This window comes from Microtus pennsylvanicus, chromosome 5, assembly GCF_037038515.1.
Source record: "Microtus pennsylvanicus isolate mMicPen1 chromosome 5, mMicPen1.hap1, whole genome shotgun sequence".
Classification (NCBI taxonomy): Eukaryota; Metazoa; Chordata; class Mammalia; order Rodentia; family Cricetidae; genus Microtus; species Microtus pennsylvanicus.
The window spans coordinates 84,889,076-84,960,227 of NC_134583.1; the positions used below are offsets into that span (position 1 = coordinate 84,889,076).

Below are 71,152 nucleotides of genomic sequence, written 5' to 3' on the forward strand. Positions count from 1 at the left end.
GCCTGCAGGTCATGACCCCGCAGGGCCCACACATCAGATTGCCTACATAGCAGATATTTAGGTTACGATTCGTAACATTAGCAAAATTACAGTGATGAAGTAGCAATGAAAATAATTTTATGGTTAGGGGTCACCACATGAAGAACTGTATTAAAGGGTCACAGCATTTGGAATGTGGAGAAACACAGTCAGTGTTGTGTAATCTTGACCACAAGTGTGGGCTTTTTGTTTTTCCTCTCCCCCTGTCCCGGGAACTTCAGTTCACCATGGAGAGGCTTTGAAGTCCACTCTACCTCTCCAGGGAGGGCAGATGCAGCTGGTGGCAGTTGTGTGGGAGCAGATACTGTAGTCTTTCTTTTAGAAGACTCCCAATGCCTGGAAGATGATGCTGACTGTGCTTGTAAGAGGAGAAGGCGGCCTGGGGCGGTTGCCCTGTGAATGCTCTCCTGAGTCTTGTCAGCCTACTGTTGAGACCAGTGGCTTCACAGGTGTACATGGGAATTTTAAAAAAGATTCTAGCCAGGTATATAGGCTCACACCTGCACTCAGGAGGAGGCGGAGTCAGGATTGCTCTTAGTTTGAGTCTAGCCTGGGCTACAGAGTGAGCCCATGTTCTGCTTTTGGTAAGATGCAATCACACGGCACCACACACTAGGGAGAGATTGTTGATGGAAGGAAGAGCTGGGTAATGTGGGGTCTGTCTTTATTTTTCAGAAATTGCCACCATCACTCCAACCTCCAGCAGCAGCTACCTGCTCAGTTTTCACTGTCAGCCCAGAGGCAGGATCCCCACCAGCAAAAAGAAAGGTTCACTAAAGCCCCATAAAATCGTAAAGTGTCAATTACTGTCTTTTCTCTGATTTACTGTTATATCTTTGAGAGGAACTTAGTGTCTTTGAGCTGTCCTTGTATCTACACGGTGGAGCACAGATACTATCGGAAGGTGAAAAATGAAATACAGCTACCCCCAGCAGCGTGGCAGGGCCTCCAGAAGGGGGTAAGCAAATGACTGGACAGTCTCAGATGTGGGCTCACAGGAAGCACTGAACTGGACCGAAGGGTAAGGAATTCATTGGAAGAGTCGTTAAGGATGTGAGCAGACAGAGCAGCGTGCTCTAAAGAGAGCGATAAATCAAGACCTACAGGTAGCACTCCTATTACAGCTCTCTGAGGAAGAGGGAGTTTCCACGGTGGGAGCCTGCAGGTTCTCTGATTTCCAAATAAAGGCAGGAGAAGGGTAGCTGTGATACCCCTCCAGACCCCTGTTGTTGTAACTTTTACCCCCCTATATGAGAATCTGAGCTAGAGACCCACAGTGTCTCAGTGGGTGGCCCGGTGTCTGAGAGGAGAAGAGCTGTGCAGCTATTGTGGGGACGGAGACACTGACCCAGTGTGCAGCTGCCTCAAGCACAGTTGGCTTGATTCTGTGCGAGGCCCAGCAGTGCTGACCAAGATGCTCCTGTGGGCCCTCTGGCTCCTGGAGTTCAGGGTGAGGTGGGAATTACACACATGGGAATGCAGCTTCATTCCTTGTAGCCTTCAGGATAGGGGAGAAGTTTTTTTTTTTTTTTTATGTAACCAGGTTTAGCTTCCTTTTCAGGACAATTTCTTTTTTTTTTCTTTTCTTTTTTTTTATTAATTAATTTATTTATTAAAGATTTCTGTCTCTTCCCCGCCACCGCCTCCCATTTCCCTCCCCCTCCCCCAATTAAGTCTCCCCCCAGCCCGATTGCTTTTCGGGGAGAAGTTATTTTAAAGGTTATTTTTATTTATGTGTATGTGCACCTGTATGAATTTATGTGTACCACATGCATGTAGATACCTGTGGAGACCAGAAGAGGGCACCAGAGCCCATGGAGTTACAGGTGGTTGTGAGCTGTCAGTGCAGGTGCTTGGGGCCTCTTAATTGCTGAGAAATCTCTTCAGGAGGAAATATTTTAGAATCAGTTGTGCTGTGAGACTCCTGAAACAATGGACCCCAAGGCATTGGAATTTTCCCAGGAGTCTCAAGCTGGGAAAGGGAAAGGCTGAAGCCTGGCGCCAGCCAGAGGGGGAAGCCTGTCTCCCAGAGAGATCTCAGAGTTCTGAGAACTTGTCAGACCGCCTTGCAGGAGAGCCTGGAGCTGACAGTGATGGGTCAGTGACGGGCAGGACCACACCCTGTCCAGGACTGCTTAGGAATGCACCCCTTCTGCCCTCTGTTTAACCCTGAACCTCATATCTGGGCCTCAGAAGAGGGATTTGGGGGCAATTGGGTCACTTTGTTTCTCTTCTCAATATGGCCGCATTGGATAAATCTTTCTCTGCTTTTCACAATGATGTTCTGGAGACAAGCGGCTGAGCCCAGCTTCTTGATGCTTCCAGGGCCTGGACTTTTGCGATAAAATCTCTGTTAACATTCCCCCATATACAGCTTCAGAGCCCTGAGCCTTCCTGGCTTTGTAGCCCAGCAACTCCTGTGGTATCCTTTCATGCTGGAAGGAAGCCAGTTGCCCCATCCCCACCCATATGCACGGTGCTCTGCTTAGGGAGGCCTGGCCTTGTCCAGACCACAGGCTCTGTCCCAGTTTGTCCACAGTAGAGGTTTTAGAGATGACTCTTTAGTGTCGAAACTAGAACAAACTGGCAGGACCCATCCAGAGGTTCACATTCAGACAGGCCCAGGTTTTCTTGTGACTGATTTGTGCCCTAAGCACTCCAAGCACAGTTTTCTGTGAATGCTTCATTTGTTTGGAGGGAGCATCCGAGCTGGCTCCAGGCTGCTGGCCTGCAGGTGACTGTGCACAGCTGGTTACAGCTCTCTGTGCCCAAATTACCACAGCACCTGCAGAGAGGTTCCTGCTCAGGCGGACCTTGTTCTAGGCACATGAAGCCCATGTCTCACTGTTGGCACAGTACCTGTGGGGACAAGGGATAATGTGGTCTCTCCCTGCAGGCGTGTCCAGGTCACCACAGCATGATGGACCACACACCCCTCGTCTGTGACTATGGTTCTGGCGTCAGCAAGGTGGGCTTTGCAGGAGCTGAGGGCCCTATGGCTGTCTTTCCCACCATCCTCGGGAAACTGAAACATAACGTGAGTGACACCCTGGCTTCATCCTCCAGCCTCCTGTGCTGCTCTGGTTACGGTGACGGTCATAGATCCCAATGCCCTGGTTTCCATACTGACTGCTTTGTGTTAGATGTCTCAAGAAGGTGGCCTTAGGGACAGATCAGAGGACTTGAGCAAGCAGCTTCCTTTCCTGTTGTAGACTCTTCCACACCCTTCCTAATGGGCAGCTGCCTCAGGGTAAAGCTTTTCTTTGTCTCTAGTATCTAGTTCCAACTGGGGCTGCTGGCAGCCTTTTCCTCCCACTTCAGGAACCCCTCCTCTGAGCTTGATTGGCAACACCCCTCCCCACAGTGGATCCCTCCTTCTCTGTCATTCTGATAGCCACCAGCTGTCCTCTGAAGTGCAGTGTCCCTTTGCAAGTGGCAGGTCTTGATGTGGGTTGTGCCTGAAGTCATCCCACAGCCCCTGGGGGAGGGGAGGCACATTCACAGTGCAGTTGAGCCTCTCATTTGTGTGTGTGTGTTCTGAAAACCCAGTGGATGCCTGGGACTTTGGAGAGTCCCGAGCCTTCATGTTCGTTGTTACTCAGACCTATGTAGCGTGTGAGTTATATACCTGCATGGTATGGCCGCACAGTTCATAGCTGCACGATGCACTTGTGTAGCCCTATAGCATCTCTGCTGCTCCACTGCAGCAAGGTACCCTTGTATCATGCGTCATGCACCACTATGGCACTGCAGGGTCGTATCACCACATAGCTGCATGATAGCAGATGACACCATGCACCCACGTGGCATTGCAGCATGTCAGCCTTGCGACACTGCCCAGGTCTATGACTGTGCTGTCACACTTGTACCATATCCCCCAACCCACTCGTCCCTCTTCCCTGTTGCACTACTGCCTCGTGCACATTGCTCCAATCTAGCTTAAGCTTATCCTGGAGACCCTGGACTCCTCTGATGAGTAAGTGTGGCTCGGGGATTCCTCCGTGACCTCGCTGAGCCAGCCTTCCTGGTACACCGAAATACCCACCTTCCCTGTTTTCTTCTTTCCTGTGCCCCGACTCAGAAGTGAGCCTAGCTTGATGGCTCGTCAGTCTTTGCCCTTGCTCACCCTGCCCCTTCTCATCCAACCAGGCAAGTTCCCTGATAAACCTTCACGGCTCTAATCCTAATGTCTGTTTTCTTGGTGGACTGAGGTAGATGTTCCAGCTCCTCTGACAGCACTGGAAGTTCAATCCACCTTGAAAGTAGGCCGCCTTCCTGAACCCCAGGGGGCAGCTCATGCTGCAGGTCCTTTTCTTGCAGGCCTTCCAGACCAAGTGTACAGAATATGCCATTATGCCTTCTCTCCAACAGTTTTTCTCTGCTGGGCACAGTTCCCACATCTGCAGTGTGAGTGTCCTCACAGTGGCCCTCAGTAGCCCTGGACCTTGCAGGAAATGGCCCCCTTTGGAAAGTGTGCTGGGTTGAAGAGCCTCCTTGACGTCTGGACTAGTGATTGGTGCCAGTTTCTAGCAGCCTCATGGTGCTGGCTCATGTCCGCAAATGAAAGCCTGGTACTCACAAGGGCTGTCCTGTCCTACCTGTGTTTTTCAGAACCTACTGGTGGGGGTGGAAGAAAAAGACTGGTTCATTGGAGCTGAGGCCCAGAATAATCTAAAAAATCTGAACATGCACTACCCCATCACCCGGGGAGTCATCACGGACTGGGACGACATGGAGAAGGTGAGCGACAACCTCTAGAGGAGGGGCCATCATACCCTAGCCACTGCTTAGCCTTCCACAGTCACACCTCAGGAGTCCTAGTCTTCTATGCTAATCCTACTTCCTTTGCTTACTGCCCTTGCTGATATGTTCCCTTAGGGGTGCTGAGCAGGGCTGGGCAGAAAAAGTAAAAGCTTTTCACTGTAGCCAGAGGAAATTGCTACACTTCTGCAGGGGCTTGCCTTTAGCAGAGTGTAGCAGAAGAAGTAACATCTTGGGCGGCAGAAGGAGAAGCAGACAGCTCTGCTAGGACATTCCCTTAGGGGAACAGAGCAGAATATAGCAGTAGAGGCTCTCTAGGAGAGAAGCAGGATTCCTGCTGGGAGACCATCCCCCACTGCACAGCAACTTCAGGTAGCCTGGCTTCCCGGCAAGTCAGAACACCTTTCCCTCCAGGGCTAAGCTGTCCTATTGCAGCTCTAGGCAGCCTGGCTTCCCAATAAGTTAGGTTATCTTTGCCACGCCAGAGCTGTAACTAACACTCACACTTGCTTACAAGTTACACATTATGTAGCAAACTTCCATCATTGCTGGGCTCGCTCTGTGACAGCCAAGTCACCTGTGTTTCCACCTCATCCCTGAGTTTTGTCACTCATCAGACCCAAGAGATCCTTAGACAGTGCTGGGCCTGCCAGCCCCTGCCAACCCCATCCCCTAACTTTAGGCCTGGTGTGTCATTGGAGGCTGGACCACACTGCTTCTTGTTTTGATGGTGCTGTCTGTAATTCAACCATCCTTTGAAATTATGGGGTCTGGTCCAGGGGCATTTTAGACACCCAGATCCCTGGATTTCTGTGTGCAGTGGCAGTACTTGCAGGGTACTAGCCCTTCCTTTCATATGCTCCATGTCATCTCTAGATGGGCTACAAAACCTCGGTGTCACCACATAAATTACTGGGCACTGAATTGCTTAAAGAACAAGTGACAAAGGGTTGGAGAGATGGCTCAGCTGTTAATGGCTAGGCTCACAACCAAAACTATAAGAACAGTGACAAGGAAGTCTGTAGAAACAGCTTTTTTTTTTTTTTGGAGATAGGGTCTCATATAGCCCAGGATGGCTTCTAACTTGTTACATAATTGAAGAGGCCTTGAACTTTTGACTCTCCTGCCTCCACCTATTAAGTGCTGGGATTTCAGGTGTGTACCACCACACCTGGTTTAAGTAGTGCTGGGGATGGAACCCAGGGCCTTATGAATGCTAGGGAAACATTCTCCCAACTGAGGTACAGTCCATGCCCCCAGTTTTTCCCCAAATAGTTTTGATTCTTAGTTGACTAAATCTTTAGATTTGAAATCTGAGATCTGGATCTCAGCTGTACTGGTTTGTCAGAAGGATGGAGGAATAAAATAGATGGATAATAGAGATGATAGATGGTAGCTAGGTAGTAAATGATAGGCGTAGATAGATGGATGTTAGGCCAGTGTTTCTCAACCTGTGGGTCATGACACATTCAGATATCCTGCCTATCATATATTTACATTAGGATTCATAATAGTAACAGAATTACAGTTATAATGTATCAACAAAGTAATTTTATGGTTGGGTGGTCACTGCAATATGAGATATTATATTAAAGGGTTGCAGCATTAGGAAAGTTGAGAACCACTGTGTTAGATAGAATGACTGGTAGGTAGATAGATGATAGATGACAGATAATGTAGATTGATAGACTGATATGGACACATGTAGTCAGAGACTGCTCATTCATTTCCTGACCCCCAGATCCATATCTACTAATCTGTGTATAGCCATGTGGTTGTGGCCTACTGGTAAGGTTCCACTGTCTGGCGTCTGTTTCTGACTACATGACTTCTCTGACTCTACCTTCTCTCTCTCTCTCTCTCTCTCTCTCTCTCTCTCTCTCTCTCTCTCTCTCTCTCTCTCTCCCAGCCTGGCTATATTCTGTTAATATTGACCAAAAGCAGCTTCTTTATTAACCAATGGCAATAAAACATATTCATAGCACATCAGAAACAGACACATGCAGATGCAGAATAGACAGAGAAGGCACACACAGATAGTAGACAATAAACAGGTAGTGAGATGAACAGATAGGTGTATATGATATCTATAGAGGGAATAGTTGGTAAACAGAAGACAGAAAGATGATTTAGATAGCTAATAGATTTATCTGATACATAGATCAATATATGAAAGATAACAGCCAGCGTGTTTCTGGACAGCAAACAACTCGCCTACTGTCCTCTCTCTGCAGATTTGGCACCACTCCTTCTACCAGGTGCTCCGCGTCGCCCCCGAGGAACACCCTTTAATGATAACAGAGCCACCGCTAAACAGCACAGATGTTAAATGTAGAATGACTCAGGTAATGGGGTCTGGGGCCAGGTGAGGCAGGAAGGGAGGCTGCTGTTCTGTCCTGACTTAAAAGTTCCCTGCCTCTGGCCTCGTCCTGGTCCTTCCTGCCATGATGGAGTTGGTGGTGGACTGATGGAGTTTAAGGGTGAATCCCTTTCTGTGAGTGCTCCAGCCAAGCACTGACGGCAGACTCCTCCTCAGGCTGCAGTGGGGCTAGGTGCAGTCGTGGCAGGAAGTTGTCCCCCTCCCCAGCTGCCAGAGTTCTCCTCTTAAGTCTCAGCTTCTGGAGAAGACATAGGAAACCTAATTAAACAGGTGGCCAAGCATCTGGCTAGCATCCCTGAAGCTCAGTGGGATCTCCTGCAGTGAGTAGACCCCCATAGGCAGGCCCAAGGCCAAGGCATGATGTGCTTATCTCAGAGGCCACCTAGACCTGGAAATAGCAGTTCACCCGTGTGTGAGTGCACATCAAACAAGCCCCAAACTGGTCACTGACCCCCACCCAAGTGTGGACAGTCAGATCATGGAAATGGCCACAGCTGACTCCCCTGAGGACTGAGTGTAGTTGGCTTCCCCCCAGAAGCATCCAAAGGCCATGAGGGTTTCAGCAAGCTAGAGTGGGACAAGAGAGGGATAAGACTGGCCCAACCCAACTGCCTATCCACTCCTCAACTATAGCAGACCTTGGAGCGAGAGTGTGTGTGCACCAAGAGGCCGATGAGAACTGCCAAGGCAGGGCTGAGGAACCGAGCTCAGTCTCTACTGCCTGGAGCTTTGGGTGTGCTCCCTGCAGAGCCCAGCAGGACAAAGACACACAGAGATGAAGGTTCAAGTCTAGTCTGGCCAGAAAAGCAGATGATTGGCTGTCATGGCTGGGGCTTTTCCCTCCTGTGTTTTCCTCCACCTTGGACAAACCACCTGCCCTCCTCAGCCCCTGACTCAATAGCACTCATCTAGACAGATACTTGCAGGTGTATTCACAGTGAAGCGGCTCCTTTAACCAGTTTCAAGCAGCCCTTTCTGGGACCACACCTTCTGGCATGAAGGTGATCAGCGGTGATCTTCTGTACAATTATTGCAAGGTGTCTGGAGTGTACAGATGCTGGTAGAAGGCAAGGGCTTGGTCGGACTAGACATTTGACTGGCCGTCGGGCACAAGCAGAAAGAGCATGTCCAAGAGCAGCTCATTAGGAAGGCAGACTGCAGTGCCCAGTGACAGGAAGATATACCACAAAGCAGGCTTACACTCTGAACTCATAGACCTCATCTTAACACTAACCATTTCACAATGCTGGCACCTGTCCAGTGGCCAGGTGGGACCCCCGGTGGGTCTCACCATTATGCCCTGATCCAACCAGTCTTCTCACTATACATTATAAAAAGTGTCTAAAACTGCCAACTTGACACAGCCCAGAGCCACCTGAAATACAGTCTCAATTAATTGTCATTATCAGATTAGCCTTTGTGCATATATGTGGGAGATTGTCTTGATTGTTAACTGGTGCAGGAGAGCCCAGCCCACTACGGGCATCATCGTTCCTGCAGGTGGTCCTGGGCTGTATAGGAAAGCTAGCTTGAGCGTAAGCCTTTGAGTGAGTCAGCAAGCATTGTTCCTCCGTGGTTCCTGCCCTGATGTGTCATTGACTTCCCTTAGTAATGATCCATGACCAACAAGTAGTCACCAAATAAACCCCTTCCTCCCCTACGTTGCTTTAGGCCAGAGTGTTTTATCAGAGCCGCAGAATGAAACTAGAACAGCCACTTCACAGCAGAGTTAGCTGGAGATAGGTGTTGGCCACCCCGGGGTTAGCCTTCCTGGATTCATTGCTGCGAGAGGCACTCACGAGCCCCCGGGCAGGGTGTGCCACCTGGCCAGCCAGCATGCCAATCTTCCTCCCCAGATCCTATTTGAAACCTTCAACGTCCCCGCCCTGTACATGGCTAATCAAGGGGTCCTCTCCATGTACGCTGCTGGCAGAACCTCTGGTGAGTGGCCCCGTGGGATCCCCATCCTTCCCAGACACACTGTCTAGTTCTTGAAGCTGGGGATATGCACCACAACATGCAGCCCCAGGAGGGGGCTGGCAAGATGGGTCAGTAGGTGAAGATGCCAAACCTAATGACCCAAGTTCAATCCCCAGGACCCTCATGGTGAAGGAGAGAACTGACTCCTGAGGATTGTCCTCTGACCCCCACATATGTACATGCATGTGGAAACACACACACACACACACACACGCAAATGTTCATTTAAAAAAGCAAAGGACATTCTTCAAGGCTCACAGTGACCCTCACTTCTTAATAAGAGCACTGGAGACTCAGAGTCGTGAGCAGCGAGGCAGTTCATTTTCTGACCTTGTACAGTTGGGTATCAGCCTGGAGCAAATGCAAAATGGCAGGTATGATTTGGTGCAAAACTGGCCTTTGTTTTTATTTCTTCAGAATTACTTTTTAAGTGTGTGTGTGTGTGTGTGTGTGTGTGTGTGTGTACCATGCCACCAGAAATTGGAAGCATAGCTCCTGGAGCTGGAGTTACGGGCAGTAGTGGATTACCTGATGGATCCTAGCTCTAGTCCCCAAACAGTGGTTTTGTGGTCCCTGATTGCAAAAACACCCCTGCCCTCTGTTTCCCCAAAGCTGGTTCTCCAGGGAAGTAAATCTTCTTCTCTAAAGTCTAGTCCTCTCCTCCAAATCCCTGTCCTCCTGGGACTCCAGATCCCCTCCCCCTCCCAGATACGCAGCTCAGTCACCAGGCAGACTGTTACTTTTCAACTTAAGATAAACTAAAAAAGAGCAGTTGCCAGCTGCTAGCTGGGGAAAACAGGGACCTAATGCATCCTTACCCGTGGTCCTCTGGTGAGCTCTGAACACACCGTATTCTGAAAATGGACTGTCATGAATTATTTCTTACACACACCCAGCCCTTGTTCTCACCATTCCCTTCTTTCTCCTGGTGTCCCAGAACGCCTCCAGAATACTGACTCTTTTTCTTTTCCTAACCCATTTGCTAAGGTGTTACTAAATAAAAAATTAACAGCATTAAGGAACTCTGACACACGCGTGTTCTCGCAAACCACCGCAACCACACCCAAGGATCCCATTGTGCCATTATGCCCCTCCCACCTGTTGAGACAACGCCTGCATTTTCTGGGTTTTGTGAATGGCGTTGTGCAGCCAGCATGCAGCCGTCGGTCACGGTAGCGGTTTCTCTCCATTCGCTATGTGGAGGTTCTTTCTGCTCTCGCTGGCCTCAGCAGTTCACTTCCTCTTCTTGCTGAGCCACGATGGTGTGGTGCCACATCGGGACTGTGCCATGTGCCACCATCCCCAACCTTTATGTGGATGCTGGGGATTTGAACTCAGGTCCTCATGTATGTGCTGCAGGCACTGACCAACTAGGTCATCTCTTCATTTGTGATTGCTCATTGATATTGCACAGATAGCAGTTGATTTTTATATACTGATATTGTACCTTGGTACTTTAAGTAAGCTCATTTTTTTTTATAGATTTTGTAGAGGCAAGTACCTCAACCTGTCTAAGCCGTCTGGCCAGCCCCTAGTAAATACGTTTTTGGCAAATAACATTTATTTTATTATTTCCAAGCCAGATGGGTTTTTTTGTTTGCTTTTCAATTTGTTTCATTCTTTTCTACTGCCTGCCTAGGCCTCATGTTCTGAGGGGAGGTGGCGAGGACACAAATCGTCTTTCCCCCAGTTAGAGCGAGATCATTAGCCTCAGTGTTAAACTGAATCAACTGTGGGGTTTATATTTTCTTCACTACTTTAAGTAAGTTCTCTTGTATCTTATTTACTGAGAATTTTTTTCTTTTAATCAGGACTCGATACTGGATTTTGTCAAAATGCAATTTGTGCGTAGTGATGTTAGAGTTGATAACTTGCTGTGACCTAGAATTGCCAGGGAAGAGAGTCCGGAAGAGGGACTGTCTGCATTGACTTTGCCTGTGGCCACATCTGTGGGGGTTATCTTAACTAAGCTCATTGATGTGGGAAGACCCAGTCCTCTGCGGGTGGAACCATTCCCTAAGCAGGACGTCCTGAGCAGTAGGAGAGGGGAAATGGACTGAGCACAAGCAAGCAAGGAAGTCATTGGCTTCCCTGTTTTTGACTGTGGATATGCTGCCTTAACTTCCTAATATGGTGAATTATTACCTAGAATTATGAGTTGAGATGAACCCCTTTTCTACTAAGCTGTTTCTGTCAGGGTGTTTTATCAAAGCAACAGAAATGAAGCTGGAACAGGTACCTATTGGTGCAATTATATGAATTAAGATTGATTCTGAGCTGTGGAACAAAGGGCATTTAATTCTTTTAAAACCCATGTGGTTTGCAATAAATTTGCCAAAATTTCACTTTGGAGTCTCGTGTCTGTGGTCATGAGCGACAATGACCTACTATGTTCTCCTCCCATCTCCCAGGGATGGTGTGTGGGTGTGTGATGGCCGATGTCTTGGGAAGAGAGTCTGTCATTTTCAGCTGTTGCAGGCGAGAGAGGACCAACTCTGTTCCCTGTCACAGCTGGAAGGGAAAGTCCCCTGGACACAACTCTGCTTAATTGAAATGTTCCGTTGTTGGTCCCCAGGCTCAATAAGGAAAAGGAGAGAACCAAGAATTCCTAGAGCCCAGTCTGCCCCCAAAGCCACTGTGTCACATGCAGTAAGCCTTACTATGTCACACCCTCTCTGAACTAGCACACTTGGAGACCTTGCTAACTAAAGCACACGCCTCTGGCATGGTATTCAGGCTTTCCCAACACAGGGCACCTCCCAGAGAGTCCTAGTGCCCGCCCAGGCCCAGACAACACTTCCTCTCTTGTCTCTTTGGCAGCTATTGGTAAAATTGCATGCTTCATTTAGCAAGTCACCCTACAGGCTTCCATTCAAACCTGCTGATCAGCCTTATTCTAGTTCATGTCCTTTAGGAAGATGCCGGCTCCTTGGCCCCTTCCCCTTCCCTTCTGTTATTTCTCCCTCCAACCATCCCTTCCTACAGAACTAACAAGGGGTGCTGTGTACCCCACCCGATGATCTAATGTTCTCTTGAGTAGGAATAACTATTGAATGTGGAGAGGGGATGACATACTTCGTGCCCGTCATCAATGGCTTTCCTTTGCAACTGTCAACTACCAAGCTGGACATAGCTGGTCAAGACCTGACCATGTACCTCCTGAAGCTGCTCTCAGACAGTGGGAACTTGTTAGTGAGCACAGGTAGGAAACAACTACTCTCAGATGCGTAAGCTACCATTTGCTGGAGGGGAGAAACAGGCTCTGGAAGGAGGGTGGAGGAGACATGGGCAAGGAGGCTGGGTTAGGCCGGGAGCGGCAGCACACACGTGGAATCATAGTGCTGTGAGGTGGAGACAGGAGGATTAGGAGTTGAAGGACATTTTCAGCTACAAGTATGTTAGAGGACAGCCTGGGCTACGTGAGACTCTGTTTCAGAAGAAGAGGACAGCCTGGGCTACATGAGACTCTGTTTCAGAAGAAGAGGAAGAAGGAGGAGGTGGAGAGGAGAAGTGGACGATTGGAATAAAAGGAAGAGGGAGGAAGGGGGAGGGGAAGAAGAGCAAGAGGAAGAGGAGGGAGGAGAAGGAATAAGGAGGAATGAAATCAAGAGGGGAGGCAGAGTTGGAGCAGGAGTTAGAGGAGGAGAACATGGAGGAGCTGGAGGGAGAGGTGGAGGAGCTGGAAGACTTGGAGAAGATGGAGGAGGGTTGGAAGAGGAAGGGGAGCTAGAGGAAGGAAGATGGGGGAGATGGGGGAGTTGAAGGAGGAGATGGAGGAAGAGTTGGAGGAGAAGGTGGAGGGTGGTTCCGGTGGAAGCAGCGGCTGGCAGTCTGAAGGCAGAAGACCAGGTGAGGTCTCTGCGTAAGCAGTGCAGGGAAATCCCTTTTAGTCAAAGCTCAAGGACAATGGCAGATAACATGTAAAAGCCTAATCAAAAGGCATATCTGGGCTTCAAACCTGTTCCCAGAAACCTAGGAAGGAAAGGGGTATCCAGGCAAGGGGCCTCACCAGTCATCGCCAGCCCTCCAGATGCCCAGCAGGTGTGTGTGTGTGTGGGGTGTCCAGAATGCCCAGGTAATAACTGTGAATAGGATTTTCTAGGCCCCACAAACATCATACATGGTAGGGCTGCATCTTTGGCAATGCTGAAGAGACCCAGCTCTGTGTCTCCTGTGAAGGGAAGTTTACTTCGTCATGTTCTACCCTTTTAAAGCCTGGCCCACAGCCTGGCCACGACCCCGCTCACAGGGTTGCATGGACAAAGTGGCTATCTAGGAGTGGGTCCACCTTCCTATGCCTACTCTCATGAGTAGTGCTTTCTATGTCCCTGGGTTTTGGTCCTCCTTACCCTGCAGCCGACCGCGAGTACATCCGAGACCTGAAAGAGAAACACTGCTATGTGACACTGGATTGTGACATGGAAATGTCAAAAAACGCAGTACCCCCCCAACAGAAGAAAGTCCAGTTGCCCGACGGCAGGGAAGTCAGCCTGGAGCAGGAGGCACTCACGTGCTCAGAGGCGCTCTTCAACACCAGCCTCATCGGTGAGTCCAGGATCGGGGGCAGCGGGCCAGTGGACACTCTCACAGAATGCCAAGGGAAGAAAGGCGTGGGGAGGGTGGTGGCGGACACTCGGCTTCAGGAGCAATGCTTCCTGCTCGAAAGTTTCCCTGGTCCTGGCTGCCACTCACTCAGCTGCCTCCTACGCTTCTGTCACTGTGCTGACCCTTCGACTACACCCAGAAGTGTAGCCTAACCGCAGATGAGACAGAGAGCAGCAGAGAACCACTTTCTTCAGCAGCCTGCTACTTACAACTGTGAAACAAAACAGTGAAGGCGGTGGAGGCAGAGGCAGAAGCAACTGAAGTTTGTGAGAGCTTTAAGCATCTAAATGCCAGAGGGTTTTTGTTTATTATTATTATTAGACACAGGGTTTCACTGTGTAGCCCTTGCTGTTCTGAGACTCACACTGTAAACCAGGCTGGCCTGGAACTCACAGAGATCCACCTGCCTCTGCCTCCCGAGTGCTGGGATTAAAAGTGTGCCCCACCACCACCTGGCTCCAGAGGGTTTTTAGTAAGTGTTGGGTTGACTACTGTGTTAGTTGGTTTTCTTGCTGCTATGAAAAATATTCCTGGCAAAAGCAGCTTAAGAAAGGAATTTTGACTCATCCACTTCAAGGTTACCGTCTATCAGGAGCATGAGGCAGCTGGTCGCACTACATCTACAGGCAGGATGTAGAAAGAGGAACATTGATGTGGGATTCCCCTCTGTATGCCATTACCATTGGTTAATCAAGGAGCCACTTTGGCCTTTGGCAGGGCAGAATAAAGCCAGATGGGAAATCTGAACAGAGATATAGAGAGAAAGTAGGTGAAATCAAAGAGATGCTATGTAGCTGCCAAAGGAGAAAGACGCTGGAAACTTACCTGTAGGCCACAGCATCATGGTGACACATGGTTTAATAGAAATGGGTTAATTTAAGATGTAAGAGCTAGCTAGGAATATGCCTAAGCCATTGACCAAAGTGTTGTAATTATAGTTTTTGTGTGATTATTCAGGTCAGGGCGTCTGGGAAACCAACGTGCAGTCTCCGCTCTCTTCCTTCTTTATATCACACAGGCCTATGGGATGGTGCTGCCCACATTCAGAGTGGGTCTTCCACCTCAGTTAACCCAATCTAGAAACTCCCTCAGACACACCCAGATGCCTGTCTCCATGGGGGTTCTAGGTCCTTCAGTATTAACTCTCAGAATCACCTTCTCTCTCGTGGTGCACACCTGTCACCTAGCACTGGGATGCAGAAGCAGGAGAATGACCATGAGTTCATAGTCAGCCTGGGCTATACAGTGAGTCACTATTTCAACAAATGGGAAAATGATGGACTATGAAATCTCCATGGAAAGGGAAAATGAGAGTTCAGGGACGACATGGAAAGTCAACATTTCCTAAGATAAAACTTAAGGTCATCTGCCCCTTCCCCACGGGGCATACACTGTGGCCGGCAGGGCTTAGCTCTGTCTTCCCCGCCATACAGTGCACACAAGCAGCCTTTCTCTGCTTTTGCTTTTTGAGACAGATTTTTGCTCTATAGTCCAGGCTAGTCTGGAACTTGTGGCAACCCTCCTGCCTCAGTTTCTCAAGATGTGGGATTGTAGGCATGGTGGAGCACACAGTCTGAAAGGCATAGTGCATGCCAGTGTGGGGAAGTCATTAAAGAACTCCACAGAGGCCAGGTGGGTCCCAGGGCGGAATGCAGCCTCAGGCTCCTGACAGCAGCAGAGCCCTCTTCCAGGTACACTGGAGCCTCTCCATTGTGATAGTTCTCCACACCCATCATTCAAGGCTGGTGTTGGTTGCTTACTTATGCAACAAGTGACAAGTGAAAGCAGTTACTCGGTGGCACTTTCCAAGGCTAACTGAGTTGGGACACTGCCCTACAGACACCCACAAAACAGGTGATGTCAACCTCATCTGAGGCATGGGATGTCAACTCTTGTCAATGATGATGCTAGCCGGCCAGGCTTGTGACCTGCTTGAAGTCCTTGAGGTGCTCGGTGGCACTTGGAGCCATCCAGAACCTGGGAGGTATCCCTCCCCACAATACTAAAATCAGGAACCTTTGATCCCAAAGCCCTCTTGTGCATTGTCCACCAGGAAGAAGCAACCCGGGCATCCACATGCAGGCCCAGCAGAGCATCACGTCCTGTGACCACTCCCACTGGAAGATTCTTTTTGGTCATATCATTCTGTCTGGTGGCACTGGTGCCTTCTCAGGTCTACGACTCCGGCTGCAGAGAGAGATATCAAAGCTGGCCTCTCCAGGCATCTGTGTGAAGGTACTGGCCCGAACCTCACCAGCAGCTTCAGGGATTGACCCATGCGCAGTTCTAGAGTCCCCGGGGTTCTGTTCTCTTCATTTGAGGATAGCAAAACCCAGCATTTGTGTCCTTGTGGGGGGAGGGGCACTGGCAACAAGCTAAGCAAGTACAGCAGAAGGGACAAATGGGGAGGGGCTGCAGTCTGTAGGGTTGGGGTGCTGAACACAGGTCATCTCTCAGAAGGTGGCATCAGAGTGGATACTCCAGAGGGGATGGGGGGGGCTACAGGAAGCCAGGAAGAGCATGTAGACTCTTTTTGTGTTTTATATGAATTCATGTGTGTATGCATGAGGACACAGAGGCCTTGTCCACTCTATACATGGGTTCTGAAGATCTGAACTCAGGTTCTCATGCCTGAGTCCCTCCCCCCAGTATTTCTTCTGGAACAGATTTCACTGTGCAGTCCTGGCTGGCCTGGAACTTGCTGTGTAGACCAGCCTGTTCTAGATCCTCCTGCCTCTGCCACCTAAGTGCCGGGATCACAAGGTGTGCCACCAAAACTTCAGCACCTCCCAATTAAAAAGTTGCATTTTCCACTGGGGAGAGATGACTGCCACAAAGTTCTTCCAGGTGTGGACATTGTGGGTCCCAATCAGAGCAGTTAATTTTTTTTCAATGAATATCTTTTTAAAAGGTTTGTTTTTATTTTATGTGTAGGAGTGTCTGCCTTCATGTATGTATGTACACCATATGTATGAGGCCAGAAAAAGGTGTCGGATCCCTGGAACTGGAGTTAGAGATGGTTTGTAGGTTGCCATGTGGGTGCTGGGAACCAAACCGGGTTCTTTGGAAAAGCAGCAGGTGCTTTTAACCACTCAGCCCTTGTTCTAGCCTCCAAGGGAATATTTTCTAAACAAGAAGTTTTAATTGTGAAAGACCCTCCAAGAGTGTCTTTCCTCTGGGGAGACCCTTCCCAAGGAACAGCGAGACCACTTGTACGGATGCAAACAGCAAGAGGTTTATTCAGATACACAGGTACCTGGGGCGACAAAGTCTCTCGGAGGACTTGTGCGCCTTTAGGTCAGGGTTTATATATGTTTTGGGGAGCAAAAAGCGCGGTACAGAAGCGAGAAGCGTAGTTACAGGGTTTTCATTGGTCAGTTTGAATGTGGCCGAGTTCAGGTCAGGACAAGGTCCCTAGTTCCCGAGAATTCAGATATGGGCTGCCTTGGCTCTTATCTAGGGCAGACTTCACTGTTTCTCCCCGCCTGGGACAGACGGCGTCCAGCCACATTCTCGGTATTCCCTGTTCCTCCCCCGGCCCAGCCACAGGTGTCTCTATCTCGTTTTGGCAGCTTCTAAACTGCCCTTTGTTCAAACCCTGAATATTCAGTACAAGCCTTGCAAAATGGTGTTACCGGTGCTAAGTTGTTTAACAAGCTGGGCGGGGGGTCTTTTATCTGGTGCTAAGCTGCTTAGCAAGCTGGACGGGGGTCTTTCATTCCCCCATGTCTCTTATGACTTTGAATGGAATCTTCCATTCAATTGCTTTAAGTGGACTCGGGAATCTCTAGGTCAAGTTGCCTAAGCTGGTGATACTGTTGAGTTAACACCAGAGCCTGTATGACTGATAATCTGTCTTTCATGAATTGGGCCAACCGGTAAAGGATGCAGGGTCCAAAGAGTAAGATTAGGAAGATGGTAATTAGGGGTCCCATAATGGAGGAGACTAAGGTGGTAAACCATGGGGACCGACTAAACTATCCTTCAAACCAACCTTGTCCTGATTCAAATAATTGCTGTCTTTGTTTAAGTCGTTCCCTGAGCTTGGCTATGTTATCTCGCACCAGCCCAGTATGATCTGCATAGAAACAACATTCCTCCTTTAAGGCTGCACATAACCCTCCTTCCTGCAGGAACAAGATGTCTAATCCCCTTCTATTCTGTAAGACTACCTCAGAAAGGGAAGTTAAGGACTTTTCGAGGGCGCTGATTGATTCTTCCAGTGCTTGGAGGTCTGTATGGATTGCTTGCTGTAGTTGCCTAAATTGGGAGGTCTCCATCAGGGCAGTGACCCCTGTTCCTACCCCCGCAGCGATACCTCCAACAGTGAGTCCTCCAAGCAGTAAGGCTAATGTTAATGACACCGGCTCTCTGCGGGGTCCGGTCATACCCTCGAAGTGGCTGTAAATGTATTCTGATTTATGGTATACAATTTTTGGCCACAATTTTATTAACATACAGTAATCAGAGGCCGAGTTAAGGGCCTGGGCAGACACACATGGTGTCAAACCTGAGTTACAGGCCCAATATGTTTTATTGGGGCCTGTCAAGTAACATGAGCCAGGGCTGATTTCCTGAGTCGAGTTGCATAGAGCCTGATGGGTACTGGGATCATTCCAATGCAGAGCCCTTGACCTGATAACCTCCGACAAGGTCAGTTTATGTTGTGGCCCCGAGGCACATGCACTTGGGGCAGTGGTTTGGTTAGTGAGGTTTCCTGTAACGGCCATCCCCCTCATAATATGGGGGTCTCGAGACCAGGCATAACCAACATTCTTGTGTCTTATTGGGATTAGTATAATTGAGAGTCAGGAACGCTCCTTGCACCAAGTTGAGCAACCTGTCCCCAGTCCCCGGCTCGAAAGAGAATTGACTAGTGGAGGCCTTGGTGGTGAGACTCTGGGTGTTAACATTAGGCAGCGAGGTGGTTGTTAGGATATGGGGGAGGGGTGCCGGGGGCTTGACCAGCCTTGCTTGGGAGGATAATCGCTGTTCTGTCAGAACCTGGTTTGGCCCAACAGGACGGGTTATTATCTCAGCCTTGAGCCTAATCTTAAAGGTTATTCCCCTATCTGTAGAGGACATATACCATCTGAGGCCCCAGGTGTACCCTCTCTGCCATTTAGGGGCCACTTTACCTGATTCCGTGAATGAAATGTTGAGGGGTAAGCAATATCTAGTGGAGCAGACAAAGCCTCTGGGACTGTGCACGTAAAGTTGTCCATTTCCCCCTCCACGGGGCTTGTTCCAGCCTCGTCTTACCCGGATTTTGTCCCATGAGTATGATGGGTTCCAGTACGCACTACCCGTAGTTTTACATCCCCAGGCGGCACAATAGTAATCACCATATCCTCCATAGTGATAAGTAGAGGTAGGGCTTTTCCCATCTCTGGGGCAGACACAGAAGTCATGAGAGGCTAGTGCACATCTCTCCTCCGGGGAAGCATATCCCACAGGAGTGGGTGTGTAAGCGGACATTCTTCCGGTTACAGAAGGCATTCTTACTGATAAGTTGTGGGCCTCCTGGGTTATTATGTCCCAGTCATTTGATCCTGCAGCTAACTGGCAAAAATCAGGTGTGAGAGTAGGCCACCAAGTGTTAAGTGCATGGTTGCCCTGAATTTTCCCAAACAATCTCTCCACTTGGGGACAGGACTTGCCATTTTAAGGAGTATGTCTGGTGTGGGCTCCCCCCTAGGGTTGCCCCTACCAGTCCTAGCAGGGCCCAGAGAGTAGTCAAGGGGCCCCACAGGTGAGTCTTAGTTTTAACGGGTTTTGGGTGCACTAGATTCTCCATGGTGAGGTCGCAGTTGGCTCCTTCTCCTCAGGGTGATGGGCTGCCTTGACGTGGGAGGCGTGGACCCAGGCGGCGATGCCGTCAACTTTCAGCGCCATGGGGGTGGTCAGCAGTACGGTGTATGGTCCCTTCCAGCGGGGTTTTAGGTTTTTGGTCTGATGTCTGCAGACCCAGACAGTGTCTCCTATCTGGAAGGGATGTGGTACCACCAGTTTGTCCAATTGTTCCCGATAGGCTGCAGCTAATGGCCTCCAGACCTCTCTCTGGACAATCTGCAGTGCCTGTAAATGAGCTTCCAGAGAAGGGCTGTTAGCAAAATCAGCAATATTAGAGTTAAAGAAATTAATGAATGGTGGAGGTGTCCCATATAGTATCTCAAATGGGGTGAGTCCATGAGGGCCCGGCGTGTTCCGGGCCCGGTAGAGGGCTAGGGGAAGGAGGAGCACCCAGTCTCTAGAGCCAGTTGCAAGTGTTAATTTGGTCAGAGTCTCCTTGATGGTTCTATTTATCCGTTCTACCTGCCCTGAACTTTTGGGGTCTGTATGTACAATGTAATTTTTATTTAATCCCCAAAAGCTTGGCCACCAACTGACTTACCTGGGAGACGAAGGTGGGCCCGCTATCAGTACCCAGGACCTGGGGCATCCCATACCTGGGAAAGATTTTTTTCCAGGAGTTTCTTGGTCACCATTTTTGCAGTTTCATGTTTGGTAGGGAAGGCTTCTGTCCATCCTGAAAATGTGTCTTCTGCCATCTGGAGCATCTGGAGTGTCTGGGTCAATGTGATGAGTTCTCTCTTTGGAATGAGGTGCTTGCTGGTAGGGCCTCAGCCCAAATTACCTCAGTTTCTGTGGTTACTGCTGCTCCCGCTCTCTGCTCCCCGTTTTCCAGGAAGCTGCTACCATCAGTGTACCAGGTGTAGTCAGCGATCTGAAGAGGGTGATCCGTCAGGTCCGGTCTGGTCCCGTGCATTTCCGCAAGGATCTGGAGGCAATCATGTTGCTTTGCCTCCCCCGGCAAGGGGAGCAAAGTTGCGGGGTTGAGAGCGACCACAGTTCCAAGTTGCACCCGGTCCGCATCCAGGAGCATGGCTTGGTAATGAGTCATGCGGGCATTGGAAAGCCAGCGGTCTGGAGGCTGTTTGACCGAGGCCTCCATTGCATGGGGTGCCAGGATGGTCAATGGCTGGCCTAGAGTCAATTTACCTGCGTCCTTGGTAAGGACTGCAATAGCTGCTACCATCCGTAGACAGGGCAGCCATCCAGAAGCGACTGGGTCGAGTTTCTTGGACAGATAGGCCACAGGACGCTTCCAGGGGCCCAGTCTCTGGGTCAGGCCCCCTTGGCATATCCCTGCTTTTTATCTATAAACAGTTTAAAGGACTTGGTAACGTCTGGAAGGCCCAATGCGGGTGAGATCAGCAGGGCCTCTTTGATGTTTTCGTAGGCCTTCTGTTGGGCCTCTCCCCAGGTGAAGAGGGTCCCTTGTTTAGTGAGTGGAGCGGTGCCTGCTGCATGGCCAGTCCCATACCCCCCGTCTCTGCCCATGCATATGGGAATTTCTCCAACCAGTAGGTCATCATCAGATTCTGGGTTTTTTTTCAGGCTCATACAGTCTGTATTTATCTTCTAGATTAAGAGTTAACACATGTAAAGGTTGACCTTGGGGCCCAGTAATGCGTGCCCCTGTCCCCTCAAAATATATCTGTGCCCGCAGTTTGGTGAGCAAGTCTCTCCCTAGTAAGGGGTACGGGCAGTCAGGAACATGCAAGAAGGTGTGAGTCACCTTACCGGTTGCCAGCTGTACTTTTCGGTCCGTCGTCCATCGGTATCTTCTTCCTCCAGTGGCCCCCTGGACCCAGGCTGATTTATCACTCAAGGGTCCCGGGGCATGGGTTAACACCGAATGCTGGGCCCCGGTGTCTACCAGAAAGGTGACGGGTTGCCCCCCAACATCAAGGGTTATCCTGGGTTTGGGGGGGGCTCCTGACCCCGACTTCCCTAGTCCTCCAAGGTCAGCAAGGAAGCCTGAGGTTTTGGCTTCCTTGGTCCCCTCTGTCTCTTAGGACAATCCTTAACCCAATGTTCTTTTTCTTTGCAGTAGGCACATTGGTCAATATCCACTTTGGCCCCCTTCCGTTCTCCCAGCCTACCTCCCTTTCTATCTTGTCCTTGAACTACAGTGGCCAGCAGCCTGTTTAATTTTTTATTCTTTTTTATGTCTCTTTTCTCCTGATCCTTTTTTATTCTCTGCCATAATCTCTCTTCCTTCTCCTCCTGAGTTTTTTTTTTTTGGTTAAAATTTTTTTTTCTGCTTCCTTCAGTAAATCCTGTATGGTATATCCCTGCAGACCCTCCAATCTTTGTAGCTTGCTTTTAATATCTGGGCTGGGCTGCCAAATGAAAGACATCGAAATGCTAGTGGCCTGTCCAGGCTCCTCAGGGTCATAAGGGGTATACATTCTATATGTTTTCTTAAGCCTCTCTAAAAATGTTGAGGGTGTCTCCTCATTCCCTTGTATCACTTGCTTTACCTGAGCCAAATTAGTGGGGCGGTGTGCTGCCCCTTGGAGACCCGCTATGAGCAACTGGCAGTAAAGATGTAGGTGTCCCCTACCTGGTAAAGTCCCAATTAGGGCGGGTCAAGGGAAAAGCCGCATCAATCTCGTTCAGCAGCTGGGTTGGGCGTCCATTGTTGGGGGGGGGGACATTCTTCCATGCCTCCAAAAAGACTCTTTGTTTTTCCTTCAAGGTCAACAGACCCTGCAAGAGCTACTGGCAGTCGTCCCAGGTGGGCTGGTGTGTAACTAGGATAGATTCTATCAAGTTAGTTGCTTCCAGTTGTAAAGATCAGAAGCTGAGAATGGCCAGTACTGTTGCTGGCCATTCGGACCCTCTTGGAGGGGAAGGGCGTGGGAGGTGGAATCAGGTGGTGGCTCACGTCTGTCCCTCAGTCGGCCACATAGGTGAGGGGGTTGGGGATTCTTGTGGGGGTGCCTCGGGGCCGCTTCAGGTCCCTCCGGGCTCGCTGGTCCTGCATATGGAGGAGGTTCCTCCGGTAGGAGGTCTACGAGGAGAGATTCAGGGTCCGGGGGAAGAACAGGCAGGGGTGAAGTGGATTTTTTCTTGAGGATAGTAGGATATAAGGAAGAGGAGGGGGGAGTAGGGGATGGAACAAAGGGAAGGGGGGTAAGCGGCTCCCCTCCCGGGGGTGGGGATGCCTTAGGAGCCGTGGGAGTAAGAGGGGGTTGAGGTCCTATGTCGAACATCCGCTCCTTCACCTGGGAAATGATATTAAGGTTAAAAGTGCCGTCTCACGGCTATGAATGTGGGCCATTCAGATGAACAGACAGTCACCCATTTCTTCTTTCGTACTTTGACCGATTGATTGTTTGCTCGGTCCCGGACATCAGGCCAGTGATCTAAAGTGAGACTTAAAGGTGTTAACGATTGTCTCACGGTACCAGATTTAGACTCGAGTACAAACAGATATACCAAAAACAAAGGACATAAAAACAAAGAAACAAAAAAAACCAAAACCAAACTCAAAATCAGAAGCTACACAGCATTACGGATTCAGATGGAGGCCTCCTGGGAACTAGAGGAGTGACCTGGTCACTCTTAGTCCCTACGGATACTGGAGTGTCCTCCAGTTACGGATTGAGCCCCAAAGGCTCCAGACACCCTTAGAACATCTTCTAGGGCTGCGGGGGGAAGTCTGAGCTCGTCAGCTCCTTCCCTGGCCCGCCAGATACTGATAGACCTGATCGAATCTTACGGAATGACAGAACAACAAAAGACTTAGACAGACACAGACAGGGCACTGGCCAGCTTACCTCCCGGTGGGGGGTCGGTGATCCCTGGGTGGGGGTCTCCAAATCCCAGAGGAGCCCCCAAATGAAAGACCCTCCAAGAGTGTCTTTCCTCTGGGGAGACCCTTCCCAAGGAACAGCGAGACCACTTGTACGGATGTAAACAGCAAGAGGTTTATTCAGATACACAGGTACCTGGGGCAACAAAGTCTCTCGGAGGACTTGTGTGCCTTTAGGTCGGGGTAATGGGTTTATATATGTTTTGGGGAGCAAAAAGCGCGGTACAGAAGCGAGAAGCGTAGTTACAGGGTTTTCATTGGTCAGTTTGAATGTGGCCGAGTTCAGGTCAGGACAAGGTCCCTAGTTCCCGAGAATTCAGATTTGGACTGCCTTGGCTCTTATCTAGGGCAGGCTTCACCGTTTCTCCCTGCCTGGGACAGACGGCGGCGTCCAGCCACATTCTCGGTATTCCCTGTTCCTCCCCCGGCCCAGCCACAGGTGTCTCTATCTCGTTTTGGCAGCTTCTAAACTGCCCTTTGTTCAAACCCTGAATATTCAGTACAAGCCTTGCAAAATGGCGTTACCGGTGCTAAGTTGTTTAACAAGCTGGGCGTGGGTCTTTTATCTGGTGCTAAGCTGCTTAGCAAGCTGGACGGGGGGGGGGGGGGGGGGGTGTCTTTCAATTGCACCTACTGTCTTCTTGTGTCTGTGTGTGCATATATCACAGAGTGCTTGTTGAGGTCAGAGGACAACTGGTGGAAGTCATTTTTTTTCTCCTAGTATGTGGGTCCCAGGATTTGAACCAAGGTACAGACTTGGTGAGGTGAGTCTTTATCTACTGCACCACCCACCAGCTCCAAGAAGAGTTTTTTACCCTTATTTATTATGTGTGTGTGCACACATGCTACAGCACATTCGTAGAGGTCAGAGGACCCTTGAAGGAGTCCATTTTCTACCATGCGGGTCCTAGGGACTGAACTAAAATTACCAGTCTTAGGGCAGGTGTGTTTACTGAATAGCGTTCTGATCAGTCCAGAGTGGTGTTTTGATGTGGATTTCCTTCTCCTCCCTCTAGGTGGCCACCTCTTCATATGCCAAGTATGGTGCCTGGGTAGGTGCCTCCATCTTGAGCTCTCTCCCTCTGTTCAGGGAAATGTGGGTCACAAGTCATGAGTATAGGGAAATTGGCTCTTCCGTCACGTGTAGAAGAAACCTCTGACCAGTGGCTTTCATCTGGGCCAACATCATCATGCCCAGGCTGAGCCTTACTGAGCAGACCACAGTTAGAACAAGCTTACAGCAAGGCCCCCTTTCTCTTGGGAGACAATAAAAGCGTGCAACAGGGCTGACTCGGCCTGGTATCCGGGTGGCTCCTGTAGAATCCCACCGCAGTGAGAGACCCAAGCCCCAGAAAAACCTCTTATCAGCAGCCTCACACAGGCCCTGAATGGCTGGGCTCCAAGCCTTGACCCAGGTAAAGAAACAACCTGAAAACAGGACCAGAGCCAGGGGAAGAAACATTTTGTCCCCAAACCTAGAGCCAGAGGAAAGCCCCCAGACCCTAAAACTAGGACCAAAAGAACACACTAAGTCCCTAGATTCAGGACATACCAAAGATATTTGCCTTGGCCCCAAAGTTAGAATTAAAAAGGTAGAAAGAACCAGAAAAAGAAACACAGTTTGGTCCCAGAAACAGAGCCATTCGTGCCCTTGACTGGAAACCAGCCAGTCCCTGAGCAGGGAAATCAGACCAATCAGAGCCTCAGGCAGTCACTGGCAGTTGGGAATTCCCCTCAGGCCTGGAAAGCCCCCTTACTTCAAGCAGGGCAGCCAATCCCAAACCTGGAAGTCTGGAATTCCCCCTCACGCCACTAGGGGTCAGCCAATCACAAGCCCTGAGGCTTGGCATTCCTCCAGCCTCTGCACCTATATAAACCCCTTTCCCTCTGCTCTGGGTCTCTCCTGCCTGGTTCCTGCTGTGGTTGTCATTGCTGCTGCTGCTGCTGCTGCTGCTGCTGCCGCCGCCGCCTTCTGATGGATAGAGGGACCAAAATCAACTTGTGAATCAAGGCTCTTTCTTTGTTTTTGCATTGGTGTTGGTCTCATGGTGGTAATTCGGGTTTTGGAATTGGGGCGTCCTAGGAGCAGGTGCTGGTTCTTCCTGTGTTTTGGTCAGGATAACTCAGCGATGCTGTATAACAATCATCCCTAGCTCCCAATGCCACAAAGTGTAGTTTGTCCTTGCTGCCTGCGTCCTGAAGTAGGGGTCATCACCCTCACTTGGAACCTTCTGATAAAGCAGATACCATCTTTAGCTTGTCACTCATTGTGAGTTTTTAGTACATTTCCCGTTGCTCTAACAAAAATAGATACCTGATACTCTGGGGGTTCGAGGCCAGCCTGGTCTACAAGAGCTAGTTCCGGGATGGACACCAAAAGCTACAGAGAAACCCTGTCTCGAAAAAACAAAAACAAAAATAGATACCTGGTAATTTATAAACAGGGGTTTATTTAGCTCACAGGTTCAGGAGCGTGACACCAGCCTCTATGAGGGTCTTGTGCCTCATTAAAACACAGTGCAGAATATTGTGGGCGGAGACAGCAACATGCAAGTTTGCATCTCTTCCTCTTATAAAGCCATTAATGCCATCAAGAGCTCCTATTCTGATTTCATTTAACCCCAGTCACCTTGCAAAGCCTCTAGATATTAACATATAGATTTGGGACATCCAAATACTAGTGGCTGAACTTAGGAATTGTCTGCAGGGTCTCCCTGGCAATCAGAGGATGTGGGGGTGTATATTAATAGACACAAGTCACATGAAGCCCCACCCCAGCCCCAAAAGGACAGGAAGGAGCGGAGTTAGGTGGCACAGGGGCTGGGAGGGACAGTGCACACTGCACAAGGAGCCCCAGTCCTTCCGAGGATGTGGTCTTCATGGGATTGCTGTGAGGTCCGTTTCATCAGGTCTCATGCTAGAGGCAGGAACTGCAGCCAAGGTTGACTAGATCAGGCCATAAAGGTCAACATAAAGGTCAGCATGAGGTCTGGGAATGAGTGAGTGGGAGCACTGGGGACTGAAAACAGAATACATACGAAGATACATAAAGGAAGGCAACCCCAGGCTGTAAGACACAAATCATTCTGGTCCAGTTTCAGTATGAGATGTTTAGAGCTCACCACAGACTCACAGATAAGCAGGGGCCACTAGGCCCCTGTCCTTCCTACCTGGCAGCTGTCACCTGCTTGTCTAGGCTCAATTCATGCTAGAATTGAAGTCACAAGCAGTCTACTATGTGACTGGGTCCACGGATAAAAAAGGGGAGAATCTTGAGTCCCAGGACTTAAATTAGCTAAGAACTCTGTGTCCTGAACCAACAGGATGGCCACTGTGGCTCCCTGAAGAACTCAGCCAGTGAGGAATTTAGGGCGCAGAAAAGCGCGATTAGGAATTTAAAACCGTTTTGTGCTAACAGCAGCGCACCAGCTGTTTCTACCTTTTCTCTACGCTGATGCCCAACTCTGCAAGGCTAAAAAAAATAAATTGTTCTATGCTGTGTCTTGTTTCTTATGTGGGTCGGGGGGGGGAGACTTCTTACCCCTCCCCCTCACCGCCCACCACAGATAAGGGAGCTCTCCCTCCCGCTTACCAACTGTGGCTCTCAGGAAAGCAGACCCTGTCCCTGGGCTCACAGTAGAGCTGACTCTGCTGGCAGAGGAGTGGGTGAGGTTGCCCTGAGGGTGTCAAGAGTGGGATAGCTGGCCGCATCCCTCCTGCCCCTCGTCTGCCATGGGTGGTGAGGGTGAGGAAAAGATGCTCACTCCCCTCGCCCCGCTTGACCCTGCCACCTGCGGTGAGTGAAGGAGCTGACTCTCCCCCTTACCAGCTGCAGCACTCAGGAAAGTGGACCCTGCAGCTCTCTTGGGAAGCACAATAAAGCCATTTCCATTGGTGGAGGTGTGGGTGAGCTAGCACTGAAGTAAATGAGCCTGCAAGAGCTGTCCCAATTACTCATCTGTCATGTGGTGGCATGGGTGGGGAGAGATGCCCTCCCCCACCCCAGCCCCTGTCCATCAACTCCCTGAGGCAGGTGGGAGAGCTGACCCTGAGGTCATAAGAGCAGGAGAGCTGTCCCTGCCCCTCACCAGGTGCAGCACTCAGGAGAGCAGCCCCTACACCATGCCTGAGCAGCACAGTCACAGTAGAGCTGGCCCTGAAGGTGTAAGTGTGGGAGAGAGCCGACCCTGAGAAACTGAAAGCAGAAGAGCTTGCCCTGCCCCTTGCTCATGATACCAGGGGTGAACTAGCTAGGGCAATGCAGGAGAGCGCACTCTGGTGGTGAGGACAAGGGAAAGTTGGCAGGTTGACCGACCCTGCAACTACTTAGGTCCAAAACCAGAGTTATGAGTTAGTCCACCCCAACATCCACCCCATCTTTGGTCTTCTGGAGCACAGGAAGGGACCAGTCCTGCAGAACCAAAACTTCAGGACCTCCACGACACAGGGCAACAGCAGCAACCAAGAGGAGTTCCAGTGAGGGCCCAGCATCAAGAGTGTAGCAGAAACCAGAGGCTTCAGACCAAAGGTTTACCGTGTGACTCATTGTGTCACATGCATACAGCTTCCATGATATTAATTTTTCCTTTTTTCTCTTAAATTTTACTTTATTTTGCAGGGAGAGGCTGCAAGAGCAGAGGGTGGGTATGAAGGGGCAGGAAATGAACAGATGGTGATGCATGGTGTGAAAGACACAAAGAATAAAGAGAAAGTTAGAAAAAACAAAAAAAACCAAACTGCTCAACTTTCCCTCTGAGTCCTTGAGTTTCCTACTGTAAAGTTATCCACCATGGGATCTGTGAGCAGGAAACACAAGGTGGTCACCAGGACATAGAAGCATCTCTAAGACAGGGGCCAACAGAGTAGCTGCCCAGAGCATGGCTGAGTCTGCCTGAGGCTCCCATGCTGTATCATGAGGCCATGGGAAGCTTTGCCCCATTGCAGCTCCTGCACAGTGGTGATTCCACTTGAGACTGCAGGGGCTTCTAAGGCGGACTTGTTGGTAGATGCCAGCCAGTCTGACAGCTTAGAGATTTGAAGAGGTGATGGCCACTGGTCTGTCTGTCTGTGTTATCAAAGGGACACCTGCCTTCCTGGGTCTTCAGTAAACAAACAAAGCAGCTACCTACTAATAACACCTGCTCATCAGATGCCTGTAACCTTGACAACAGTCAGACATCCCATAACCTAGACAAACACGCAGAGGCCCCTTTAATCTTGATTGTACGCGTTAGGGAACCACTTGTTGCTTGTTCCTTCACAAGCCATTTCTGAAAGCCACGAGGGGACTACAGCACTACCTTGAGAGCTCACACTCCACAGTGGTTCTGCCTGGCTCTGGGTGGCTGGGTATGGTCCACAGAGTACAAATGCCAATGACTGGGCCCCAAACTTACTCCTTCTGTGGAGCTCAGGACCAACACTGCCAAAGCTCAGGTGGGAACTGTCTGACAGAACTGTGACGTCACCTGTTAGGGGAACGCCACTAGCAACACACACCAGCAGACCTTCCTACTGAACCCCGAGTCCCAGAAGCAGGAACCTGTCTATGTGCTCCCTTGCCACACTCTGGTTCTCCCCATAAATATTTACATCTCTGCAGAGATGGGCTCTGTGCCATTGGGGCTCTCAGACTTGCAGCATCGGATCGCCCATGGACTTGTTAGAAATGCCTTGGCCCGATTCAGTGCTTCTGGGGAGGAACCAAGACCCAAGAATTTAGTTCCCAGAGCCTCTGCACCTTGAGAAACCTAGATTATAAATCCTCATTGCCAGTTTGGGCTGGAACCCCTCAATTCTAGAACTTACCAGTAGATGTCACCCTAACACTAGTTGCCACTTCCCAATCTGCCCTGAAGGCAAGGCTGATGAAGGTCTCAGAAGCACCTTGGTGGGCATGGCAGGGATCACCTCTCAGCTTGCCAATCCATGCCCCTGGATGGTAAGCCTGCCTTAAAGGAGGGGTGGAGGGAGATAAGGAGGGTAAGGCTCATGTTTGGCATTTAAAGAGGGATGGGGCTAGGAGAGAGCCTGTCCTTGACAAATGTCCAAGGTCAGAGACTCAGGGACATGAAGGAAGATATGCTGGAAGCTGAGGACTGGACCTGAGCCCCCATCCCATCCCATTCCACCCTAGGCCCAAGCTTGCACCCTAACACTGTTGTGGGGCCCTTGGTGGTCTAGGCTGCTGAGATAAAATACCCTGATAAAAAGCAACATGGAGAAAGGGTTCGTTTGACTTACAGTTCCGGGTTACAGTTATCACTGAAGGGAAGTCGAGGAGGCTGGCACTAAAAGCAGTTGGTCACATGACATCCACCAAGAGTGGGAACAGAACTGCCATGAGTCTCAGTTACTATCTTCACTCTTACATAGTTCAGGACCCAAATCCAGCGGATAGTGTCCCCTACTTCTGGGCTGGGGCTTCCCATGTCAATCAAAACAACAAAAGCAGTCTCCCACAGAGAGGTCCACAGTCCAGCCTGATCATGACAACCCCTTACTGAGATCTTTCCAGGTAAAACTGACAAGGTGACAATCAGAACCAATTATCACACTAGGTGTCCTCAGGCAGAGGCAGCTCCATTACACTGGGGTATGCTAGATAGATTGGGGTTCTTTGCAGAACCTACAGCATTGCTCCTCAGTCAGTGGCATCTGCGGGGGTGGTGCTGGGGTGGTATGCTCCCTTATACTATGTACCTTGCTGCACACCCCTGAAGTGTGAAACATTCTGATCATGCTGGAGCTGGAAATCCCAGCCATCTGCTGAGTTTAGATCTTATCCGGAGCTGTTTGGGACATTAGTGACCATGTGGGGAGGCATGGCTGTGAGAAGGCAGTGACTCTTGCTGTCCTCCTAAGAGTTGCAAGGTAACGTTGAGGACCCAACTCTTCAGCCACCACTAGCATGGTCATGGCACAGGCTCTGGCTTCTTCTCTCTTCTCTAGGTGCTGCGCAGACATCTATTGGTCTGGTCTTCTAGTATGTAGCTCTTGGGAGATGTGAGCATAAACATATTTGTTTACCCCACATAACAAAGACAAACCAATTCTTTATGTGCACGGGTGCTTTTCTTTATGTTATACACCATGTGTACCTGAGGAGGTCAGAAGAGGGCATTGGATCCCATGGAAATGGAGTAAACATTTGTGACCCATCATTTGACTACTGGGAATTGAACCAGGGTCCTCTGGAAGAACAGCTACTATTCTTACCTGTTGAGCCATCACTTTACCCCCAATTTTCTCTTTTCTATTCACCAGCCCAAAGGATGGTACTACTCACATTCCATATGGGTCTTCTCACCTCAGTCCTCAGTTAACCTAATCTAGAAAATTCTCCAGGGACATGCCCAGAGGTTTGTCTTCATGGGTTCTAGATCTTTTCCTGTTGACAAAATTAACTACCACACTCTGTATTTTCAAGAGCCTTCATGCCACTGACAGCTTAGAAGTGGGTTGGGGCAAGTTGGAGGGTAGGGAACAAGAGAGCAAAGCAGAAAGACAGGCATGACCTACAAGCATAGTGTCAGCAGGGTGATGCCTGGGCCATCTGGTGCCTTCATCACACTTTTTGGGACAGGAGAACATTCTAAGAGCACAGTTAGGTTCAGCAACTTCACAACTCTCACCCCATGCCTTGGCCTCCCTCTGAAGTCAGCAGAAGACAAGTCAGCAAGGGTCCATGAACTAACTGAATGCTTGGTAAAAGGTCACAGGACAGCTGTGACTCTAGGGACCCTTACTGAGGAGACCTCCCATCTGTCCTTGTCTTTAACCTTGCAGTGGATCCCACCACCTGCCATGCAGGTGTCTGGGTAGCTAGCTGCTTTCCTGGAACTGAGGCAGGATAGAAGTGGAGGAGACATGGGAAGGGAGGAAGCCCTTCAATCCAGGACCAGCCTGCCTTTCCTGCTGACTGAGAGTCATGACACAAGAACTCGGCTGATCAGTGCAAAACTGCCTGCAGAATAATGTGTGTTTTCCTAAAAACCAACTCAGACAAGGGTGCTCAAAACAGCAGATGGCTTGCCTCCAGCCAGGATACTTCTAACCTTTAGTTTGATGCTTGCAATCCCATTTATGAATCCTTAGGAAAAATAAGAAGGCCAGTGCATATGTTTTTACTTAATATTAAAATTTTACTTAAATATTAAGCTTGTCTTAATCTTTAAACCTTGTAAATTGCATCCTTAGAGGGATAAGACACAGAAAAACATGGGAACACATAGGATAGCCTATGTAACCACACTAAACGGGGTTCTTTCAAGAAGCCTGCACCCATGTGGGTGTGTGCACTATATTTTTCTGCATATGAGTATTTGCCTGGATGCTTTTCTATCAATGCCCCACGTGCATGCAGTGCCCACTGAGACCAAAAAAGAATGTGAGGATCCCCTGGAACTGGGGTTACAGATGCTGTGAGACACCATGCTGGGAACTGAACCTGGATCCTCTGGAAGAGCAGCTGGTGTTCTTAACCGCCGAACCCTCTCCCCAGCCCTTTATCTTTTTATTTTTTTGGTTTTTTTTTTTTTTTTTTGGTTTTTCGAGACAGGGTTTCTCTGTGGCTTTGGAGCTTGTCCTGGAATTAGCTCTGTAGACCAGGCTGGTCTTGAACTCACAGAGATCCGCCTGCCTCTGCCTCCTGAGTGCTGGGATTAAAGGCGTGCGCCACCATCGCCCGGCCCAGCCCTTTATCTTGAAAGTTTTTTTGTGTGTGCATGCAAGTGTGTATATGCACATGCAGATAAATGTGCATGTTTGTAGGCTAGAGGTTGGTGTCAGGTGCCTTCCTCAGCCACTCTCTTATTTCCTAAGACAGGGTCTCTCACTGACCCAATGGTCATAGACGGCTGTCCAGACTATGACATAAAAGTTCTAGGGGGTCTTCCTGTCTCTGCCTCCGATGGCGGTTTGTATAGGAATGGCTCCCATCGATGTTTGGCCCATTGGGAGTGGCTCCATTAGGAGGTGTGGCCTTGGTGGAGTAGGTGTGTCACTGTGGAGGTGGGCTTTGAGATCTCAAACATGCTCACGCTACATCCAGTGCAGCACACACTCTCCTTCTACTGACTGTGGAGCAAGATGTAGAACTCTCAGCTATCTCTCCAGAACCATGTTTGCCTCTGCCTGCATGTTTCCTGACATCATGACAGTGGGCTAAACCTCTGAACTGGAAGTCAGCCCCAATGAAATGCTTTCCTTTGTAAGAGCTGCTGTGCTCATAGTGTGTCTTCACAGCAATAGGCCCAAACTAAGACACCCCCTAGAGTAGATTATAGACACACACACTCATGAAGATGGACACACACACACACACATGCACACGAAGAATTTAAAAAGTACAGGTGACACTAGTGAGGGGCAATGGCTTCAGGGACCTGAATGGACATCAGCCTTGCTGACTCCTAGGGCCTCTCTGTACAAGTGAGGATGATAGGCTTGACTTCTAAGCCTGTGTCCTGCTGTCAATGATGTCCCTGTGACATGTAGCCACCAACAGCTAGGCCTAGATGTTAGCTGGTGTGTTTGGTTTGGGAAAGGATGGTCGGAGATGGGTTAGTAGCACTTTCACAGTGCAGGTGTGGGTTTCTGTGAAAGAATTTTGCTCCACCACAGTAGGGGGAGCAGCCTAGAGCCCCTTCCCTTAAACAAGAATATCTGAGTGCGGATCTGAGGGTGGAGACTGTGGTAGATAAGCATAGTTGTCAGCCTGACACACTGAGAAGAGGGGACTTCAGCTGAGGAATTACCTTCATCAGATTGGCTTGTGGCTATGTTTGTGGTGTAAACAGAGGCTGCTCATTTGTTCCTGGCTGCCCAGACCCAAATAATCACACATAAACTATATTAATTATGACATTGTTTGACCTATTAGCTCAGGCTTCTTATTAAGTAACTCTTACATCTTAAATTAACCCTTATTATTTTAATCTGTATATCACTATGAGGTTTTGGCCTACTGGTAAGGTTCCAGGGTATCAGTCTTCTTCAGTAGCTACATGACATCTTTGATTCCGCCTACTCTCTCTCCCTCTCTCTTTGGATTTCCCTCCTGGTTTTATTCTACCCTGCCATAGGCTAAAGAAGCTTTATTAACTACTGGTAATAAAACATATTTACAGCATACTGAGGGGAATCCCACATCATCATGGAGCTTTTTTTTTTTTAAATTGTTGATTAATATAGAAGAGCCCGGCCTACTGTGGATGGTGTCATGTCTGACCAGCTGGGTCTGGACTAATGTGAAAGTTAGTTCAATGTGAGCCTTGAATCAAACCAGTAAGCAGCATTCCTCCATGGCCTCTGCTTCAGTTCCTACCTCCGGACTCCTGCCTTGGTCTCCTTCTACCATGTACCGTAACCCATAAGCCAAATAGAGCCTTTCTTCTCAAAGTTGCTTTTGATCATGCTGTTTAATAACAACAACAGAAGCCAAACTAGGACAAGGACCCATTGGGGACTCAGCTGATCACAGTCCCAAGACAAGCAGACACAGACCCCTGAGGTCCCATGTAACAGCTTCTTCTATGCTCTCCACCGTGAGCATCCCCTCTGCAGAAGGCTTATAGGTAAGAGTCCAGGCACTTTACCCAGGGTTCCCAGGGTAGATTGCTCTATTGGAGCCAGGCCATGATGGCTCATCTTTTCGCCTCCATCTTTTGGCCTCACTAGTGAGTGGGGGATGGTGAGACTACCCCACTGAGAGTGAGGGCCACAGCAGAACAGTGCTGTGGCTTGTTACCAGCTGTTACTGCTGTTAGAGTAGTCACAGGCATAGAGACTTGATGACATGGCTGCTTGCTCCCCCCAACTGTGACTCAGCTCATCCTGAAGCACATGGGTTAGAATTCATTCCCTGAACCCCCTGCCCACTCTTACTTGGGTCAGAACTCAATAGGACTCGGCCCAAGGGTCGGCAATGCTGGAGCTAGGGACTAAGCCTTTCAGATCTCCAGACCACACCCCTCCGTGAGTCTGGACCCTGGGTCACTCAGGCTGTGGAGGAGGCAGACAGAGCGCCTCCTGCCATGGCCATCTGCAGCCACGCACCTCTGCACAGCTAAGTGCCTGTGGGAGCCAGGAGAGGGATGAGTGGAGGGTCACCATCTGTCCCTCTCTGTCCACGGGGAAGCTTCAGAGCTGCCAGATAGACCAGAATGTCCAGCTGTTCCCCTCTCAGGGGGCAGTCCAGCCTGAGTCTGTAAAGCTGGCTTCCACAGCTGTGAGGGGGCCTCCAGGGGACCTGCAGGCCTCTGACTGTTCTTTGCTTTAGAAGACAAACAAGCTGATTATGGAGAAAGGGAATACACATCCATCTCTCTCCAGCCTGCCTCCATTAGCAGAGCCACGCTTCTGAGTGCTGCAGACCGAATGATGGCTGAAGAGGGACCAGGGCAGGGTACCACTGTCCCTGTGGCCCTAAGAAAACACACAGCTTACCGCATGGAAGGGGCTTAGCTCAGGCCCAGGAGGCTCCTCCTTCAGGCAGTAGGGCAAGCTGATTGGTAGCATCAAGGGGGAAGGGTGGCTGCCAATTCAAACCCTTCCAGAAGCCTGGTTAGTACAAAGGCAGGGCAGGGGTCTTGGGGATCCCTGATTGCATCCAGATGACAAACGCTCAGGAGATGTGCTAGAACATGCCCAGGAGTCCTGGGTCTGTGCCAGGCTGGGCAGGGACCTCTCTACTCTTTCCTATCTGTCATCCCATGCCCCACGTCACTTTAGCCACCCAGTAAGTCCCTGGAGCCATGGCGCCCCCTGGTGGCCCCTTTCTGGGCTGTAGAAAGGCCTTTCTTCCCTGTCCCAGGTCTCTCAGCCATCTCGCCAACTCTTGACTCCTGTGTAGTTCTGGCATTGTTCCAACTACTGATCCTGGGAAGTAGTTTCCAGAAGCCACTTGGCTGGAAGCTTTTTCTCTTTTCTTCTGTGGACAGAGGGATGTGGGCACCCCATGTCAGGAAGGAAGTCTCAGGTGTGTACAAGTGCAGGGTGCAGGCTGAGCTGGCTTCCTAGCAACTGCTCCCTCAGGGGTGACCTTGCCCCTGCCCAGGGGTTAGTGGGCAGTGTCTTCAGACAATATTACTTGTCATGACTAGGGGACGGAGGGAGTGGGTCTGGCATCTTGTGGGTAAGATCACTAGGGTCACAGCCAACCCTGTACACTTCAGAGCTCCACTATAGGAAGGTCTGTCCCCACAGGATGGGTTACAGGGCAGACTAGCTCCTGAGGGTGGGAAGGTGTGGCCTCTGCCAGCCTCATCTCCTGGCCAGGAGCTGGGGAACAGGATGAGAAGCCGGAGTGTAGGGAAAACAGACTTCTTAGGGCAGGGTGTGGAAGGGACTTGAATGCACCCCAAATCCACGTGGGGCAAGGACCTGCCTTCCCCCCACTCACCTGTCATCTTCAGTGAGGGAACCTGGTGAATGCTGGGGTGGCAATGGACTCAGCTGAGAAAAAATTCTCCTAGATATCCTTGCTGCAAGATGCAAACGCTTGACCAGCTTCTGCCCAGGAAGCTGCCGGTAGAAGGCTGGGGTGAGGTCCTAGGCCACAAGGGAGCAGGGACGCCAAGGGCAGTAAGAGAGGGGAACAGTGATGACTGAGGACCCCAGCAGAATATTTGTGGAGTACAGAGTTAGAGATCAGAGGAGAGCTTGCTGAGTGCAGACAGAGTGGGGGTGGAGTGGGGGAAGAGAACAGACTGTGGTAATGGCCACACAGATCTGTGTCTTGTTTGATGACAGTTTCACCCCTAGCAACTTGCTTTAAAAAGCCGAGGGCCTCATTTGAAAGGTACACCCTTCTCATCCACGCCCACGTCTTTTTCCTCTGACCTAGAATACAGATGCCATGACGGGTGCTTCGGGAACTTCAAGTGTCAAGGTGGAAACGGATGCCAGGACCAAGGTGGAGATAGAGTTGGGTTAAGGCGGCAGGGCAACACCAGTCTCGTCCTGAATGCCTCCATGCTGAATTACTTTTCATGAGCGAGAAGTAAAATCTTGCATGGCTTGAGGCAGCGATGTAATTATTACTTACGAAGTCAAAACTTATCTTATGCAAAGCAGCAACCAGCATTCCCTGATAGCCCGTTTTGTGCCAGGCACTGTTCTGAGGACTCGTGTATCATCTTTTAAAATCTATGTCAATATTTTTGTAATATATTATGCAAGTGCCTTATCTCTCCCAAGGCCCAGAGACGTCAAGCAACTCACTTGCGATCACACAGATGTAGGGTCTAGGTTTTCACCATGGCCACTCAGAAGCTGGGAGGTCCTCCTACTTTCATCTTGTGAACCCCATTCTCTTTTATTTTATTTATTTATTTTTTTTTTTTTTGGTTTTTCCAGACAGGGTTTCTCTGTGGCTTTGGAGCCTGTCCTGGAACTAGCTCTTGTAGACCAGGCTGGTCTCGAACTCACAGAGATCCGCCTGCCTCTGCCTCCCGAATGCTGGGATTAAAGGCGTGCGCCACCACCGCCCAGCTTAACCCCATTCTCTTTTGATTTTTGTTGCTGGTTTTAGTTTTTTTGAGTCAGGGTCTTGTGTAGCACAAACTGGTTTGACTTTGCTGTGTAGTAGAGGCTGGCCCTGAAATCATAGCGTTCTGCTTGCCTTTGCCGTGGAGCGGTGGATTCAAACTGTGTGCCCCATGCTCATGTCAGGACTTTTGGAGAACACAGATGAAAATAGCTGCTTCTGAAGACGCTGTTTCCTTCTGTCTTTTACCCTCCAATGTCTGAGTCCTTACCTCAGTATTCTTAGTGCACAGCACCCTACGTGCCCACAGCAAGGCACCCCAAACCTTTATGCTTGTTGCCCACCAGCTCAGCCCTCAGAACTGAGCACCTGGTGTTTTTGCCTCCGAAACTCCGGCCAACCTCACCTCAGCACTGATTCCCACCAGCCTGCCTCCAACAAGGAAAGCTGGCTGCAGACATCCCCACAGGAAGGGAGACTGGGGAGGTGCAGGCGGCTGTGCAAGCCTGGGTTCCAGAGAGCAGGATGTCAGAGTGCCGCTTGCTGATTGCCATCACTCCTGAACCTGATAACAAAGGGGGATCTGTCTCCGCCACCACAGAAGCCTTTTCTGAGAAAGGCCAGTGGCAGTCCAGTCGCACCAGCATCTCCCTTGGATATATGGGCCCCTGGGGCTGGTGGAAGCCAGTCTATTTTCCACAGAAAACCTAGGAGCAGGACTATTGTCTGGGCCAGAATGTGGGAGAGGCCCTTGAAGTCAGCTGGGGAGCAGTGAGGATCTGGTTCCAGGACTTAGGACTCAAGTTACGTGACAGAATGTCTGCAGCAGTGTGTTTGCATGGGTCAGTGCCTTTGTCCAGAAGGAAGGGCAGGCATTGCTGCTGAGCCTGTGGTAGAGGCCAGGCTATCTGGGAGGGGGTCTGTAATGGAGCACAACTCTTCAAGAACTCAGAGGAGCAAGCATAAGTGGTAGATGATTGACAGGCATAGGGTTCAATAGAGTTAGAATTGAGAGCCAACAGATTGGATGGATTGGTAGATAGACAAATGAGTGGCATGTGGATGGATGGATGGATGGACGGACGGACAGATGGGTGGATGGATGGATGGATGGACGGACGGACGGATGGATGGATGGATGAGTGGATGGATGGATGGATGGGTGGATGAGTGGATGGATGGATGGATGGATGGATGGGTGGACGGATGGATGGGTGGATGGATGGATGGATGAGTGGATGGATGGATGAGTGGATGGATGGATGGGTGGATGGATGGATGGATGGATGGATGGGTGGATGGATGGATGAGTGGATGGATGGATGGATGGGTGGATGGATGGATGAGTGGATGGATGGGCGGTTAGTCGGATGAGTGGATGGACGGATGAGTAGACCTAATTGATGCATGAACGAATGAGTAGATGGAGGGATGACTGCACAATAGGTGGAGAGATAAATAGATGCTGTCCTAGTTTGCTTTCCAATGCTGTTATAAAGACCATGACCAAAAACAAGTTGGGGAGGAAAGGGTTTATTTAGCTTACACATCCCCATCACAGTCTGTCATTGAGGAAAGTCAGAGCAGGAACTCAAGACAGGAACCTGGAGGCAGAAACTGAAGCAGAGACCGTGGAGGAGTGTTGCTTACTGGCTTGCTCCTCAAGGCTTGTTCAGTCTGCTTTCTTTTTGTTTTTTTTTTAATCTTTTTTTTATTGAGAAAATGAGAAAGAAAAAACAAGTTTTCCAGCCTCCCATTTCCGTCAGTCTGCTTTCTTATACACCCCAGCTATCCATTCACATGCTCTGGATGTTTTATAAGGTTTGCAGTGACAGCCTCATCTCTTGGGTAAGTTATGAGAGCTGCAAAGATGGCGATTCTGGTGGAGGTGACATTAGTGGCGTCAATTCCTGCTTGCCAACTGTGTCACCATAGTGAGACAACAGGCAAAACATGCTGTGCCCACTGGTCCATCCCATACCACCATACCCCAAAGGGTCACAGTCATTATTACTGCAGGCAGAAATGGGGGAGCAGGCTCCCCGAGGGGAATTTGTACCTGCAGGTCATAAGTCTTCCCCCTTGTCCACTGATCGCAAGTTCCCATGACATCCTGAGGATAATATAGGATTTTCAGCTCCAGGGAAGGTCCCCTGGAAAACAGTGCTGTCTGTTCACTATTGGGCTGGCTGCCTCTCCCAAATGGTCAGGGTGCAAGGCATGGGGATTTCCCTTCCAACAGATCAAGGACTGTGGGTTGTGGTTCTAGTTCTGCCTGTCAGCTCCTATCCAGGACTCTGAGAGAGGGCTCCCTCTATTCTATGGCTGAGGGCTGAGTACCAACATGGAGATAAATGTTGCCAACCAAGTGTGCTGTGGCACCTCAGAGCAGGCAACCCTGTGGACTGGAGGAGAGCAGTCGCAAGTCCCAGGTGAGGGCATGGAGAGACTGCAGGGCAACGGGGCTCTGAAGGAGAGTAGGGCAGGATGAGCCCCGGAACCAATTGTACGTTCCCAGCACTCCTAGGGAATGTGGTTCTGACCCACAAGAGTAGAATGTGATTCTATGCGAGGCTGAATTTTGGGTGCCTGAAGGAAGCCTTCTTGGTGAGCCCAACTGCCAGCCATTTCTGGAGTCTCACACTGAAAGCTGCCTGCAGCCCCTGTGTTCTCCTGGTATCCAGGGGTCACTGTCTGCCTGGCCCACCACACAGGCCCCTGGAGGAGCCTGGGCCTGAGATATTGCCATAAACCTCACTGGAGATCAGACCCAAAGGGATGTTCTGACCCAGAAAGGCAGGGATCTAGAGGAGGTACAGGAGACAGGTGGTGGTCATGGTGACCCTGGGAACCGCCAGTTATCTGATCCTAGACCCTGTCCTCTTGGGTGGGTATCTCTGGACAGCCCAGTCCCGACCTGCCCTCTTGGGTGGGTATCTCTGGACAGCCCAGTCCCGATCCTGGGCTACCTCCTGCCTCTCATCATCATCCAGATTCAACGGAGATGGCTGCTGGAAGGCCTTGCAGTTCCTGAGGGTGTCCTTCTTTTGATTCCTAGATACTGTGGATCCTAGCGAGAACCCTCTGTCCCAGTTCAGGGGGGTGCCTCTGAGAGGGAAGTAGATGCCTGACCTCAAGCACCCAGGCCCAGTTTCTGCCATGATGCCTCAGCCTGGAGGCTGCCCCTACCCTCACCACTCTGCAAGAGCTGCAGATTGCAAGTCTGGAAGATTCCCAGGTGGCCATGCTGCCCTTCTCCGTGGGGCCAGGAGAGGATGAGGTACCAACAAGCACCAAGATTAATTGGTGAATTCAGCTTGTTCCAGAATTGGAGAGGAAGTGGGTCACTCTGGGAGGCCCTGGTCCAGAGCAGGCACATAACTCTTCTGAGTCTGCATATGTCACCAGTCAATGGGGAGAAGCTTCCAGAAAGCACTGGGAAACAAATCTGAGTGAGAGTCAGTGGCGGAAGACCAGAGGTCAGGCACCAGGAGAGACGGCACCCAAGGCAAAGTTAAGGCATTTTTGCTTGTTTATTATGTTCCTGGGGATGCTTGCCCTGAGCAAGCTAATTTAAGTTAATTTAAGGATGCATAGCAAGACAGACCCCATAGATAATGTGTGGATAGTTGGATGGACATGCAGATGATGTGTGGATAGAAAATGACAGGCAGATCAAAGATAAATGATAGTTAATGTACAGAAGAGACAGACTTAGTCCCCCAGTAGGGAGTTCTGTGAAGCCACATTACAAAGATGCATACACCAAATGCTGTTCTTCTGGTTGGATGTGACTCTAGCCACCTTGAGTCTCAGTAGCTGTGATGCTCCACACTAGACCGTCATGAGATTGTTGATGTTTACATTACCTTCATGGATGTGGGTGCAGGGTGCTCACAAGTATCCGGAGCGTTATGACAGCCTCACAAGGTCCCTTCCACCTTGAGATTACTTGAGTTAAGTCACTAATGGGTGCAGGTAGTACTTCTTGGTGATATAGATACCCATAAGCCACCCACTGGGACTCTCTGTTGATGTAGCTGCTTTGATTTGCCATTGCTCCTGAGTTTAATCCCAGTAAAACCATTGACTCATGTATCTAGACTTAGATGGGACCCTTTCCTTAGATTGTTGGTGTCCTTTCTTCCTGGAGTGGCTCTAAAAATGGCACATGAACAAAGAGAAGGCAAGAATGTGTGGCTCTCTTCTGCAGCCCAGCACCAGGCTTCAGGCTAGGTTGATCTAGGTACTCCGTTCCACCTTAGGGAGTTGTCTAGCCGCCCTCGTGACTTTGGTTCTCTCTTTGTCTCATCCATTCTCAGCGGGCTCACTCTGGGGCACGGCAAGCTTCTCCCTATTCACTCAGGGACTCTGACCACTCAGATCATGTCCAGCCGGGTAAAAGTTGACCTCTCACTCCTCTTCTCAGGGAAGCCAATTAATTATCCCTGTCTGACTCTGGCTGGGTCTTCTCCCAGTTGAACTGTCTGTGTTACAGGAACATGATGGTCTCACTGTTGATGGGAGGGAGAGCTCTTGATGGCCCTCAGGGTACAGGAAAGAGAAATGATCCCATGGACGACTCTGTGGACAGAGGATGAGTGCCAGTGGTTGATTAATCAAGACAGGAGCCAATTGGAATCCAGCAGATGCTTGGAGTAGTAACAAGGGTCAACCTGCTGCCCATGGCTGTTTGTGTTTCCTTGGGTCCCTGCTACGATTACTTGGGTCCTATATCAGGAGTTTCCAGAGGAATGGAGCAGGTACAATGAATATATGCTATAAAGGGCACTCCCTAAGCTGGCTCACACAACAGGGGCTCCTGCAAGCTGAAGAAGCTGAGAACCTGGTGCCCGCTCAGTCATGAGGCTGGACACCTCTGCAACCCCAGTCTGGTGCTGAAGGCCTGGAGGATTCCTGGAGGTCTGGTGGCCTTTAATCCATGATGGAACCTGAAGCCAAAGAGGACATAGCACCGGCAGCATGTCAAAGACACTCAGTGCCGAGGTACAAGGCCAGCAAGTGAGACCTGATTTCTCTGGGACCTCTAAGTTTTCTGGAACACAGCAGGAAGCTGATGCCCACTCTGGGGAAGGAGTTTCTTGCCTCAGTTAGTCCTTCCAAGGCCTACCCTCCCAGACTCGCCCAAAGATGTGTCTTTAGTCCATTCCAGATCCTGACCAATCAAAAGTTAAGATTAACCCCAGCATGGGTCTTCTTTTTAGTACAAACTCATGAAAATCTTTACAGGAGATGACAGAAGTCTCTTCTTGGGTACATATTTCATGATTATTTTATTGTAGTCTGTTGCTTGCCTTATTTTCCTTAATAATTAAAAATTGTTTTATTTTATGTACATGGGCGTTTGCCTACATGTATGTTTAGGTACCACATCTGTGCAGTGCCCACATGGGCCAGAAGAGGGCATCAGACCTCCTGGAACTAGAATTATAGGTGGTTTTGAGCTACCCTGTGAGTTCTGGGGACTGGACTCAGGTCTTCTGGAAGAGTAACCAGTGCTCTCTTGCTAAACCATTTCTCCTGCCCCTTTGCTTATTTTCTTTCTTTTTTGGGGGTGGGTGGGTTTCAAGACAAAGTTTCTCTGTGCAGTTTTTGGAGTCTGTCCTGGAACTCACTCTGTAGACCAGGCTGACCTCGAACTCACAGAAATCTGCCTGCTTCTGACTTCCGAGTGCTGGGATTAAAGGTCTGTGCCACCACCACCCGGCTGCTTATTTTCTTAATGATGACTTTTCAGTAGTTAACGTTTTTAATTTTAATAAACTCAAATTTAACTATGTTTGTTTTTTTGTATGTCCCATCTAAGAAACATTCTGTCTCTCTTGGCTTTGAGAAGATTGACAGGTCAAGCTTGCATTTTTAAGTCGACACTCTGTGTTGAGTTAATTTGGGGGTACAGTGTCTTGTGTGGTGAGGTGGATTCTAGTTCTCCCAAGTGGACATCTGAGAGACGCTAGCGCACCCTGTGATCTTCAGCCCATTGCCTGGAAGCAGGTAACCCTGAGCCTCTGATCTCCATCTTCCCTCCACACTGCCATGCTGAGCTGACTTGGCCCTTCTAAAACTTGGGGAGAAGTTTAAACTTCCACTGTGAGGCATTGAGAGGTAGGACAAGGAGGGTGGTTTAGGAGGTGACCAGGGCTACATCCTCATGGAGGGTTGTCTTAGAGTAACCAAGGAAAGGGAGACTCAATGAAAGAATTGTCTTGATCCCTTCAGTGCCCACTCCTTGGCTCTGTCTGGTGTCATATGTCAGCACCCCAGACTCCAGGTTGCATGGTTTGCTTTGAAACCTCTACAGTGGTGTCTTAGCTGCCTTGCAAGCCTGGCTTGGACTGGATCTCCCTGGAAACACCCTGCTCATCCCACTTCTTCTGGGTAACCACTCAGCATACCCTGACTGCTGTGAGCAGAACTGCTGGTCCCCAGGCCCTGGTCACATGGAGTGGGGTGTCGGGACACAGTGTCCACCTGTGATGGCCTGTTGTGGGATCCAGGTGCCCAGGCATGTGGTAGGCAGTGGCTGGATTGATCACTCCATTGCTCAAGCTCCCTCCCTCCTTTCCTCCTTCCCTCCCTCCCTCCCTCCCTCCCTCCCTCCCTCCCTCCCTCCCTCCCTTCCTTTCTTTCTTCGTGAAAAAGATTCACTTTTATTTTCTGTGTACAAGTATTTTATCTGCGTGGATGTGTGTGTACCATGTGCATGCCCAGTGTCCATGGATCCCTGAAGGGGGCATCAGGTCTCTGGAACTGGAGTCCCTAATGGCTGCGAGCCACTGAGTGGGTATTGGGAACTAAGCCTGGGTCCTCTGCAAGTGCAGCCAGTGGTTGTGATCACAAAGCCATCTCTTTATTCAAAGGTTTTTCATAAAAGCTGACTCAGTGCCATTCTTCTAAGTCCCTGCCTGTGTTCTCTACCCAAGTCTGGCCCTGTGGACCCAGTGATTGCTGAATTGTCTTAATTCTTCACAGGCGAAATGTCTGGGGTCAAGTCACACATACTGCATGCAGAATCTGGTGCTGCCTCTGACTTGAGGCCCTAGTCGTGGGTGGGTGATGTGGGCTGGGGATTCGGCTCCCACTTATTTTGAGAAGTGGGGCCATAAAAACAGAAAAGTCCCTGATATTGCAGTTTGAAACCCTTGAAGTCATGAGCTAAGACAGTAACTCCCAGCCTGGGATCTTCTCTTAAGTGCTTCAAACTCATTGAGGAGAAAAAGAACTGGCTAAATTGTCTTTAAAGACAGAGGAGTAGTGTCAGCAGCCTCAGGGCAGGATGCTGGGACTGACCTGAAGAACGACCCTGTTTGCAAGTATAGCTCTCACTTAGCTGGGGAAGGAGGGTTGTGTCCTGGTTTGACACATAAAACGAGATGCTGTTTGGGAGAAATTCTGGTAGAAACAAGTGAAACTCTTTATGAGTGCTTGGTCAATAACACCTCAGAGTAAGGTACAATCTTTTGCTAAAGACAAGCAATAAATGTCCGAAAACTGGGAGGTCCTCAGGTCTGTCACTCAGAGTGACTGTTTCTCCTCGCCATGGGCATTCCCTGAGAGACCTGGCTTTATTTGGGAATACTTACAGAGTCGACATTGGCCCATAAAAACCCACGATAATGGAGGTTGTTTCTCTAGTTTAAGCACAGAGACACCCCAGGAGGATGTCCATCTTCCTTCATGACATATTTATCAAATGCTGGCTTGGATGGAAAATCAAGAGGGAGCTACTTGGATTGTGATAGGTCTTACTCTGTCTTATTCTGACAGAGGGGGAGGAATTTAAAACCATACTAGGGTGTGCAGTAATAGGAAAACCACCCTGGGGGTGAGGTGGTGGGGTGGGTGGGAGGAACCACTCCAAAGGGAGGCACCAGGTGGATCCAGGGAAGCATCAGAGTCACCTCCGCAGGAAAGGGAAACAGGGAAAATAGTGGGCAGGGGTGGAGTGGGGTGCACACAGGCAGGTGGCAGAGAGGGAAGGGGGCAAGTATATGTAGCAAGGCTGGAGGAAATGGGAAGCCATGGCTGAATGAAGCTTGATATTATTTGAAGAGATTCAGAAACGTGTTTGTTTGGGCCAGAGCTGAGCCCTGGGAACAAACAGTGCAAAGGGGAAAGGTTGTGGCAGGGGTGAGGTGATGCTCTCACGGTGGCCCAAGGAGCTGCATACTGAGTGGGAACCACCCCATGTCAGGGTCTTGCTCCTCCACCCAGTATGCAGGTCCTCAGACTTAGAAAGAACCAGATGGAAGCAAGTAGATGTGGGTGTGGGTGGGTGAAGGCGTGGGGAAGGGGAATCCCAGAAGAAAGGATACAAGAAAAATGGAGAGTGTGAACTTGATGGGTCTGCCTCCAATGTGTTGGAACTGTGGGAAGTGAGGGAAGGCATAACTAGGGGTAGATTAAGACACACACACACACACACACACACACACACACACACCAGCTCTTATTGTTTGTTAAGACAGAATTTCAAGTGTCCTCAGGCTTGCTATGTAACCAGGAATAACCTTGTAGGGCTTACAGACGTGTGGCCCCATGGACAGTTTATGCAGTGCTAGGCAAGTACTCTATGGATTGAGCTACATCTTCAGCCTCAACTCCTAAATAACAAAGGCAAGAATCTGTTTCTCCCAGAAAGGGGAGGACACTGATACAGAGGATGTTTATGACTGTGACTTCTGATGTGTTGCCGAGATCTCAGACACGTGATCTTCTGGCCAGGTATCTATGGGTTCGTATTGCTGGTGCACCCACTGTGGTCCTGGGAGCTGCAGCTTCCTGTTAGTTTGGTGTGGCAGAATCAGGAAAGGTCCAACTCTGAGCTCAGCGTCCTACACACCCGTGGCCTCTGCTCTCTTTGTGCAATGGGCATGGAGCCCACTTGCTATGTGTGCTGATGGAGAGGGCTGAGATGTCAGCGTGGAAAGTTCTAGAACTTGAGTGAGCCCTCCATGCCTTCCACGTTCTCACTTGCTCTTCTTCGCACATTTTTCTCTCAGCTTTCTCCATCCCCATTGAGGAAGTCCTGGACGCAATAATTTATTCTCGAAGGTAAGTGTCCAGACAAAAGTCACACTTCTTGAAACTCAAGCTCGGTGGGGAGCAGGGCAGTGCCCACTGCCGTCCCCCCCCCACTTCACCCCTGTGACAGTGGCAGCTCAAGAGCCTGGGATTGGAAGCTCTGACTGTGGTGAGTCCTGCTGTGCCTCTTAATAGCTGTCAGCCTCAGTGGCCAGCACTGAGCAAGCAAGCTCCCAGAAGGGATGGACAGGGAAGCATGCCACAGTGTGGGGGTTGGGAGATGGAGGCACAGGAAGAGAAATTTCTGCAGCTGTTTGGGGGTGGTCATTGTCTCCTGGGTTCAGAGAAAATACATACATATAATAATACAATATATAAGTATATGTAAGTATTCTCTCTCTTTCTCTTTTTCTCTCTCTCCCATGATAAAAGATCACTGGGCTGGGCTGGCCTGCTGTTCAGCTAAAAGCCTGCAATACTTAGCAGCTGCCTCTGCAGGGCCTAACCCCCTGCACTGCTATAAACAGTGAAATAGCCCTAGACTAGGGGATGCTACTGGGTGGAGCTTCTGAGGAAGTGGCTGAAAAGGGTAGCTTGAGCCAGCCTGCCTGCCTTCCTCCTGCCTGGTGACCAACCCTCAGGAAATAGCTGGGGTACTCTTGGAAAGCCGCAGGGACCTCCATATACGGTGACCCACAATAGCAACTTCAGAAGGTTGAAGTAAGAGATCAGAAAATCAAGGTCATCCCTGCAATAGAGTGAGTTTGAGGCGTGCTCAGGCTACATTAGACTCCATCTCAAAGCAATACAAAAACAAACAAACAACCCCCCCCCCAATAAACAGCAGACTGTGACTGGCTGAGAGAGGTGCATCCTGGGGTTATTTCTAACATGAGTGTGGGGATCACATCCTGAGCCTCTGCTGTACAATCCCCTACAGCTCCCAGACCTGCTCTCTGAATGAGCAGATCTGAATGTGAGTGGACTCACTAAGAGACCTGTACAAACCCAGACCTCCAGTCGTCCCCCTCCACATCTCTAGTGTTCCCCCCACACCCTAGTCTTCCCTCACCAGATCCCAGTCCTCTCCCCCCACATTCTCAGTCCTCCCCCACCCCAACCCTCAGCACTCTTTCCCCACACCCGAGTCCTCTCTTCCCAGACTGAGAACTTCCTACCCCAAGAAACTTGGGGCCTTAGCCCCTGGGGGGCAGGGAACCCTTCCCACCACACAGTCTCTGTCCCTAGAGCTAGTGACTCACAGATATTTCTGGAACTCATTTCTCAGTGATTAGCAGGCTACCTGTTCTTCCCTCGCCTCACAGCCTCCATGTTCTCACTGTATAGATGTGCCGAGTGAAGAGGGGTTGGCACATGTTTACCAGGTGAATGGGACAGCTCATCCCAGCTTCCTGGCTGGTTCCTCTGGGTGTGGAGGTTCTGGATCCTGGGAACTCAGGAAAGGGGTTCAGGGATGTCATGTAAGGGAACAACCTGACTGGAGAGTGCTTTTCAGTGCCTGTTGGTGTGGGTGATCGGAGCTGATGAAGGGTCAAGGAGCAGGCTGGGGCCGGGTGGGATGGGAAGATTAGAACAGCAACTGCGGGGCAGGATGTGAATCTCTCTGCGCATCTGCTAGTGGCCAGGTGGGGCTGGGGTTCTTCAAGACCCCTATAAAGTAGCTCTCTGGTCAGATTTCCCACCAGCCCTGCAGCATTTCTTAAAAAAGACCTTGGCTATTCTGACAAGGGCTTCTGGAAGGCACACAGCTGGAGCCCAGCATCTGGCTGTACACTGCAAACCCCTCTTGAATAGACTGGCTGAAGACTGGGGACCACGGCCTCAGAAGAACTTTCTAGTTCATCCCTGGACATTACGATCAGCCTTAGCAGTAAGTCGTTTTTGGAACAAACATCTACATATTTTATGAAATCCTAAATAAAACAGCCATTTGGGACAGAGGGCATGAACAATGACCACAATTAACCTAACGCCCTGGGGGACAACTATCCAGCTAAGCTTTTCATTTAAGGTAGCTCAGCGAGGGACTGTGAGGCTCCCGAGGAGCATGGGAATCAGAGTTCAGGACTAGAAGCTCGTGGATGGGAAGGTCATGGTCAGATCTCTGCTGGTCACCAAGCCTGGGAGGCAGCCCAGGGGGGCGGCCCAGGGGGGCAGAAGTTTGATCACAGGCACTGGGGCCCTGCTTTTCCTCATAGCTACGAAAACTCATGGAAACTGCCCTCTTCTGGTTGAGGTCAGGCATTCCCAGGTTCTTGGTGGTACACACATAGGAGAAAGCAAGCCTCCAGGTGTTGCTATGGGGAGTTTGCACGCAGCACGATGCAGGTGGGAGCAGAGGCTGCTAGCAGATTGCCAAGCACATTGTTAGGAGAGGGATGTATGCACCGTGCAAGCTAAATGGAGTCTCAGGTTCCTAAACTATCCCCTGTGCTTGCTGGCCTCACTCTCCTACCACTGAATGGCAGGATTTAGGAAGCTGTCTCCTTCCACTGAGAACTGATAAGAAACTTGGATATTTTCTGAGTGGGGGAGGGGATGGTAAACTTGTCAAGCTAGTGCCTTTCCTCGTGGAAAATGATTTGACTGCAGCAAAGCGCATAATGGGCTGAGCTGGTGGTTTGAGCTACAGCAGGGACAGTGAACCTGCTCTTCAGAACAGGAAAATGACCCATAATGATCCAGGTAGGTGTTCGCCTTTCCTGCTGCCAGGATCTGGGTGATTGAGTGCGTGAGGACGCTTTTGATTTGGCTATTGAGACACTGGGCATTCTGGAACACGGCTGTGCGAGTGCTTTTGACAGCTGCAGAAATGGTCCATCCGCTGCATCTCTGGAGCAGGTGAAACCCGCTCTCATAGATGCCTGCAGAAGACCCACTCAGGGCCAGCAGAGCTCCCAAAAAGAACCAAACCCACTCCAGAGGCGGATGCTGTTGTGTAGCTACTTCAGGTCGAAGCTTTCTCCTCTGGACAGGAGGGACGCAGGCTCATGGCACAAGAAATGCTTGAGATTCACAAGGCCCTGCACAGAATTTAAGGGCAACAAAGAGTGCTGGGAAGTGGACACTCTCAGGTGGAACTGCCTGCAAGTTGTACAAAGAACTCCAGTTGTCACCCAGGGGTGGGTTTTTCAGGGATGCCTTTAAGTGAAGGCGTCTTAAGTCTGTGAATAAGCCCAGGTAAGCCAGCTCAACAAATAAGACATGGGTGGGATCCTTTCTTTGGTCTGTCATGCACCCTCATCTGGGCCAATAGACATTTGTTCACGTCTTCCCAGGAACAACCGTATCACATTTGCCCAGAGCAGACCTGGGGCCAGGTGGCCACATGAGGCCAGTGAACAATGACAGGATCCCATTCTCCTAGTCTGAGCATGTCCCAGTACTGCACAGGACAAACTCAGGCTTAAAAAGAAGAAGAACCTGTTACTTATCTGAGAGGCCCACACAACTGTTCCTGCTGTGTTTTAGCTAGCAGCCCTTCCCATAGCAAAACCTTTTATATAAAATCTGTTTCTGTTGTCCCTGCTTTGGCTTCAGAGTGCTGGGACTGTAGGTTTGTGATACAACCTCTAGCTAGCTTTTGTAAAATCTTTTAAAAATTTATATTATGTGCTTGTGTTGTGTGTGTGTGTGTGTGTGTGTGAGAGAGAGAGAGAGAGAGAGAGAGAGAGAGAGAGAGAGAGAGAGAGAGAGAACCATGTGAGTGCAGGGCCTGGGATGATGGGCAGCTGTGAGTTGTTGAATGTGGGCACTGGTAATGGCCCCCAGGTCTTTTGCAATAGCAGCAAGATTTCTAACTTGCTGAACCGTCTCTCTGGGCCTTTCTGCAAAAATCTTAAATAAGCAGTGGTGTGTGTGTTCTGCTCTCTGAACATTCTCTCTCTCTCTCTCTCTCTCTCTCTCTCTCTCTCTCTCTCTCTCTCTCTCTCTCTCTCTCTCTGTGTGTGTGTGTGTGTGTATGTGTGTGTGTGTGTGTGTGTGTGTGTGTGTGTGTGTTGGGGGCTAACTCAAACTTAGGTATTTTTTAGATGTCATCCACCTTGGTTTTTGAGCAGGCTGTATGCTGGCCTGCCTGCCTTTGCCTCCCCAGTGCTGGGATCAGAAGTTGCAGCCATTGTGATAGGATTTTTGTTGTTGTTGGGGTTTTGTTTGTTTGTTTGTTTTGGCTTTGGTGTTTTGAGACAGGTACTGTCTTGGAACTCGTTTTTTAGACCAGGCTGTCCTCGAACTCACTGAGATCTGCCTTTTTCTGCCTCCCAAGTGCTGGGATTAAAATGTGATACCAATGCCTGGCCTGAATTTTTTTTTTTTAAATTTGGGTTCTGGGGATCAAACTATGACCCTCATGCTTGCATGGCAAGTTTTTTTTTTGATTTATTTATTTATTTATTATGTATACAACATTCTGCCTTGATGTATGTCCTCACACCAGAGGAGGGCACCAGATCTCAGTACAGATGGTTATGAGCCACCATGTGGTTGCTGGAATTGAACTCAGGACCTCTGGAAGAGCAGCCAGTGCTCTTAACCTCTGAGCCATCTCTCCAGCCTGCACGGCAAGTTTTTAACCCACTAGCCACTCCCCAGCCACACCTTCCTTCTTGACAGAAAGGAAATTAACACCAGCAAGTGCTTCAACATGCTGCTGTCTCCTAGGGCCTCCTGCTGTCTGCCTGTTCCCACAGAACTTCCATAGGTACCTGCCCTGTGAAGTTCTCTCCTTAGACCTCAGTAGAGAATTGGATATTGTTCAAAATTATATTGTTCAAAGAAGACCATGGCAGGTCCAAGGCGTGACAGGAACCACCCAGGATGTGGCAGGAACCTTTCAGGGCGTGGCAGGGGTTGCCCAAGGCATGGCAGAAACTGCCCAGGGTGTGGCAGAAACTGGCAGGAGTTGTCCAGGGGCATGGCAGGAATCATCCAGGGTGTGGCAGGAGCCGCCCAGGGCGTGGCAGGAATCACCCAAACCATGCAGCCCATTATTCAGATTTCGTTAATCTGAGGCTAGGGAAAAATAGAGTCCATGTGAGCAAAACAGAACCTTTTAGAGTCTCCTACCTTACAACCCCACGTGGTGACTCACGGCTGTGAGCCTAGCCCCCAGGAGGCTGGAGCAGGAGGATTACTGAAAGTTAAGGCCAGCTGGGCATCATAGTGTGTTCCAGACCTGTCCAGGCTATTGTGTGAGACACTTTATCAATAAAACCCAAAATGGGGCACCAGCCTAAAGCTTCATTCTTCCTTCCCCAGATACCCCTCTCTGCAAACTAGCTCCATGGTGGATTGCGGGACAGTTCCTTCCCCTGTGTGTGTGATGGGGGCAGAGCTCAATGGCAGGGCCTATGGTCAGGTGACGCTGTGGGGGAGAATCAGTTACAGATGGCAGCATCGACATCTGTGATGGCAAATTCTGGAGTCTGGCATGGACTGCTCCAGGCAACAGGACCTTTCTCACGTAAGAGTCTCTCTGGGATCTGGCATAGACTGCTCCAGGTAACAGGGATCTTTCTCAAATAAGAGTCTCCCAGGACTTTGTTGATTACACAGATAAGCCAGCAGCCATATGTCCCCACCTGCTAGGACTATCCTGCCTTACACCTGTTGCTTGGGTGACCTTTTATTTATTTATGTTGCAGTGCTGTGGGACAGAACCCAGGGTCCCACACATGCCAGACAGGAGGAGCCCGACACTCAGCTGTAATTACTGACAGGTTCACTCTTGTTTCTAAAATCGTGTGAAAAAATGACTACACCACAGAGGAGGAGAAGATGGCCAAATTGAAAGAGGTTTTGTCGGGTGGGGTTATTTCTGCACCGTGCACTTGGACAAGGCCTTGTCTAGAACGTTCTCTTGTTTATGGATCCAGTTGCTTCCTTTTCAGATGATCTTGAGAACCATCCTAGCCTCGGGCTCCCACAATCCTGCTCTCCTAGTCTCCTAGCAGTCTTCTGGAACTCTGCCTGGGTTGGGGAAACTGTTCAGTGGGGTTCCCCGCACAACCCTGCTTTCTGATCAAGTCTCCTAGATCGCTAGAATGGCCAATCTCACTATCATCCTGGGGCTGACCTTCTTCGGCTGTGTATGGTATGAGGATAGCCACACTGAAGCCCAGAGGTTTCTGGGACAGTCCTCCAAGCTCCAGGCTCTGTTGCGATTGCCTTCTCATCTTGGTAAAAGTCAACCTCTCTTCCTGAGGCCTTGGTGGCTGCTTCGAGGGTGATCAAAGTCTCTTGGCTCTCTGTGCCATTCTCAGGGGGCAGCTGCAAAGTGGGGTTTTCTGCTTCCTGCCTCAGGTCCCTGCTCTCCACCAGGCCAGAGCCTGGCTCAGTTAGAGCTGTGCCTAGGCCACATAGGACAGCCAGGTCTTCCAAGCCCGAGGCCTTGGCTCAGAAGGACTTTCAGGGTGGCAGCTTAGCTTCGCCCCCAGAGGACAACTGGTTGAAGCTAATGCCCAGAAGAGTTTCTCAACACCTGTCCACAATGCTAGCTGTCTGTCCTATGCCTGTAGAGAGTGGATTTTAGGCTCTGCACCAGAAGCCCAGGTCAGGACTGCCCCGCCTTAGGCTGCATTGATAAGAACAGGAGGTGAGAACCCAGCTGGAGTCTAGACTTAAAACCCCAACATTTTTCCCCTAGTACCAGACCCTAGAAGATAGTCAGTGTCTGAGGAGTGGACACGTGGCTGTGTCTAGGCACAGCCACAGGGAGGCCACAGGCCTCACAGCCCGCGTTCTGTTGTGGTCACTCACAAGGGCTGACGGATACTGTCATAGTCCCTGGGTGAAGTGATCAGGGGGTGGCCCCAGGGAGCACCCCTTCCTGTCCCGACCTTAGCTTCCAGACTTGTGGCAGCACCCAAACAGCTCTCACTCTGGAGGGAACCCAGAGCCAAGGCTGATCATCCCAGCTGAGAGGTTGACCATTTGCTCCCTCACAGAGTGCACAGAGGGACCAGGGGCCCTCCCCTGTGGAGCCAACTGTTCCCACCACCTACAGTATGCACATCTGCCCTAATTACCAGAGATACAGGCAGAAGAAGACTAGGGGCTGACACTCCCTCTCTGCAGTTGCAGGGAAGCCAACACTCCTGCTGGGTAAAGGCTTTCTAGGTGCAGCTCGTTGGTGGGGGAGCACCCACACCCCTGTAAATGAGGTTAGTCGTTAGGACCTTAGAGAAAGGGGTAGCTGTTGCCTATGTCTCCCCCAAGAAGCGATTTTAGTATCAGTTGCTTACAGCGAAGTGGGGCGCTCTCCCCTACAGGCCTCAGGTGCTATTTGACGGCATCCTTAGCTTAGGGGTCAGTGGAAGCCAGTGGTCTGCTGAGGAGACATTTCAGAGGTTTTGATAATCACAAGGTTGTTAGGGTGGACACGGTGGGCGATGGATGGTTTTCGAAGGGACTAAAAATAGCTCAAGGTAGCCTGGCTCTGGTCTGCAACATTTTAATGTGAGCTTTGGTCATTGGGCCTCTAGAATCTTAAACTCACCTGCGGCTTTTCTTTTTTCTGGTAACTTTGATATACACTGGCCATTGGTTGGGCTGTCTTGGGAAGGAAGCCCGTGGGTCCCTGTAACAGGGGCTGGAAGGGTGGGGTGCAGAGGGGGGATTGTGCTCCCTGCTTGTGTCACTTTTTGAGAGACTTCCAGGCTCCTGTCCCTGACTGATGCCTCTCCCTGCAGAAGCCCAGAAGAAGTGGGTCACAGGAAGGGGTAGCGGTGGGAGGGGGCAATGCTGCAGAAGGCTGGCTAATGGGAAGGAGGTGCCATGAACAGAAGAGGACCCCTGTGGTGCCTGGGTCTTCCCTGGGCTCAGCAGGTGGCACCATCCCTCTCTGCTGGCCCTGCCCTCCCCCAGGAGTCTGGATCCATCCTGCCAGGAAGGCTTTCAGCCCTCAGGGGAGGGCTATTTCACAAATGGAGGGAAGAGAGGTGACTCCTTCAGGACATAGGGCCCAGTCCCAGGTCTGACATCACTCCCAACTCTATGTCCAGTGCCACCATGACTGCCCCCCTGTCCTCAGGGCCCTTTGGAACCATGGCCCTTTGCACTCAGTACTTATGGGAGCCAGTCATTGGGTCAGAAGCCACATGCCTTGTGGCCTTTGTTTTATTTTGTCTTTTAAGGTGGCTCTCATGCATCCCAGACTAGCTTCTAACTCTATGTAGCCATCCCCTGCTTCCATCTCCGTTAGGATTACAGGTGTACACCACCATCCCTGGCTTACGTGGTTGTGGGTATGGATCCCCAGGCTTTGTGCAGGCTAGCACTCCGTGTATTGAGTTCCACTTTGTGGCCTTAGTCCCTTACATCAAGACAGAAGGATCAGAAGGATCAGGAGGTGGCTGTGCCCTGACTCTGTATGAGAATCACCCCAGAGGCCTAACCAAGCCCCCTGGGTTGCTAAGATCTGCTGTCACCCCAGTTCTCAAGTCTGGACCAGACAGGGTTGTGGTGACAGAGGTGAACCAGCATGCTGGGTCAGACTCCGGCCCTGACACCAAGTTTCCAAAGTACTTCTGTCAACAGTGAGGGGACAGAAACACGGTCCCATGTGGTCACTCTCAGCAGCCTGAGGAGTTCTCTAAGATTTGAATGACCTCAACTCAGGCCAAGGCAGGATTTATGGCTTAGACTGAAAAATATTTCATGAAAAGCCATTAGGAAGCAAAGCTGACTTTATTAAAGCTATTTTAATATAGGCCTGTGCATGGGGCCTAGGAGAGGAGTTGAGAAAGATTTACTTCCTCTGAGAGTCTCAGAAGCTAAGGATCAGAAGCTAAGGATCCCCAAGTGTTACTTTCCTGTTACTGAGGCAAAACACCAGGACCAAAAGCCACTCTAGATAGAAAAAGGTTATTCTGACTTCTGGTTCTAGAAGGCAGAAGCAGGGAGCTGGCTGGTTTACATTTTCATCCAGACGCAGGGAGGAGGGAGGAGGTGTGTGTGTGTGTGTGTGTGTGTGTGTGTGTGTGTGTTTTGTGTGTGTGTGTGGGGGGGGTGGGTGGTGGGTGGGTGGCTATAAACCCTCCAGTCACCCCTCCCACAGTAACAGACCTCCTCCAGGAAGGCTCCACCTCCCAAAGTCTCCATAACCTTCCCAAACAAGGCCATGAACTGGGGACCAAGTGGTTAAGTTCGTGAGTCTGTGGGGGACGTTTATTCAAACACTGCACCAAAAGTGAGTCCAGGGCCTTCAAGGCAGACTGTGACATCGCAGCCTTAGATACCCAAGCACCCTTTTGGAGGCTTCAAGTCTCCAAAGGTTACTAAGGGCTCCTCCCTCATCACTTCCCTCCCTCCCTCCCTCCCTTCTTCCTCCTCTTACTCCTCCTCCTCTGCCTTCCTCTTCTCCTCCTCCTCCTCCTCCTCCTCCTCCTCCTCCTCCTCCTCTTCCTCCTCCTTCTCCTTCTCCTCCTTCTCCTTCTCCCTCTTCCTCCCCTCACCCTCTGGGATATTCTAAGGTGGCTCTGAGGAGGCTTTGGATGGTGAATCTGGAAGCCTGTAGGGCAGCAATGGGGGTTTAGAACACAACCCTTCCTGTCAATGGGTTTCTGAGAGATTCCTGCTGCAGAGTATCAGGCACTATATGGCAGAACTGACTGTTCTGAGTTAATGATGTGACCGGTGGCCCTGGTCAGAGCTGCGGGAGTCCATACACTCTGTCCACATTCCCCAACAGGGCATTATCTCATCTTTCACTTTGCCGTTCAGAGTCTGGTCAAATGCAGCCTGCCTGCAGGCCCTGGGCCACTTCCTGGCAATTCCAGGCTTCAGTTTCTCCACCTTTACCACCGTTTATTTCATCCTACCTAACAGCTGCCCTGTCCCCTGTTCCTCTAGGTCCTCTGTGCACATAGTCAGGCAATCACAGATGAAAAGTAACAGTTCCGGCCGGGCGGTGGTGGCGCACGCCTTTAATCCCAGCACTCGGGAGGCAGAGGCAGGCGGATCTCTGTGAGTTCGAGACCAGCCTGGTCTACAAGAGCTAGTTCCAGGACAGGCTCCAAAGCCACAGAGAAACCCTGTCTCGAAAAACCAAAAAAAAAAAAAAAAAAAAAAAAAAAAAAAAAAAAGAAAAGTAACAGTTCCAAGCACTACAGACCCTTCATGACCACAGTTCTGAACAGACCAGACTGTTCACATTGTAACGACACCAGGGATGATTGAAGGCACACAGGAGGATGTGCCTATGCTAATATCAGGCCATCTTATACAAAAAGACTCAAATGCTTCTGGATTCTGACATCTGCAGGGTGTTCTAGGACCACCTATTCTAGAACCCAGTTCAGTGGCTTGAGCTATTTAGGGTTATGAAGTCGGGGGGAATCAGACCAAATAAACAGAAATTAATATTAGGATAGACATTAGGTGGGAAGTCACCCATGAACTGTCAGCTGCCTGGATGGAGAATTGGCTCAAAGGGGTTAAGAGCTCATGGGCCTCCCAGCCAGCATGTCTTCTCCCTGTGGTTCTGACCCCACCTGGGACAAAGGTGCTGGGACCAGGAATACAAAGCACTGGGAAGAGAGACCTGCAGATGGAGGTCCCGGTGTGGTTCTCAGTCCGCATCTCACCACGCAGCTCCCAGCCCAGGTGGGAATCCCACCTGCCACTCATCAGGAGCCTGGGCTCTGGTAATAGGGAAGGAGAGCACCTCCCTCATGAGGGGAGAGGAGTGGGCACCCAGGGAAAGTTTCAGATGCTCACTGAATTCTGGGGGCCCCACTCATCACAGCTTCAACAAAACACCTAGAGCTCGAAGTTTCCTGAGAAACACGTCCCTCCGCAATGTGTGTTCAGTCTATAAATGTATCAGCCTCTGTCACAAATGTCATGGTATTTATAGATGCAATGTTCCTTTGGCCATTTGTGGCTGCTTTGAACTTAGATTTCTCGCAAGCGTTCCCAGGGCTTAAAAATACTTCATTATGAAGCCAAGTGTGTGTGAAGTGCAAGTGGGCTCATGGGAAAGATGCCCCATGGTCACAGGTCCCCCTCCCCCAACCCCACATCTCCAAATGCTATCAGCAAATGAACTGAGCTGAGTCCTGGGTTGCAGTCTCTTCACACGGCTCCTCTGCTCTCTTGGAATTGGCCTCACCCTAGCTCTCTAGCCTCTGGTCTTGGCTCTGGCATCCCAGTTCTCACCTCTTAAGACCGAGCTCAGGTTGTGTGCAGTGGTAGCCTTCCTTATGATCGCCCAGAGTACAAGAGAGAGCAGGGGAACCTCTGCCGGAGCACTGGTACTGACCCTGACATAAGGGCTGGGAGCACGGTAGTTTCTTTTCCCTGTGTGATAAAATACCTCACAGAAATCGTGTAAGTGGGGAGGGTTGATTTCAGCACACGGCTTCAGGAGTTTCCAGTCTAGTGTGGCAGGGAAGGCACCTAGAAGTGGTATTGTCAAAAAAAAAAAAAAAAAAAAGTGGCACTGTCCTTGTTTCAACTCCTATTGCTGTGAGCCTGAAAAAAACAATAGTGGATTTTTTCAGTTCATAATTCCAGGTTAAAAATGCATCTCCGAGGGGAAATTGAGGCAGGAACTTGAAGCAGCTAGTTACATCTACAGTCAAGCGCAGAGAGAGAATAAAGGCACGCACGCCCAGCTCACTTTCTCCACTCTTATAGTTCCATGATCCTCTCTGCCTGGGGAATGATGCAGCCCACCATGGGCTGAGTCTTCTCACATCAGCGATCAAGATAATCCTCCACAGATATGCCCACGGGTCAACCTGATCTAACCAATTCCTCACTGAGACTTCTTTCCCCAGGTGATTCTAGACTGTGCCAGGTAGGCAATTAAAACCAATCACAATAGGCGCCAGGGTAGCAGTGGCCCAAGTGTATGGTAGAGTCCCATTGTGACACTGTGATGGCCCATCAGGAAGCAGAGGTCAGTCTGGAACTAGAAATGTGTATAACCTTCCAAGGTCTGCCTCAAAGGACCCACCAGGTTAGGACAACATTCCAAAGACTCCACAACCTTCCCAAGTAATGCCACCATCAGGATCCAATGTTAGCATACAGGAGCCTGGGGACAACTTTCCCATCTAAACCACAGCAGGTTGACATTGGGCAACTGGTACAATGTCTGCTTACACATTTTCTGATGCTATGTGACATGTACACTTGGCTGAGCTAATGGTATCTGTCTATAATCAGCATCTATCTCTCAACTCAGGAAACCCAAGTCTCTGCATCCCTGGGGGAGGGCAGAGTCAGAAGCCACTGGTACCCACGGGAAGATGCTTAGAGAGGAGATTAGAAGAGGTGGGAGAGAACATTCAGAGTGTGGCTGCAAAGACAGAGGTTGGGGGTTAAGAGGTGACCAGGTAGAGGATGCAGAGTGCTTAAATTTTCCATTCTGGGCCTTCTAATGTGAAGAGAACGCCCATCTCTTCCTACAGCATCTCAAGACTTCGATAAGGGAACAGCCAGGGAGCTAGTGAATGGGACAAGATCTCAGTGGCCACAAAGACCTGCTGTCCCATCGCCCTTTCTCAGACTTCCTGATCATGACAGAAGTGCAGGTCAAAACAGAGAAAAACACACAGGGTATGGTGGCTCTTACCTGTAATCCCAGCACTTGGGAGACTGAGCCAGGATTGTCATGAGTGTGAGAAGAGCTAGACTCTATAGTGAGTTTGAGACCAGCCTGGGCTTCATAGCAAGACTTTGTTACACCCAAAATAAAAAACAAAGAGAAACCAACCACCCAGGCACAAATGATTTCTGCTCTTGAACCTGTTCAGGGTCTGACAGACTAAGCTATATTCAGAACAAAGATGCAAAGCATTCAATAGGATGGTTCAAGTTCACATGTAATTTTTGGAATTTGGAGAGATGGTTTGTATCTGTTACTATGATAAACGTTGACCAAAAGCGACCTGGGAAGGATAGGGTTTGTTTCACAACTCTCGGGCCACATTCTGTCACGGAGGGAAGTCAGGGCTGGAATTCAAGCAGGACCCTGGAGGCGGGAACTGAAACAGAGACCATGGAAGAATGCTGCTAGTTGACTTGCTCCTCATGCCTTGCTCTGCCTAGACATACAACCCAGAACCACCTGCCTGGGGCGGCATCACCCATCATAGAGTAGACAATCCTCCATCAGTAAGAAATCAACAAAACATCTACAGATATGCCAATCTGATGGAGGCAGTTGCTCAGCCTATGTTGCCTCTTCCCAAGTGTCTTTAGTTTGTCAAGTTGACAAAAACGAACTGACCCAGTGAGTTTGGGTGATCCTGTCACCAAGAGAGACTGTATAGGGAGCCTGAGGCTGGATATCTTCCCTTAGGTGAGACTTGGACCTCCAGCCTGATGTTGGGACTCTGAGTGTCCAGCTGTGTGTGTCAGAGGAGAAGGCTAGGGAAGGGGAAGAAAAAGAGACACACAAGCTGCTGATGGCTGCCTTTTCCTGCTTGGAGCTATCCCTTGCAGGCTGGTGGAGCTACATACGTTGCACAATAGAGCAAATTAAACTCAGAGGCAAATGCATCGTCTCCAGCATCAATTGCCTAATTGCACAGAAGTCACCCATATCAGACACATCCAATCTGTGCTGTGCTTGCACGAAAGCCAATTAAAATCCAGTCACCTCCAGGTCCCTGCTTTGCCGCCAGCCCTGTCTCTGTGGTGAGTTTGCACATTAGACTTGTGATTTCTTCCAGAGCTCTGCAACTGAGAAAGGGGGAAAACTACTCCCTGGGAGGTACTGGGGCCAAAGATATCCCAGAAATAATCAATATAAATAATAGCAAGATGCCCTAACTCACCTCACCAAGATCCCCTGTACAACCTAGTGAGGGCCACTTGGATGTCCTTGGTTATGTGATCTCACTGGTCCAGCGTTAACTCTGATTCTTAGTAGGCACAAGCCCCAGGTATATTGGTTCAGGAGAGTACTAAGCATTCCACATAGCCCTGCTCATCATGTGTCATCTCTAGAGGACGGTGGAATCTCTGTGGGGGGGTGGGAGGGAAACTGAAGCAGAGAGAGTAAATGACATTCTCAGGTCAGACAGAAAGATGGTTTCTGACCACAGGGCTCATATTCCTTGTGACACCCACACTTCAGTCTCCTCGGGGGACAAGATGTCCTGCACCTTCCAGTGTAGCTGTAACCATTTCCCCAGAACTATCACACTGACTGCTGTATGAACACAGCCAGACATCTTGTCTAGATCAGTCTTCAAGCAAGAGACAGATATTATCATCTTGCACCACAGAGGACAGGGCTTCCATTCATGACTTGTTTTGCGCAATAATTTTTACAGGACTTTTTATATTTAACATTTGTTAAAATAAAAGGAAATTTGCACACTAATGAGATAAATGGACTTGTTTACATTTACATAAAGAATTAAGCCTCAATGAAGGTTTGAGACTGCTGGACACAGAGTCTTCAACGTTATTTAAGGGTTGATCTATATTTTGATTTTTATACTTGCCAGACTCCAAATAAATACATAGTTTTAAAAAATGGCAGAAATATTTTCAGAAAATGTTGGAAATTCTAATTCAATCATGGGTCAAAATTAATTTAATGATTTTTATGGAACTAATTTAGTTAGGTTTTCTACTGAGCGTTGTCAAGATTCTCAAAGAGTAGCAGAAGGCAGAATGAGAGGCATGGTCTAACCTTGGACAGGACTATATTTGCTCATGACAAGGGGGCATCTGTGTTGCCCACGTGTGAGTATGGCTAAAATACCTACAGGGGAAGATGGGCTGAGGCCCCTCCCCATAAGGGAAGCAGGGAAGAGTAGTCTTTCCGTGGGAAGCTATCATTCCTAACTCTGAGAGGATAGAAGAAATGCAGAGCAAGGGTCTTATAGCTGTTTCCTGCTGAGAAAGGTCTTTGTTGGAGGGGTTAGTCCACTGAAGAGGGGGTCTTTTGGTCATGTAGTCTTAACTTCATTGGCTGTGATCGATCAGGCATTTGCCATGCAGTATTCCTGAAGAGACTTGGGAAATAATTATTAGAGGGCTACACGTGGAAGATTTGGTTACAGAGTAGCACCAATTTCCCGGGAATGTTGAGGAATAGGGAGGAGCAGAGGCCGGAGAAACAAAGTAGGCTAGTGAGAGAAAGTGGCATAGAGTTGACTCCGGGTGACAGTGACTGGTTGACTCAGGGTGACAGTGTCTGTCCTGCTGACTCAGGGTGACAGTGTCTGTCCTGCTGACTCAGGGTGACAGTGTCTGTCCTGCTGACTCAGGGTGACAGTGACTGATTCTGCTGACTCAGGGTGACCCTGTCTGTCCTGCTGACTCAGGGTGACAGTGTCTGTCCTGCTGACTCAGGGTGACAGTGTCTGTCCTGTTGACTCAGGGTGACAGTGTCTGTCCTGCTGACTCAGGGTGACAGTGTCTGTCCTGCTGACTCAGGGTGACAGTGTCTGTCCTGCTGACTCAGGGTGACAGTGTCTGTCCTGCTGACTCAGGGTGACAGTGTCTGTTCTGCTGACTCAGGGTGACAGTGTCTGTCCTGCTGACTCAGGGTGACAGTGTCTGTCCTGCTGACTCAGGGTGACAGTGTCTGTCCTGTTGACTCAGGGTGACAGTGTCTGTCCTGCTGACTCAGGGTGACAGTGTCTGTCCTGTTGACTCAGGGTGACAGTGTCTGTTCTATTGACTCACAGTGACAGTGTCTGTCCTGCTGACTCAGGGTGACAGTGTCTGTCCTGCTGACTCAGGGTGACAGTGTCTGTCCTGCTGACTCAAGGTGACAGTGTCTGTCCTGTTGACTCAGAGTGACAGTGTCTGTCCTGCTGATTCAGGGTGACAGTGTCTGTCCTGTTGACTCAGGGTGACAGTGTCTGTCCTGCTGACTCAGGGTGACAGTGTCTGTCCTGTTGACTCAGGGTGACAGTGTCTGTCCTGCTGACTCAGGGTGACAGTGACTGATGCTGTTGACTCAGGGTGACAGTGTCTGTCCTGCTGACTCAGGGTGACAGTGTCTGTCCTGCTGACTCAGGGTGACAGTGTCTGTCCTGTTGACTCACGGTGACAGTGTCTGTCCTGTTGCCAGGGCTGTTGCACCAAAATGAGTGAGCAGAAGCAGCAGGGAGGTGCAAAGCATCAAAGGAAGGGAACGGAGGAAAATAGAGGAGTGCTGTAAAGAACTGTAGCTGGACTGGAGTGAAAGGGATGAAGGTCTCTTTTAGTCAGTTTCTCGCAGCATCTAAAAGGTCTTTTTGTAGTTGTATTGGTAGTAAATGGAGCTATTGTAGGGCGAAAAACATTGGGCAAGTTTGCTGAACATTTTATTTGGGTATAAGGGAAATTCAGTAAGTAAAACATTTAAAAGACAGGGTGAGACCATGGGTACAAGGATAATAAGGAGGAAAGAAGTGATCTTAGAGAGGAACCAGAGTGGGAGGGGACCAGGAGGAATTTTCCTGGTCCCTGAATCCTTGAGCCCCATTTCAAATCAGTAGGATTTGTTGGCCTGAAAGCAGCATTGGATCCCCTCCTCAGCAGAGGTCAGACCTGGTCTTTTAATTGTGGAGTACTGCAGCAGGCAGGGAGCTGGTCCTGAAGGATGTTTAAGCCGATCTGAGCTGGTGAGAAAGAGAGGTTAATTGATGCAAAGGAGGTTTTGGTCTGGCTGCTTTAGTTCTGAGTCCCAAAAACAATGTCTAGAGTGACAAGAAGAGGAATGAGTTGGTGGCCCATGGCTAATCAGTCCCCTTTCTGAGGTCACCCAAACTGTTTTTAAGGGTTTGGGGGTGCCCATCTCTCTGTTTCTGCTTTGAACTGACCTGTTGACGAGAACAACAGAGCATCTCAGAAGAGAGCCCATCCAAGGCCATGATAAAACTCAGCAGTTGGCCAAGACCCAGAACACCAGCCAGGAGGACTGTAAACCTTTGTGGGGAACTTTGAGAGACAAAGTTACATGAGGACAACTTACATTAAGGTAAATGAGTTAAATGCAATTGTACAACTGGCTGGACCATGTGCCAGAGTTCTCTAGAAGGATGAGGTAACTCTAGCTGTTTGCTTACATCAGACTTCTACACAAGGAACAAGCAGCTGAAAGCATAAAAGAAGTCAGTTAAAGTTGGCCTCCAAGGAATGATTCTGAACAGAAAGTATCTTAAGTGGTATTCCTTGCTTTTATATATGATGAATTTTGTATATTTGTTTTGAATATTAACAGTACCAATTATCATTTAATGAACAAAACCAGAGTATCTCAGGAAAACAAAATTTCTGGTTAGAAACAATTTGATAGGGTGAAATTTTGCTGGGTGGTGGTGCATGCCTTTAATCCCAGAACTCAGGAGGGAGAAGTAGGCAGATCTCTTAGTTTTAGGCCAGCCTGGTCTACAGAGTGAGATCCAGGACAGCCAGGGATACACAGAGAAATTCTGTCTCAGAAAATCAAAATAAATAAATACATTTTTTAAAAAATAAAAATTTGGATTATTACTTTATAAGAATGATCATATCTAGTATTTAAAAACATGACAGTACCCATTTTTATTAGCATCAAATTATTATACCTATATTCCAAGATTATGCAGTAAAAATATTTTATATTGTCAGGCTATTTAAAGAGACAGTTTAATTCTAAATTATACTTTCTCCAAATAAATTATTTTTAATTTTCAATTTAAAAATACTCCCAGAGACAATGATTGCCTAGCTTTCTTTTCAAAAGGCAGTTCTCTAGAACATCCTAAATTACTGCCATATCAAGAGTAAACAATCTATTTTATAGTTTTCTTTTCTTTTCTTTTTTTTTTTTTTTTTTTGGTTTTTCGAGACAGGGTTTCTCTCTGGTTTTGGTTCCTGTCCTGGAACTAGCTCTTGCAGACCAGGCTGGTCTCGAACTCACAGAGATCCGCCTGCCTTTGCCTCCCAAGTGCTGGGATTAAAGGCGTGCGCCACCACCGCCCGGCATATTTTATAGTTTTCTACAATTAACCTTATTAACAGAGCCTTTTAAAAATTCTCTATGACACTTTCTCTCCATACACTCGACTAACAGATGGGAACAGTCAGTCATGTCAAATCTGTAATAAATAACTTACACATAACACACACTGGATTGACAAAGAAGGCTAAAGCTAACCCTTGACTCTTCCTGCCGATGGACAAGTCTCTAGGTCACTCCTACTGACAGCAGTAAGCATAATTCTTACCATCATTTTGTTTAAAAACAGATCGGTTATTTAGAGGCATAATTTGTAAAGCAAGATAAAACAGCTTTAACAAATACTGACTTTTGGAATTTCTTAGAAAATTTCCACAAGCGTCCCCACCAACACATATATACTTGTAAGTTTCAAGGGGAGTGTGCAGGTTCTGATTCTGGAGCTCTCTATCTGCGTAGAGACTAAATTATAGTCTCAAAGAACTGTAGGTGAGCCCAGGTTGGAGAAGGCCACCTTCATCTAACTCATCTTCCCTGAAGAGTCTAAAGGCTTGGGATACCTATCACTGAAGAGAATAATTTGTTGACTTTCCAGATAAAAAACCAACTGTCAATGACACTGCTTAGATATTCAGAGTAACTGTCCAAAGAGGTGACTTTGATGACAGAGTTCTAACACCCTCCTCTAACGGGGGAACGTGGGTGGTTAGTGTATGGACCCTGAGATTAGCTTTTGCTAAGAGAAAGAACTGAATGCCAGGGTAAAGGGCATGACCATTGAACTATTGTGCAGGTCCAGTACTGGTCAGGTGGTAGCTTAGGTACGAATTCCCCTGGTCACTGCATCTCATATGTCAGTTAGTGCAGAATAATTGCTAGTTGCCTCTGTGTTGGTTAGACATTTAGGATGTGGGTGCAGACTCCGAGATCCTCTACTGGGCAGGCAAATCCATGTCTCAATCACGTGAGACATAAAGAGTAATTCTTCTTTTCTGTAGATTTTTTTCCCTGGTTGTCCACATTGCTGAAGCTGGTCAGGCCTACGCAGTCAGAGACGGAAGCAGCAGACTGGCAGGACTTTCTTTCCCACACATCTGTGTCCTGTAAGGAGAACAACCTGCAACCTAACTCTGGTGGGATGGGGCTCCATCCAAGGGAACTACTTGAGCCTGGGGGTTTCCTGCCATGCAAGTGTATTTTAAATTTAATCCATTTTACTCAAGCGTTCAATCTTTTATAACCAATTTAAAAAATATACCTGATTTTGAGTATTATTTTACATTAAATGAACTTTAAGTTTACTTTAAACTTGTTTTACTTTACTTGTTTTAAGCTCAACTTCGACCACATACAGAGAATACTATACGATGTGGGATAAAAATTGGTGTCTCCCTCTAAATAAATGACATTTGTCTTTAGCATGACTGGCCATTAACTTGTATATCTTAATTATCTTTTTTTTTTAAATATTTATTTATTTATTATTTATACAATATTCTGTCTGTGTATATGCCTGCAGGCCAGAAGAGGGCACCAGACCTCATTACAGATGGTTGTGAGCCACCATGTGGTTGCTGGGAATTGAACTCAGGACCTTTGGAAGAGCAGGCAATGCTCTTAACCTCTGAGCCATCTCTCCAGCCCCCCTTAATTATCTTTTACAGTTTATAATTAGTAAGTAACTCTTTTTGTAAGATTAGGATTTTACAATTCTATCCTTGTTAAGTTTGAACCTCAAAATTGTAATTCTTGAACTAAAGGTCCTTTTGTGTCAAAATAAATTTTAAACCATATATAATAGCCCACAGAAATGGGAGTCTCATTTTCTTGATTCTTTTATAATGCAAGTTTACAAAATAATGTCAGTAAAAAATATGACTCAGTTTTACCAAATAGCTAAATCAAGCAAAATTAGCAAAGACATAAGTGGTCAGATATACATCTTTAAGTCAGTTTCTGTTAGCTTGAATAAACCATTATAACTAAGAATTTATAAGCCTTGATTATCAAATGTATGTTGGATAGATCTTGTTCATGGTTTTGTCCTTATCTATTATTCTTCATTATCAAGACAAAAATCATCACACAAAAATCCATCCTAATCCAAAATATCTTGGAGACCTGCCATTCCCTCCTTAATGTAGGAAAAATAAAACAAAACAACCATCTTGGAGGCCTGGTGTTAACTCCTAGCCTATTTTCAGGGAGATACAATGATAAGCAGAGGGCTAAGTGGTCTTTTTGTTTTATGGGTGCTGACTTAGTTGATTTATACCATGTGGTCACCGTAACCAACATGGCAGTGAAGTCACATAGCATGCCCTTTCTTGAGCCTTAAGAAAGATGGTGGCTGAATCACATGGTTACCAAGATGCTGGCAAGTCACATGGTTATTATTACTCTAATGTGAACCTAGGACATCAGCCAAGATGGCAGGAAGCCATGTGGTACTCCAAGGTAAGCCCATCAAGCACATTGGTGTAGGAGTTTCTTCTGCTTATATGTTGTTTTCATTGGTTAATGAATAAAGAAACTGCCTTGGCCTTTTGATAGGGCAGAACTTAGGTAGGCGTGGAAAAGAGAACTAAATACTGGGAGGAAGAAGGCAGAGTCAGAGAGCCGCCATGGAGCCGCCAGAGTCAGACATGCTAAATCTTTCCCAGTAAGCCACTGGCATGTGGTGATACACAGATTAATAAAAATGGGTTGAATTAAGAGGTAAGAATTAGCCAATAAAAAAACTAGAGCTAATGGGCCAAGCAGTGTTTTAATTAATAAAGTTTCTGTGTGATCGTTTCAAGTGTAAACTAGCCTGGCGGCCAAGACAAACAAAGCCACCCCCACCCCCACCCCTGCTCCTTTGTGGCCAACTAACTCTACATAAAACCTAAGAGGGCTTAAAAACAAGAGTTGAATCCAAGTTACACACATGGTATTCTATCTATGCAGCCTTTATAAGCCAAACTCAGTGAACTTAAAATATGCAAAGTTAAAAGTTCCAACAGAAGCTTTGAGGATAGCAAACAAAACCTAGGAAAGGGGGAGAGAATTCAGAGAGTTAACACCTTACCATCTGTCACCTCTGTGGGAAGTAGTTTACTCTTCTTAGATGTTCTGAAGCTCAAGGTGTTTGTCCCTGGGCTGCTCTGTTTTACTCTCCTTCTCCCTGTCACAGAATTAGGCGGCCAGCCTGACCCAGGATGGAGACTTTGGAGGAAACTCTTACACTAACAAGCTTGGATCTGAGGCAGATAGACCAAACTCCACCTCCAGAACCAGCCTTCTCAGTAGAGTAGAACAGTGTGAAACCATTTTTCAATATTATCCTTACCCCCCAAAGACATTTGAATCTCTGTAAGGATGAACCCAGTGACCTACATATCCATAGGTAATTTGTGTGTATCTGCAGATGAGGCAGACAGCCTGAAATGCTTTTACAGCTTAGCTGTTTAAGATACAAGCAGGGTTTTCCAGGTCTGGAGAGGCAGAAATGCAAGTAGGTCAAAAGCACAAGGCAAAGAGTTCTATGTGCTCTCAGCTAGGAAAGAGGCAAGTGTAGGGGCCCAGCAGAAATGGCTATGCTGAGGGGATTCAGGCCATGGGCATAGCTGTAAGTCAGACACTTGAGAAAGAGAAAAGGAAGCTGGGCCTCGGTCCCCACTGCCATTCTGCTTTATGGAATTATTTAAATCAGTTTAGATATTAAAAATTGAAAGCTCTGAATTTGGGCCAGTAGTGGCCATTTCAATTATGGTGAATCCCAGACTTAAGATTCACAGAGTTTTTGGCTATGGGCCAGAGGAGAATTCCAGGAATTCTTGTCAGTCTCAGCCAGTGGAAAGCTCTTGGGAGCTGGGACTGGGCAAGTCTCGACAGAAAATTCGGAGTGGATGAATGACAAAGGCAAGAATAGAGGCCAGTATCTAGTTTCTTAGAGTGCCCTCTCAGTCTCAAAATGCCTGGAAGGTAAGGGGACATCTGTATAATTCCAGAGCTGCAGGACCACTGTAAGGTTGTCAGAGTTTTCAGTCTTTTTTTTTTTTTTTTTTGGTTTTTTGAGACAGGGTTTCTCTGTGGCTTTGGAGCCTGTCCTGGAACTAGCTCTGTAGACCAGGCTGGTCTCAAACTCACAGAGATCTGCCTGCCTCTGCCTCCCGAGTGCGGGGATTAAAGGCGTGCGCCACCATCGCCCGGCTGAGTTTTCAGTCTTGTACCCTGGAGACTCTCTACTATCCTTTTTTAAACGGCAATGTATAGTCTGTGTCATTTGTATTGGAGGTATGTACTGAAACACAGAAGGGCAAACTCCAAATCTTGTATTCCTATGTATGATGTCAAAGGATTTAGATGGTTCTTTCCTTGCAGCTTCGCTGCTGCAACACCCTCTCTCTCTTGGGATGGTTCAATGCCTGTTAGCAGCCCTCCTTGGCAGGCATCCTTGGCTCTGGCATCTCCAACATCTTGGAGTCTCCAGTGCAATCCAGGTTTCACACAACGGCTTTGCAAGGCAGGATTCTTCTGCACACATTTGACCTCAGCAGTTCTCCTTAACCTCAGAGGAAGATTCCACAGCCCCCTCTACTCCTGTATTCTTCATGATTCTAAAGCCAGAACCATATGATTGAAGCTGGTGAATGCTGCTGCCTGCTGGAACCTGGTCCCCCTCCTTGAATTCCATTTATGTAAGCTTTGACTTACTGATGTCTTTTTAGCTTTTGGGGGCCTTTTCCTGTCACAGCTTGCCGGATTAGCTGGGTGGGCTCTCGCCCTAATGACACCATCCCCTTTATTCCGTTCTCTGTCAGCTCTTTCTCTAAATCTCTTATCTGCTTAAAAACAGGGCTCCAGCATTGCATTCCCCAATGCTCTTTTTCTCCTTAAACTGTACAGGGTCGGTTGGTTGGTTTGTTCTGAGGCAGAGTCTTTCTACTTAGCCCTGGCTGTCCTGGAACTCACTCTGTAGACCAGACTGACCTTAAACTCACAGAGGTCTGCCTGCCTCTGCCTCCCAAGTGCTAGGATTGAAGATGTGTGTCACCCCGCCCTGCTCAAACTGTACATTTTGTATTTCTCTTTGCCCCACTTGCTCTTTTGATTGCATTAGAGTGATACCTAACAGCCACGTGGCACAGGTAATGCTAGGCTGTCCTGAGATCTCCTCTGCCAATGACTTTAGTCCAAACACTCTTTAGTTTAGCCTCTGGCAGATCTTTAGGAGAAAGGCAAAAAGCAGCCATATTCTTTGCCCAAACTTCATAAGGATGGTCCATAGACCAGTTGCTAATGTTCTCTCTGAAACCTCTTGACCTGGATCCCCACAGTCCACATGTCTCAGTGCTGCTGTTTTCCGTGCACCCACTAAGATGACCCATTAAGTCCCACTTAAAGCGTTCAACTGATTCTCTAGACCAAAGCCCCAAAGCCATCCATAGTCCTCCAAACGACAGCCTAGCCAAGCCTGTCATAGAAGAATCCAAGTCCCTGCTACAAACTGCTGTCTTAGTTGCTGCTCTATTGCTGTGAAGAGACACCATGACCAAGGCAACTTAGAAAAGGAAGCATTTAATTGGGGGCTTGCTTATAGTTTCTGAGGGCGAGTCCACCATGGTCATGGTGGCAGGCAGGCAGGCATGGTGCTAGCATACTAGCTGAGAGCTTTCATCTGATCTGTAAGATGAAGAGGGAGAGAGAGAGAGAGAGAGAGAGAGAGAGAGAGAGAGAGAGAGAGAGAGAGAGAGACTGGATATGGTGTGTGCTTTGAAACCAAAGCCCACCCACAGTGACACACCTTCTCCAGTAAGGCCACAACTTCTTGGATCCTCCTAATTCTTCCCAAACTGTTCACCAACCAGGGACCTAGCACTTGGATACATGAGTCTGCGGGGGTTGTTCTCACTCAAGCAACCACTATAACCGAAAGCAATTTTGGGAGGAAACAATTTATTTCTCTTATATTTTCAGGTAACCATCTATCACAGAGGACAGTCAGGGCAGGAACAGGCAGGGGCCTGGAGGCAGGAGCTCGTGCAGAGGCCATGAAGAAATGCTGCTTACTGGTTTCTTCCTTGTGCTTGCTCATGCTACTTTCTTTTTTATTTCTTTTTAGAACATTTTTAAATGATTTATTTGTCTTTATTTTATGTGCATTGGTGTTTTTCCTGGATGTATGTCTATATGAGGGTGTCAGATCCACTGGAACGGGAGTTATAGACAGCTGTGAGCTGCCATGTGGGTGCTGGGAATCGAACCCTGGTCCTCTGGAAAAACAGTAGTTCTCTACTGCCGAGTCATCTCTCCAGCCCTGCACTGCTTTCTTATATACCCAAGAATCACCTGCCCAGGCAAGGCACAACTCACAAGGGGGTGAGCCATACTCCATCAATTACTAATTAAGAAAATGCCTTACAGTCTTTCCTACCTACAGAGGAATCCTCAATTGAGGTCCCCTCTTTTCAAATGATGTTAGTTTGTGTCAAGCTGCCATAAAATATATCAGAAGAACTCAAGGTGGCAATTTTTAAAATCAGACAGCCTGACACTCTATGACCCAAAGTTGTGTTACATTGATACACATGCTGAGGAATGAGGGTAAAACTGAAGTCAGTGATGGAAGGCAGGTGCTTTCATTCCCAGCACCAACACGGCTGCTCACAATTGTTGCAACTCCAGTTCCAGGGGATCCCATGCCCTCTTTAGGCCTCACATGCATAGCGCCCACCACACTCACACACACACACACACACACACACACACACACACACACACACACACTTAAAGAATAAAGACTTAAACAGAAATTAGGTCTTTGTTTTTGTAAGGGAGCCACCTTGTCTCCAGAAGAGAAGAGGTGTTTGACGGTGTGGTGAAAAGACTGCGGTTTGTAACCAGAGAAGTGCAGGGGCACAGCAAGCTCTTAGCCTACTGAGCCATCTAGGGCCCCTCTTTCATTCCGGCCTTATTTCATATCATATTGAAATTCCACCTAATAAAATAAAACAAACAAAAAAGAATAAAGAGATTGAAAACTAGAAAAAGAAATCAGTGTCCCCTCACAGGTGACATAATTGGTATGTGTAGCACACCAAAGAACCTGCAAATAAGTAGAAATAAAATAATTCCTGAGCTAGCATTCTACATTACTGTAGGTACAGAGCCAAGGCTGAAATGGGTGTTGGCCTTCTATAAACAAGCAACTGTAAGAGCCTTGAAGGGAAGGACCCAGCACAGAACCAAACAAACTTGGGATCTGAAAGTCAAGGAATTCAT

The 71,152-nt window shown here is 49.0% G+C and overlaps 1 protein-coding gene across 1 annotated transcript; it reads left to right on the forward strand.

Annotated features, from left to right (window-relative positions):
• The first annotated feature begins 2,959 nt into the window (after positions 1 to 2,959).
• LOC142851365 (actin, aortic smooth muscle-like) lies at positions 2,960 to 24,592 on the forward strand. Its single transcript, XM_075975222.1, has 8 exons — positions 2,960 to 3,076; positions 4,651 to 4,779; positions 7,035 to 7,145; positions 9,037 to 9,121; positions 12,201 to 12,362; positions 13,517 to 13,705; positions 15,819 to 16,000; positions 24,449 to 24,592. The coding sequence occupies exons 1-8, from the start codon at positions 2,960 to 2,962 to the stop codon at positions 24,590 to 24,592; spliced, it is 1,119 nt and encodes a 372-aa protein (XP_075831337.1).
• Positions 24,593 to 71,152: the final 46,560 nt, after the last annotated feature.

Coding starts and splice junctions, on each gene's coding strand:
- LOC142851365 (XM_075975222.1), top strand. CDS start 2,960: ATGGACCACACACCCCTCGTCTGTGACTATGGTTCTGGCGTCAGCAAG. Junction 9,122..12,200: donor CGCTGCTGGCAGAACCTCTG/GTGAGTGGCCCC, acceptor TCTCTTGAGTAG/GAATAACTATTGAATGTGGA. Junction 13,706..15,818: donor CTTCAACACCAGCCTCATCG/GTGAGTCCAGGA, acceptor ATTGTCCACCAG/GAAGAAGCAACCCGGGCATC.